The sequence below is a fragment of the Thalassophryne amazonica genome, chromosome 5, assembly GCF_902500255.1.
Source record: "Thalassophryne amazonica chromosome 5, fThaAma1.1, whole genome shotgun sequence".
Classification (NCBI taxonomy): domain Eukaryota; kingdom Metazoa; phylum Chordata; class Actinopteri; order Batrachoidiformes; family Batrachoididae; genus Thalassophryne; species Thalassophryne amazonica.
Genome location: NC_047107.1, coordinates 31,142,923 through 31,215,011, shown reverse-complemented (window position 1 = coordinate 31,215,011; position 72,089 = coordinate 31,142,923). Strand labels below are relative to the sequence as shown.

At 38.7% G+C, this 72,089-nt stretch overlaps 1 protein-coding gene and 2 long non-coding RNA genes across 4 annotated transcripts in view; 2 read left to right on the top strand and 1 right to left on the bottom strand.

Annotated features, from left to right (window-relative positions):
* LOC117510257 (trans-Golgi network integral membrane protein 2-like) overlaps positions 1–22,128 on the top strand; it is a 38,557-nt gene extending 16,429 nt beyond the window's left edge. Inside the window, exons 2-4 of the mRNA XM_034169894.1 lie at positions 8,487–9,112; positions 20,629–20,930; positions 21,529–22,128. Of these exons, the coding sequence (XP_034025785.1) occupies positions 8,487–9,112; positions 20,629–20,718 (716 nt within the window). The 3' untranslated portion in view covers positions 20,719–20,930; positions 21,529–22,128. The remainder of the gene's footprint in view (positions 1–8,486; positions 9,113–20,628; positions 20,931–21,528) is intronic.
* A 5,783-nt stretch (positions 22,129–27,911) lies between these two features.
* LOC117510256 lies at positions 27,912–38,653 on the top strand. 2 transcript variants are annotated; one of them, XR_004560657.1, is made up of 4 exons: positions 27,912–28,072; positions 28,186–28,267; positions 35,961–36,375; positions 37,469–38,653. It is a non-coding gene; the product is annotated as an uncharacterized LOC117510256 (long non-coding RNA). The 2 variants fall into 2 exon arrangements; XR_004560658.1 differs by lacking the exon at positions 28,186–28,267.
* Positions 38,654–40,020: 1,367 nt separating this feature from the next.
* Positions 40,021–46,246, bottom strand: LOC117510255. Its single transcript, XR_004560656.1, has 3 exons — positions 46,013–46,246; positions 44,595–44,598; positions 40,021–40,031 (listed from the first exon to the last, which is right to left on the bottom strand). It is a non-coding gene; the product is annotated as an uncharacterized LOC117510255 (long non-coding RNA).
* Positions 46,247–72,089: the final 25,843 nt, after the last annotated feature.

The following is a 72,089-nucleotide window of genomic DNA, read 5'->3' as shown; positions in this document are numbered from 1 at the left end:
TCATCTGATTTTGAGTATCTGCCGGTACCGAGTCCTGATTCGATACTTTAAAAAACTGAATGAACAATGAACAAATGCTAAATATATAATAATTTCATTTTAATCAACTTATTTTATTATTTATCACTTAAACAGTGCACTTCTCCTTGAGGTAGCTTGAACAATCAAGTAATAATCTACCAGACTTAAAAAAAAAAATGTACAAATTTCCATTTTAATTTATTTGTCTAAAAATAAATGTCCAAGGTTCCATATGTTAAACAAGAAATGATCTAATCTGAAATAACAGGTGGTTTTAATTTATAGATGAAAGGTTTCTAAAGAGCCATGTATTGATTTAGCTATTTTAATTACAAATGTTCTAAACTTTTTTTAAACAGTAATCAGAAATTTTGAGGTAACAAACAACAACAACAAAAACATTTCCAAGGATTTTTCTTCAGAAAACTGCTCTATAAATGAGCAGTGCTGTGACACGTTTCTGTTTTGTAGAGATCAGTGGTTTCTGCCACTAGTCTTCCGTGTTTTGGCCCGGCGCGTCATTCCTATTGGACAGCGCGAAGCTATGTCACAGCTCAAAGCGTCGAAAGTTCAAAAGTCAACTTGAAAAGTAAAAGTAAAAAAAAAAAAACCTTACATCTGCATCCTGACAGTCCTCAGTGTACCCCTCTGATGCTTTATCAGTGTTCAACAAGTTCAGAGCAGCGCAGTAAACTTGAATGAAGATGGAAGCTCTTTCAGACATGCTCCTAAATGTGATGAGGATTAGGAAAAATCGTACCACTTCACTGGCTGTAGTTGATTTTGTGGAACTTATCACAAAGGTAATTGAAAACGAACAATACACCGTCTGGGTTTTTTTTCCACTTACAGAAAGCATTTAATAGTGTAGGTCATACCGTATTATTGGATAAACTATGGAAGTATGGCATCAGAGGATTAGCACATGATTGGATAGCCAGTTACTTGTATAGTAGGTATCAGTATGTTCACTTTGGTGAGATAAATTTTGAATTTTTGAGGTGCACTTGTGGGGTGCCCCAGGGCTCAGTCCTTGGGCCCTTGCTGTTTCTTTTATGTATTAATGGCATATGTTTAGTTTCCAAGATTGTGAGTTATATTTTATTTGCTGATGACACGACTGTGTTTTGTAGTGGGGATCATTTGGGGCAAGTTCTTGACACAATGGAAAGAGAACTACAGAAGTTCAAGGAATGATTTGATTCCAACAAACTGTCGCTTCACTTTGGTAAAACAAAGTGTATCATATTTTATTTTTGAATTTATTGCTCCTCCATCTGCTAGTAAGCCACTTGTTCCTGTCTCTCGCCGCCGTTTGGTCACCTCCTTGGCAGCGGGGGACTTTGCTGCTGCCTTCATGGACTCTCAGTTTTATGCCATGAATGGACTGGTTTCTCCATTACTCCCAGATAACATCCTCTCTTCTTTCCACTCTACATGCACAGTCATTTTGGACTCTGTTGCACCGATGCGCTGCAAATCCAGGAAATCAAAATCCGACTCCTGGTTAAATGCCACGACCCGTGCCCTCAGGCAACGCTGGAGACGGGCGGAGAGAAAATGGAAAAAGGACAAACTACAGGTGTCTCTGGGTTTTCTGAGGGACAGTCTAACTGACTATCAGAAGGCTGTGAAGGAGGCAAAAGCACAATATCCGTCTCATATTATTTCGAGCAGTTGTCATCGTCCCAGTGTGTTATTTCAGACTATAAACTCAGTTGTAAATCCACACACCTCTGTTTTGTTGGACGCTACAACCACAACCTGTGAGGAGTTTCTTCAGTTTTTTATTGATAAGGTTTCATCAGTCAGACAGAACGCTGATCAGAGCTGTAATGTTGAGTTGTCTGCTCCTCGTGCACATTCTGCTGTGCTCGAACAGTTTGAGCCCATTTCTTTTGCGTCTCTCGCTGATGTTGTAAAATACATAAAATCTACAAGTTGTCCTTTTGATGTTGTTCCAGCTAAGGTGCTGAAGGAGGTTTTTAATACTGTTGGGGCGGGTCTCCTAACTTTTATCAATGCTTGTCTTAGATCAGGGTCTGTTCCAGCTGCTTTTAAACATGCTGTGGTTCGACCTCTTCTTAAAAAACCTCACCTGGACTCATCAGTTTTATCCAATTTTAGACCTGTCTCTCATCTGCCATTTCTATCTAAGGTTTTAGAAAAGGTTGTCTTTTTACAGTTACAATCATTTTTAGAAGACAATCTCATCCTTGAAAAATTCCAGTCTGGGTTTAGATCGCGACACAGCACTGAGTCAGCACTTTTAAAAGTTCATAATGATATTACTCTGTCGGTGGATGCAGGGAATCCTGCTGTGCTGGTTCTGTTGGACCTCACAGCAGCCTTTGATACTGTGGATCACACAGTACTTGTTTCCCGGTTGGAACATTTTATTGGCATTCATGGTACTGCACTTGAGTGGTTTAGATCATATTTGGCTTTTCTGTCATGATTGGGGACCTTTCCTCATCAACTGCTCCTCTGTGCTGTGGAGTGCCGCAGGGATCTGTCCTTGGGCCGATTCTATTTTCTTTGTACATTCTGCCATTGGGGTCAATTATAACCCAGCACAATTTGTCCTTTCATTGTTATGCAGATGATCTGCAAATCTATCTGCCTGTGAGGACTAATGGGAGTGATGCTTTGTCATCATTATTTAATTGTATTCGTGATGTAAAGCAGTGGCTGTCCCGAAACCTCCTTTACCTGAATGATGGTAAAACTGAGATCATGGTGTTTGAGCGCACTGGCATACCAAATGTGGTAACACCAAATTTTGGTGCTTTGGCTAACTATGTAAAACCAGCTGTCAAGAATTTGGGAGTGATATTTGACAGCTGTTTGAGGTTCGATCAACAGATAAATTCTGTTGTCAAAGCTAGTTTTTTCCAACTTCGCCTCTTGGCTAAAATAAAGCACTTTCTCAGTAGACGTGATCTTGAGACGGCCATTCATGCTTTCATCAGCTCCAGACTTGATTATTGTAATGCACTTTATGCGGGCATTAATCGGTCGTCTCTTGCGCGTCTCCAGTTGGTGCAGAATGCTGCTGCTCGTCTTTTGACAAACACTTCTAGACGTGAGCATATTGCGCCCATCCTATACTCACTCCACTGGCTTCCAGTTCGTTTTAGAATTGATTTTTAAAATTTTAATGTTTGTTTTTAAAGCTATTTATGGCCTTGCACCTCCCTACCTGTCTGAAATTTTAACTTTGCGCACCTACAGTAGGACGTTAAGGGCGTCTGGCCAGCTTTACTTAGATGTTCCAAGGTCAAGATATAAACGCTGGGGTGATCATGCTTTCGCGGTAGCTGGCCCCAGACTGTGGAATGAGCTACCTCTTGAGTTACGTACTATTCCTGACCTAGCACTTTTTAAATATAAGTTAAAGACTTATTTATTTAAACTGCCTTTTAACACTTAGTGGGGAGGTGACATGTTCTGTTGTTTTTATGTTCTTTTTTTATGTGTTGTTTTAAAATTTTATTTTATATGTGTTTTATTTTGTAAATTTGTGTTTTTAATGTTAAGCACTTTGGACACCAGTCGGTGCTGTAAAGCGCTTTATAAATAAATGTTGATTGATTGATTGATATTTGGTAATAAGCCCAGGAATTTATGTAGAAATTTACAAGTACACAATGTTGAAATTGAACTCGTAAATGAAACTAAATTTCTTGGGGTCTTTTTGACGATAATCTAAGTTGGAAAACACATATAAATTATGTTAAATCTAAAATGGCAAAGATCATTGCCATTTTGTATAAAGCACAAGACTTCCTCCCCCAACACTCATTAGAAGGGATGGGTATCGATAAGATTTTAGCGATTCCGCTTATTGATCCAATTCCCTTATCGATACCTGTGATTTTTTTTTTTTTTTTTCTCTTGTGTACTAAAAGTAGGGTTTACAGGTTTTCTATGTCAGCGGGTAAAAGGGATTTTTCTTATTGTGCACCCACTCTGTGGAACGGTCTTCCTGCGACCGTGAGGCAGTCGGATTTAGACTTAAAGCCTATTTTTATTCTCTTTCTTATGAATAGTTTTTATTTTTATCTGTTTTATTCTTTTAGTTCTGTTTTTAATTATGTATTTGAATTTTTTTCATTTTAATTTTTATGTTGAACTGTTCTATGTGAGGCGCCTTGAGACGGCTTTTGTTGTGATTTGGCGCTTTATAAGCCGATTGAATTTAAATTGAACAACACTTTATTGAGTCTTAAAGTAAATAAATATGAAATTGGTCACTGGATCCTTAAACTTTGGACATAATAAACTCTACATGGTGGATCCTTGATCTCTGGACATAAATAGAAATGAACAAAGCCTGTAGTTACTGTCAAAAGCATTTCCTTTCAGACATTTTTGGCATGAATGTCTTTCCATACATTCAATTCAAATTAATTTAATTTAATTAGCTTATAATGCGTGAAATTACAGCAAAGCCGTCTCAAGGTGCCTTACATGAAACGATTCATCATAAAATTTAAATAAATAATTAAAATTGAATAAAATATTCAAATAGATGATTAAAAAACAGAAGTAAAAGAATAAAACAGATAAAAAATAAAAACTATTCATAAGAAAGAGAATAAAAATAGGTTTTCAGTCTTGACTTAAAAATGTCCACGGACTCCGACTGCCTCACGGCCGCAGGAAGGCAGGGTGGGTGCATGATGCAAAAAAGCTCTTTGACCTGCTGACTACTTCTTCACCCTGGGAACACAGAGAAGTCCCGCATCCTGCAACCACAAAGCCTGGGCCGGCACGTAAAGTTCAACCAGATCAGCCAGATAATATGGCGCTAGTCCATGAACAACCTTATAAATCAATAACAAAACCTTAAAATTTGCTCTCACAGAGAGAGGGAGCCATTGCAAAGATGCCAAAATGGGTGTGATATGTTCAGACCTTCTGCTGCGTGTCAGAAATCTGGCAGCAGCGTTCTGAACCAGCTGAAGACCCCTGATGCTGGACTGCGGTAACCCTGAAAATAGAACATTACAATAATCTAGTCTAGAAGAAACAAAAACATGAATCAGGGTCTCAGCATCAGCCATAGACAGGATGGGGCGGATCCTCGCTATATTTCGCAGGTGGAAAAAAAAACCAATCCTAGTAACATCCCTGATGTGGAGGTCAAAAGACAACGTGGGATCAAAAATTATCCCAAGGTTCCTCATTTTGTCCGTATGATGTATGACACACGAACCCAGGCCAAGCACCAGCTGGTTAAACTGATGCCGATGTCTCACTGGACCAAGAACCATCATTTCAGTCTTATCAAAGTTTAAAAGTAGGAAGTTACTAGGCATCCAACTTCTCACTGATAGAAGACAGTCATCCGGGGATTTTATGGGAGTGAGATTTCCCACAATTATCGGCATGTACAACTAAGTATCATCAGCGTATCAATGAAAGGCAATCCCAAAACCCCGCAGTATACCCGCAAGGCGTGCCACATACAGGGAAAAGCAAGGGGCCTAAAACGGATCCCTGTGGAACCCCAAATCTCATATCGCCAAGGTCAGAGGTAGTGCCATTACACAAGACACAGAGAATGACTCAATACATCTAGGCTGAGCTCTTGCAGCCAACTGTGCTGCACATCAGGATGTAATTCATAAAAAATGCAGGACGTCTCATTTTGGGAGGAAAAACAATGTTTTAGTCGATTGTAGTTTCTTGTCTGTTTTATGTTTGTAAGAGGTGTCATTTTATTTAAAGGGGCAGTTCGTTTTGAAGTTATTAATTCCGACTGGACTCAGTCTCAGCCGTGCAGCGTTTGGAGCTGTACCAACGGAACAGAGGACGAGTCTCGTTTCTTGACTGCAACAAGACAAGAGTCTCAGTTAGTGACTTTAATCCACACAAAGTGACTCGCATTATTTTAATGACCTAGAGAGGGGTTAAGAAGCGGACTTGCCATTTCTGAAGAGCAGCGAATCAAAGAACCAATGAGCTAGTGGATCGAAGCATTGCCTCATTGGTTCGCTCTTCAAAGTGGTGTCGCTCTGCAGAAATGGTGTATTACAGAGCCGCTGCAGGGGCTGTAATCAACGTAGAGGAATGATAATTTTCCCAACAAACGCCCTTAAAAACAACGGCCACTCTGAAGGACCGATATGGGAATCGTTAAGCAAAAAGGCTATTGATATCAGTGGATCGAATCATTTCTTAATGATACTTGAAAAGAACCGGTTCTCAATACCCAACCCAACCCATTAGTTACCTTTATATTATTCATTACTTGTTCCATACATGACCTACTGTATTGAGGTTTGGGGAACCACCTACAGAACTAATACGAATCCTATATTTTTACTTCAAAAGAAAGCTACAAGTATTATTAGTAAGAAACCATATCGTGAGCCAACAAATCCATTGTTTGTCCGTTTGCATATTTTGAAATTTTGGGATTTGATTGATAATCATAATACAAATTATGTTCAAAGTACAAAATAAACTTCTACCACAACATGTCCAGGTCCTGTTTAAAATAAGGCACTCCAGTTATAATTTACGAGGAACATTGTTATTTCAGAAATCAAAGATTCAAACTACGGTAAAAAGTTATTGTGTTTCTGATAAAGGCGTTAACACTTGGAATAATTGCCCGGATAACATAAAATCACTTGGTACTCTGATCGGCTTTAAAAGGCTCTACAAAAACAATTTGATTACTTGCTATAGTATTTTAAATTAGGTTTATTGATTTTTGTCTTGTTTTGGTGTCCTGCTGCTTGCACATTTGTGTTTTGAAATTGTAGTTCAGGGATCAATTTATACTTGTGTTAGGTATATGTAGAATTTTATATACATATGTATAATTTTTATTTTGGCTAAAGGGGTAGGCGTTTACAAGGTTTTGCTTCTGCCTGCACCCTTTTGGGCACATGGGTGCATTGTTGGATTATTTTCTTTCTTTCTTTGTAAGTTTTGCTGTTTTGGATCTGTGTGTGTTGAATACATTCATTCATTGAGTTATCTATTTGCAGAGGGTTTTCTGTTTTATCGGAATGGATGTTAAGTGGGGTTGATAGTGATTCCTGTTGAGTGGGGATGTTTTAAGTTATTTGGCATTATTGGCTAAGGGCTAAGCTAACTAGCTGCTATGTGCTCTGCTTATTAAATACTTATTATGTTATTTATTATAGTTATTACTTATTATACTTGTTATGCGTATTATACTTGCATAGCACTGCATTTGTTGGTGTTTCTCTGATATTACTGTATTAATAAGCACTGTGTGTTATGGATTTGTAATGAAAATCACATTGTTTCATTTGTGTTTCTGTCTTGCAGAAACCATTAATTTGTCCCATTTATCCAAAAAGCGGAAGAAAATGGAATGGAATAGATTTATGTTAAAGATATATTTGTAAATTCTTGTGAAAATACTACTAGAGGAGTGATTTTTTTTTTTTTTTTTTTTTTTTTTGCCAAAATGGGTGCTGCACTCATTACAATTTATTGTCTGGAATACCCCCAGATTGCATCTCAGAGCTTCTATAATTCAAAAATTTGGCAGGCGGGCATGCTCCCAGATTTCATTTGTATTTTGGGTTTCAGCTTTTATTGTTTTTCACCACTTTCATCCCTGTAAGACTGCCTCCCACACTCTATTGAGAATACGAGGTATGTTAGAAAAGTATTGGACCTCTTTATTTTTTGCAAAAACCTGATGGATTTGAATCGTGTGCTTGCATGAGCAAACCTTGAACCTTCGTGCGAATGCGTGAACTTTTTCACGCCTGTCGATTGCATCATTTTCTGGTAAGCAGCCTTTGTGTGAGGACGTGTAGTGCGCTCAGCGGATTTTCATTTCAAGGAAAATGGTGGAACAACTGGAGCAGCGCCGCATCAAATTTTGCCAGAAACTGGGCAACAGCCAGGTGGAAACCATTGGGAAGATTCAGACGGCTTTCAGTGACGATGTTTTGGGCATCACACAGATTAAGGAGCGGTACAACCGGTTTAAAGATGTCCGCACAACGGTGGAGAGCGAGCCACGCTCCGGTCGGTCGGCCATCAACATGCTGAAATGACCAGATAATTCCAAAGTGAACGCTGTGGTGATGCGGGACCGTCGTGTGACTATCCGAGAAATTGCGGCAGAGGTGGACATCAGCACTTTTTCGGTACATTCCACTGTGACAGAAGATTTGGCCATGAAAAGAGTGGCGGCGAAATTCATGCTGCTGCTAACGGCGGAGCAAAAGCGCCTCCGTGTTGAAGTCTCACAGGACATGCTGTGACATGCCCACCTCTTCCACAATTTCTAGAAAACCTAGAAAACAGTAATATTATGACATAATACCACCATTGTGACATTTGTAGCTAATATTACCCACCCTGACGTCAGGAGGAGTTCTCACAAATTCACAAATGTAGTTTTTAATGATATTAATTGCACACCATTACTAACTCTGCTTTATATTTTTCTGTTTTCTCAGAGGTGCAGCCAGAAAACAGCACCAATAAGACCAACGCGCAGCCACAAAATGGCACCAATAAGACCAACGCGCAGCCACAAAATGGCACCAATAAGACCAACGTGCAGCCACAAAATGGCACCAATAAGACCAACGTGCAGCCACAAAATGGCACCAATAAGACCAACGTGCAGCCACAAAATGGCACCAATAAGACCAACGTGCAGCCAGAAAACGGCACCAATAAGACCAACGCGCAGCCAGAAAACGGCACCAATAAGACCAACGCGCAGCCAGAAAGTGTCGACGATAAGACCAACTCTACAAGCAACCAAGTTATCAATAAAACAGTGGAAATGACTAAGAATGAGATCAGCAATCAAAATCATGCTGAGGAACATATCCAGATGGCTGGGGAAGGTTCTGGTACCCGGACGACCATGAAAGACCAGTCAGAAAAGGGGCAGGATACAAGGGATACACCAGCAGGACAACCTCAGAATGAAAATTCAGGAGCAAAATCTGTATTTGGATCATATGGTGTAGAAGACAAGGCCAAGGCAGAAAGTAGTCATTTCTTTGCCTACTTTGTTGCAACGGCTGTGTTTGTTGCGGTTCTGTACATTGCTTATCACAACAAGCGCAAGGTATGTACTTTTGAAAACTTTTGTTTCATGCTTTGTTCAAAGTATTTTATTCATTGATGCAGATTTGACAGACAGGTCTTCTTGGAAAACGTATACATAGCCACGTTTGTAGTTTCAATAACTGATACATACGGTATTCATTTTTGAAAACATTGGATTTACTAATGTTTGTTTTAGGATTTCTGTTAGGATGTGTTCATGTGGTAATGGGAAGGAAAACTATCTTGTGTGCTCCATTCCTAATTTCTCAGTGAAAATGCATTTACATTAGGGCTGTTTGTGGTAAAATTCTAAATTTCAAATGCTTTGTTTCAACAAAGCTACATGTGGGTATTAAGCTCCACGAGGTAAAGCCAGTGTCAGATCAACAATGGATGATCCACATCACAATGTCATGATATCGTGTTCCTCCCCCCACCACCACTCCCCCACCCTACTACACGCATGCTTAATTGTTCTTGCTATAATGGAAACATCTTTTTGCTATAATGGAAACATTTTATTTGTTCACAATGGGGAGTTCTTCAGAGATAAAATTGGGTACTGATGAATATGTACTTTGAGTGTTGGCCAGAGAGTGAACAAATGAAGGACTACAGTGAGTTTTTATGTTTGTCAACCGGGTGAAATGTGCCATGACTGCATTGGGCAGTCTGATTGCGATGCAGCAGTGTGTGCAGGAAGAGATGCTCTGCTGTTTCGCTAAGAGCAGCCCAGTGGCTGTGGCAATGCACAACCATTTTTCATGCCACCTGCAGAAAAACAGTCTGAGATATCAAGAAGAATTCACATGCTTGGAGTTGCACTGGGGCTGCACTGGGCAGTCATGAGTGGTGCACTGATCGAAAAAAAACTCTGCAGGTTGTATTGGAAGCATTATCGCGATTGGTCAGTGGTAGAGCCCGACCGATATGGATTTTTTGAGGCCGATGCCGATATCGATATTTGAATGAAAAAAATGCTGATATCGATAAATCGGCTGATTTGCCGATAGCCGATAAATCGGCCGATATTATTGTTATTTTTTTAATTAATAAAATGTTCTTTTTTTGGACCCTTAACAAATAAGGTATGAGCTAAAAGCTAAAGCTTTGTCCTCATTGATTAACTTTATAACAGAGAAGAATTTTCAAGTTCAAAAAATGCAATTGGAGCAGTTAGGGGGCTATTCAAACGGGCCAGCTAGTAAAGTCGTGGTCACAACCCGCCGTACTTGCACGTGCGTGCAGTCTACTTGCAAAAACGTGGGCTAAATTTGGAGATCCGTACTTCGTAAGTACTGCCTCAGTACGAATTTAGGAGCACGCAGACACGCCGTAGAGGTTTTAGTGCATGCAGAACGTTCGCTGCGGTCAGGCTGCGGATTCACCAGCAGTATAGATGACGCACATTGTGAGTACTGCCTCAGTACGGATTCAAAGCGGCACATTTTCATTCACTTACTATTGAATTAACCAAATCCATACGTAGGCAGTACGGATTTGGAGGCCGACAGATTTGCATGCACAACGCAGCTTCTCACTTGAACTTGGACTTTATTTCCAAACGTCAGCAACACACACTCCACATCTTCAGTAACTAGCTGTAACTTTTCGAGGCAAGCAAACACTCGTACAACTGACCGCTGCAGGCTGGACATGCTCATGCATCGCCGACGCCGAAAAACCGGTACGCTCCGGTACCGCTCATAAAAAAAGAAAAGCGACACCCCCCCCCCAACACACACACACACACACACACACACACACACACACATACACACACACACTGCTTTATTGTCAACTCTCTTTATCGTTACACTCCTAGAGATGTACGTTGAACGTACTCCCTCCCTCCTCTAGCTACTGCCTCCGTACGTTTTCACAAAAACGTAGTGGCCGTGGCATCCGCAGAAAACATACGGCGAAAAAAAACGCACGGTGGGTTGTGACCGGGGCTTAAGATATCACTCCTGAAATCGATCTTTGCCATATCACATGAGGTAATTCTGCCCTACGATTGGGTTTTGGAAAACCATGTGACGGAGAACTCATTCCGATTGGACACTCACATTGCGCACATCATCACACATCTTCTACAACCCCTGGCAAAAATGATGGAATCACCGGCCTTGGAGGATGTTCATTCAGTTGTTTAATTTTGTAGAAAAAAAGCAGATCACAGACATGACACAAAACTAAAGTCATTTCAAATGGCAACTTTCTGGCTTTAAGAAACACTATAAGAAATCAAGAAATAAAATTGTGGCAGTCAGTAACGGTTACTTTTTTAGACCAAGCAGAGGGGAAAAAAATATGGAATCACTCAATTCTAAGGAATAAATTATGGAATCACCCTGTAAATTTTCATCCCCAAAATTAACACCTGCATCAAATCAGATCTGCTCGTTAGTCTGCATCTAAAAAGGAGTGATCATACCTTGGAGAGCTGTTGCACCAAGTGGACTGACATGAATCATGGCTACAACACGAGAGATGTCAATTGAAACAAAGGAGAGAATTATCAAACTCTTAAAAGAGGGTAAATCATCACGCAATGTTGCAAAAGATGTTGGTTGTTCACAGTCAGCTGTGTCTAAACTCTGGACCAAATACAAACAACATGGGAAAGTTGTTAAAGGCAAACATACTGGTAGACCAAGGAAGACATCAAAGCGTCAAGACGGAAAACTTAAAGCAATATGTCTCAAAAATCGAAAATGCACAACAAAACAAATGAGGAACGAATGGGAGAAAACTGGAGTCAACGTCTGTGACCGAACTGTAAGAAACCGCCTAAAGGAAATGGGATTTACATACAGAAAGCTAAACAAAGCCATCATTAACACCTAAACAGAAAAAAATAAGGTTACAATGGGCTAAGGAAAAGCAATCGTGGACTGTGGATGACTGGATGAAAGTCATATTCAGTGATGAATCTCGAATCTGCATTGGGCAAGGTGATGATGCTGGAACTTTTGTTTGGTGCCGTTCCAATGAGATTTATAAAGATGACTGCCTGAAGAGAACATGTAAATTTCCACAGTCATTGATGATATGGGGCTGCATGTCAGGTAAAAGCACTGGGGAGATGGCTGTCATTACATCATCAATAAATGCACAAGTTTACGTTGATATTTTGGACACTTTTCTTATCCCATCAATTGAAAGGATGTTTGGGGATGATGAAATCATTTTTCAAGATGATAATGCATCTTGCCATAGAGCAAAAACTGTGAAAACATTCCTTGCAAAAAGACACATAGGGTCAATGTCATGGCCTGCAAATAGTCCGGATCTTAATCCAATTGAAAATCTTTGGTGGAAGTTGAAGAAAATGGTCCATGACAAGGCTCCAACCTGCAAAGCTGATCTGGAAACAGCAATCAGAGAAAGTTGTAGCCAGATTGATGAAGAGTACTCATTACGTCCATGCCTCAGAGACTGCAAGCTGTTATAAAAGACAGAGGTGGTGCAACAAAATACTAGTGATGTGTTGGAGCGTTCTTTTGTTTTTCATGATTCCATAATTTTTTCCTCAGAATTGAGTGAGTCCATATTTTTTCCCTCTGCTTGGTCTAAAAAAGTAACTGTTACTGACTGCCACATTTTTTCCTGATTTCTTATAGTGTTTCTTAAAGCCAGAAAGTTGCCATTTGAAATGACTTTAGTTTTGTGTCATGTCTGTGATCTGCTATTTTTCTACAAAATTAAACAACTGAATGAACATCCTCCGAGGCCGGTGATACCATAATTTTTGCCAGGGGTTGTATGAGGAGTACCAAGATGGCCAACGGTGGCTCGAAAGTCCGCGGAGTTAACCTTTCAGCAAAAAAAAAAAAAAAAAAGAGTAAGTTTCTATCTCATATCATTAAAAAGTTATTTACAATTTAGTAAAGCTTGGTCCCAGCCGCCGTATACGACGGCGTCGGCCCCAGAGGGTTAATGGCGAATGGCAGTAATTCCCAGGACCCTTCCGGACGACCAGTGAATCTGAATGTTTCAACCTCTTAGCAGTAAACGAAAGTTTTTCATGCTAGAAATAAGGTTTACACAACGTGGGCTTAATAAAAAGCATGACCGACGCAATGAAGCAGATTTGACACATTACTACATAAGCTGAGTTAATCAAACTGAGTTGAACTGAAACGGGAGAAATGTGGGGTGAATGCAATCACAAAGTTATAGCAAACAACATCCTTATAAACTTGTATGCTTTTGTCAGCCGATCAGTGCAGTGTGACGGCGAACTACGGGGGCCGGTGATGAACACATTTAAGCAGGGGTGTAAGCAGCTCTCAGTTGAATGGAGTCAGAGCTCCATCTACTGGACAAACGATGCAAGGACAGTTTACATTGCCGACACAAACATTATTTCAGTAACTGTTCTGTTTCTGAGAAATTATCGGCGTTCTATCGGCAAAATTTCGGCTGATAGTGAGTACCTCGAAAAGGGCTTATATTGGCCGACCAATATATCGGTTGGGCTGTAGTCGGTGGAGCCCAAATCTCTACCCTGGGCCAAATTTAAATAATTTCTAACTTCAACTGTAAAAACCACGTAGTCCTGCACAACTCTTTCTCCACTTTTCTTCCAGACCGCATAAAAAATGAATCCCAGATATCGAGAAGTGTTACACAGTGATGTGCTGGGGGCTGTATGTGTGTGTGATGGGGCGGAAGGAGGTAAATGTATACTTTTCCTTGTATCTGCCAAATGGTCAGGAGGAGCAAATACAGCCAGTTGAGATGTCCTTGGAAAATACTTTGGTGTGCTGTTAATAGTAATTAATCCATGATGTCCTTATATTTAGTGCAGTTACAGGAAATGGAGGCACATTATTTGCAAGTGGCTGTAACTCATAAATACTAGTAATAATGCAGTTTATTTATAGGCTCCTTTCTCAGCACTCAAGGACACCACACAGGAATAAAAACATGTTAAACAACCACTTTTTAATGTATTTACAATTATAATATGTGCTTACATTAGTCTTATGAAATAAAATCATGCACACACTCATGCTTTTAATATAAACATGATTTACCGCCCCTGCTGGAATTAGCAACATTGGCTAATATCTGTAGTTTCTCCAAAAAATATTAGTCTGATCAATGTTCCATTTTGGCGCCGTTCATCCTTGACCCAAAATACATAAGCATCAGTGGCGGCTGGTGCTAAAAATTTTAAGGGGGGGTGGGGGGCACCTTTGGATGAAACAAACAAACAAACAAAAAAAAGCACAATAAAAGAGCAACCGAAAGACAAATCGAAATCACAACACAACCTTCTTCATTGCTGCCCGTCAGCTCAGTCACCCGTTTCTTTTCCGTTGACTTTAGCTTGCTTCCGTTAAGCATCGGGTAGGCCTTCAAGGTGCTGCTGAGGGCATCTTCAGGAAAGATGGTGTGGTATGGTGTGAACCCCTCTCCCTGCAACAAAGTGGTACTGATGAGATGGTTTGTGAAGGAGAACTGGTCCCTCGAGTGTCCTTATATGGTGTCGTGGACCTACAGAGGGAAGAAAAAAAAACAGGAAAGAGTAGCAGCTTTTAATACCAAAACAAACAAAGTTTAACCTGTTCCCAAATAAAGCTTTAATTTGTGATTTTCACCATTTTAAAAACATTGCTTGTGTCAACTGAACAATGTCCTCTTTTATACGTGATGTCTTGTGGATCAAGATTGTAAGCACAAATGTAATCTTATCTACAACTTAAAATATTGCTTTAAAACCTAAGGGTAAAACTATGCAACCCATTTTTATACAGATTTACAGTAAAAAAGTAGAAACAAAACAAAGAAGAAAAACAGTTTACATGCATGCACCACAAGAAGGCAGATGGCTCACACCAGTCAACCTATTCTCACATCAAAAATGGAGGCTGTCAACCTGAGAATACTGATTTCTTCCTTCAATACAATCTCACCTCTTCTGTGATCCTTTTATGGTTTTCTGGACTCAGGACATGATGTCTTTTTTTGTTAGATGGGAACTGCTGCTCGCCAAACTGTTTAGCTCAACCATCAACTGCAGAGAATTTCTGCATTTGACAAAATATTTACAAAAATAGCTAGGATTAATAATAAAGACAAAGTGAAGCATAATAGTAATAATAATAACATTTATAATAATAATTGTAACCTGAACAGTTGGCTGTCCTGTTAATTGGAACTGCTGGATTCAACCATTGGCATGGACTGAATCAGTGGTTTTCTTTTGTATTTTGGCATAGATGAGGTCCACATGTGGCATGATGCGATTTAAAATTTGCAAGAACTTGAAGTCCAGAGGATGTTTCGTAGCAGCAGCTGCTAGCCTACGCTGCTTAGCATAGAAGCCCCAATAACTTGTTTGCTGCTGTTTCTGTAAGTCGGGTCGACAGGTTCACTTTGTCTTCTTTTTCTCTTCCAGTGAACACCTTTAGAACTGTCTATTTTGTAATGAAATAAGTTTTCTGCTGATCCACTGGTGGACACCAGTAAGAGAGAGAAAGGGGCTTCTTCTTCTATTGAGCTTATTAGCAGTTTGCAAACCAAGATTGTGTATTGCCGTCACCATCTGGCATGTACGATCATTGCATGTGAGTAAATGACCTGCTGTGGCGATGACGTGTCTATGATTGACAGTGTTAGTTATCCAACAGTGGTGGGCACAGCTAACCAAAAACCTTTGATAACTTTTCAGTTAGCAGATTAACTGTTATCTTTTACAAAGCTAAACCAAGAAACCCTAAAAAATTTAGCAGACGTTACAGATAAAAGCTAAACCGATAACTTTCAGTATTGATTTCAGTACACTAGCAGCTACTGACACAACAGCAAGCCAGTGCTTCTGTGTTAGATTAGCTTTCTGTCAACAAAAGAGACCTGGTAGCCAAGGAAAAAGAGGAGGAGGAGGGATAATAAAGACAATTTCTCTTTAAACCATGCACACTTGTCAGCATATCACGCAAGTCATCAACAAGCATACAGTTTTAACTTATGGTTTAAAAGTTTAACCAAACTAATTCCAGACAAGTTATTTAAATTAACATCAGGTCTGGTGTTTTATAAAGTGAAAATATCAGCTATATGTTTTAGTTTTAAAGTAATGTATTAATTTTGAAGGTTTTAGTGTTTGACAGACACACATGCTGCAGTTCATTATGGGTAAAGTTTCACAACAGGAGAAATGCATTGAGATGCTGTGATCAGGCTACAGTTTAACCGCTGCACACGGACAACAGCATTAAATCCTTTGTATATTGTGCCTAAAACTCTCGTGAATATATTCTTTGGGTTTACAGACATTGTTATTGTTTGTTTTATGTAAACATGCCAGAAACTCAGGTTGTGTGTTAAAACAGTGTAAGCCATTTTAACCCGCATGTCAGCTATTTTTTAAGGGATTATTCAGCATTAATTCTTTTTTAATAAGTTCCTTATAGAGATTGACAGTTTTATGACATTTGGGAGAGTCTACAAGCTTAATACTGATTATATATTGTTCAAATTCATCCAGAAGTCCATGTAAATTGGGGGTTAAAACGGCTACTACACACATACACACACACAGACTCCCTCAAAGTAAAAAAAACAAAAAAAAAAAATGAAAAACTTTAATTGAAAGCTTCATTGAAAAGAACACAAAGCAAAAGATGAAAAATAATTAACATTCCACTCACCCCAGTGTAAAGATTTCCAAATTAGTCCACGACAAAAAGAGGCCCTCACACGCATGCAATCGCAGTTGCGATTGCCAGCCATGGAACGGTCCACTTGTCCTCACTCGGATCCACAGCCAGAGATCATTTTCAAGTTCCACTTGGCTGCAGAGTAATGTCCAGGTCCACTTGCTCTTTGGTTCTGATAGAATGCGCGGGCGCGCATAATGTCTAATCCCAGCTCAGCTCTGCCTTCAACTCAAATTCTGTCACGATTGTGGCATGTTAGATAGAGAGTCCATTATCCCCTGAAATAGTGTCTTCTGAGTTTTTTCCAACATGAGACACATCTGCATGTCCAGGCACATCCATGATTACAGCAGCAGGAAACCAGCATCCTGTAACACAAACAGCAGCGTCATGACAGTAAGTACCAAAATCGGACACTGAAAAAGTTAAGAGTTTCGGGGTTTCCTCTGTCTGTCAGCCATGAGATGTTTCTCCTTTGTTAATAACTACATTACACGCAGAGAATTGCAGAGTGAGACGTTTTCCGGAAATGCACCTGTTACCTCGCTCAGGGAGAGGAATAAAAAACATCAGACACCACTAATTATGAGCGCATGTGCGTAGAGACTTACAGTCATGAATACATTGGTGTTGTGTTGCTAACTGGGATGTTAAAAAGCATGCGACATGTCCTTTAATATAATTTAATGACAGATTTTGCTACGTTTATTTAGATTTTCCTCATATTTCAGAGGGAGTGGCATCTGCATTCTGCTGCAGGCAGGTGCTTTTCATTTTTACACACCCACAAACGGATGGTGATAGAAGACATCAATAGCAATAGTCTTTTCAGTCATGGTAACGACAACATGACAACTAAACTGAGTAAACTAATTGAACTACAAAAACACAAATCAAAAACACTAACAACACTGTTAGACTTACATGAGCCACAATAACATTTAAAACCCTAAACTCCTGTGGTGCATTGCAGCACAGTGTCCATTGTTTACTGGTTAACGAAAATTGCTAATGTCTTCAAAAACACTAGTCCTGTCAACTTTCTGTTTTCACAGGGTTCATCCTTGACCCAAAATACACAAGCACACCATACGCCAAATGTTAGATGTCCTCAGGCACATGCACACAGAAGTTTTTTTTTTTTTTTTTTGCATTCTGCTGGAAGCAGGTGCTTTTAATTGTTACAGACCAACAAACAGACAGTGGCAGAAGACGTCAAAAGCAATAGTCTTTTCAGTCATGGTAATGACAACATGACTTAACTGAACTGACTAAACCAATTGAACTACAAAACACAATAACAACACTGTTAAACTAACATGAACCACAATAACATTTAAAAACCAAAAACCCTAAACTCCCGTGGTGCATTGCAGAACAATGTCCATTGTTTACTGGTTAGCTAAAATTGCTAATTTCTCCAAAAATATTTGTTGTATCAACTTTCTGTTTTCGCAGCTTTCATCCTTGACCCAAAATACATAAGCATACCAAATGGCAAATGTCAGCTCTCCGCGGTTTTTGTGTGATCGAAGCCATACGCATGCATGTGCGCACAAAGGCCACTTGGCTATTATAATATAGATAAAAACATTGAAATACATAAGAAATAAAAAAAACAGATTAAAATTAGGCAGTGCAATTTGTCAAACAGAGAAAGCAGTGTTAAACAGATGCGTTTTGAGTTTGGATGGTTCATGTATTTTTGATAATCCCTGTAAATGGAATCTGAAGGTAACACTACAAGCATATTTTCATTTGCTTCATTTCAGCTTCATTGTTGTGATGTACAGAAGCAAGATCACAGATTGTCACTGTTCACTATTTACTCTGTGTTTTGCTATAATACTGTGAACGCATCTTTAGTTCACTCTTCAGCAGACACGACAGCAACTCGGGTGGTAAATTTACAGGAAGTTGTGGTTTAAACAGCCTACAGTGGAATTGGATCGGAGATGTTTTATGTCACACTCTCTCCAACATGCACGTCATTGAAGTGTTGACGGAATAAAAGACAAATTACCAGATTTCACCTTTTCATTTCTGGATACTGGTACATGTTCTGAATTAAGCAGACACACGATTACAGTCAAATTCTTATGTGTTTTCTTCCTCCTCTGCCGGCACTGTACGGTGAGTAATTTGGCAGGTCATTCTCATGACCTCTGACATACAACACGGGACCTTGTTGGTTTTATGTGTAAATATGTCCATGTTTATTTTGTCCATTAGGATTTCACACATGAGGATAAATGAACTATGTCACTAAATGTTACATCACATATAACTAGGAAATAAATACATACTAGATTTTTACACAGATGTTCAAAATAGAGTGACACAAATGCAACATAAGTCTACCTACATTCAGCTTTTCATTTGTAAAGGTTTTCATGTTAACATCTATCTAGAAATCCACAAATTAAATACTGATTTTGATTACATTAATTTGTAGAGAAGTCATCAGTGACTTATATAATCACTTAAATGTGGATCAAAGCATATCTGTTGTATATCATTACAAATTTGTTATGGACTGCATTCATGTGGTTTTGTATTATTTCAATACAAAACCATAATTACATTCGCCAAGGACGTAATAAAATCATTAGTGTTCATTCATTTGTCTGTCTGTTTGTTAGCAGGATTATGTCAAAACTACTTCACAGATTCTCAGCAAATTTGCACCATGGATAGATATTGGGGCATGGAGGATTCCACTGAATTTTGGAGGTGATCTGGATCCAGATCTGGATTCTGGTTCAAGATTTCCCTTATATAGACTTTGAAAGATTACGTCAAAACTACTTCATAAATTCTCACCAAATTTGCACCACAGATGGATATTAGGGTATGGAAGATTCCACTGAATTTTGGAGGTGATCTGGATCCAGATCTGGATTCTGGATCAAGATTTCCCTTATATAGACTTTGAAAGATTACATCAAAACTACTTCACAAATTCTCACCAAATTTGCACCACAGATGGATATTAGGACATGGAAGACGCCACTGAATTTTGGAGGAATTTTGGGTTGCTCTTGTTAATGGTGCAGGTTAATGGTTGCCATGGTACCAGTGGTTACCAGTGAAACCTTATCTAAAATCAATGGCAAACTGTTGGCTTTTGGGGTGGAAAAAGTTACTTTGTGGCAGCTCACTAAAAACACTACAGATTAGGACAAATGATGCGTCGCTTGTGAGGAGTATATTCAGGGATGCACATAACTGGTGCTTGTGTGTGCTAAACATCATTGATGCACAGCAGACTTGCACACTTTTCCTGTAATCTGTCATTGCTTTCCTCTTATGAAGCGCTTCCCTTGTGTTTTCTGCTGTGCATCATTGATTTTTAGCATGCACAAGCACCATGAATACCACTTATGTGCATGCCTGAGTATAATCAAGAGGTTGTATTAACTATACAATATTATGATTTTGGAGGTGCTATGGTTTAACAGTGGCATAGCCTTTCACTCCTCACCCGTTTCAGCCTTGGTTGCCCGTCACTCTGTCACCGGTTCACTGGGTTTCCTTCTTTGGGCACTTTTGCTGGGTACTGACCACTGCAGACTGGAAACATCACATGACCTTGCAGTTTTGGAGATGCTCTGCCCCAGTAATCTCATCCTCAAATCTTTATGCATCTGCATTTTTCCTGTTTCCAACACATGAACTTCGAGGACAAAATGTTAACTTGCTGCCTAATATATCTCATCGACTGACAGGTGCCACTGTAATGAAATATTCAATGTCAGTATTATTTACTTCATCTGTCTGTATGCACAATGTTATTACTGATTCATGTACAATTAAAATTCAAGAAGTTGACGTAAGATTCTATTAACATTTTTTTTAACAGATTATTGCTTGCTTGTTGGAAGGAAAAAAGTCAAGATCAGGACGTCGACCTAAAACCACAGAATACCAAAAGCTTGAACAGCGCATGTGATGTGGAAGCAGTGTGCTTCAGCAGCTCCATCCTCTCCAGGTGATTTGAAAAAGGCGTGTGGACACCAGACTTCTGCTTTTTGTTGCGGTGTTCTGCATCAGTTTGACGTTGATAAATTAATTTTGTACCGTTTAGATGCTTATTGCATGACTATGCAGGTGACCCTGTTGCCTTATTCAGGGAATGAGTGAAAACAATGAAGGCGTATGAGGGTGATTCTTAGACTACGGGCACTTATTATGTCCTTTGATCATATTGTATGAAAAACAAAAAAGGGGGAATTTCACACTTTTATAGTTATCTTTACAATGAAAGTGTTTTAAGAAATTTGTTCTAGTAGTCTATGATGACTTTTTCACCTTTTTTCAGCATCATTATGTGCAAATATTGCCATTTTGTGCTTGTCCCACACCCAGACTTTTGATCTTCAATGATAAAAATGAATGGTAAAAAAAACATTTTTTCTAATGTTTTAAAATATCTCTGAATAAAATATCAGTAAAATAATCAAAACATAATTGGGGTATTCAGTGTCATACAACTGTTGTGATTTTTTTAAACAAAACGTAGTTGTCCCACACTATTGCCGTAATTTCCACCACAACACTGTAATGTCCCTTTAAACAGTTTGTATGAAAGATTGTTTGGGTAGTTTCTATGGAGATAAACAGTGACATCAGAGCACATGTATATAGCGCCAAATCACAACAAACAGTTGCCCCAAGGCGCTTTATATTGTAAGGCAATGGTGTGGTGGAAATTACATTTACAAGGCCAATAGTGCCCGTAGTTAAAGAATCACCCATGAAGCGTGCTGTTTTTGCACTTGTTGCTAAGCCACTTAAGTGATTGTGTAATTTGACCTGATACAGATCCTCAGGATATTTTAGAAGCAGATGAAATTATTAGTTTTGTGGATTCCAGCCTTGTTTGTAGATTTGTGATTGCACTGCGTACTCTAAAGAAGCCATTTGAATCTGTGTACAACTTGTTTTAAATGTCTGTGAGGTGAAGTCTGCGTTGAGATATATAGATATCTTTTTTTTTCCCAATCAATATTCGGTTGCTGTTTGTAATTCTGCTTGTGTTCACAGCTGGATATTGTCTTAATTAAACAATTAAATTTTCCTTACCTGCTGTACGACCTGTAACTAAGGTGGGAGGCTTTTTAATGCATTGATGGGATTAAACCTGATCACAATCTAAATATTTGAATTCTGACTGACCCACTGTCAGTATCTTGGGTACACGTGCATTATCTCTTATTCATGGTAACCAATATCCTGTCCTAACAGCTCTGGGTAGTTATTTATAGCTTTATTGTACCAGTTGTTGTTTTGTAATCTGTTTTCTTTAACATAAAAACCTCTTTGGTAAGATGAAGTTATAAGAATACTGATGTCATCTTGACTCTTTAAGTGTGACGTTTTGGATCATGGACATAGATGTGTTGGTGGGTGAACCACTCAGTGATTCTGGCCCCCAGAAGGTGGTTGATCTGTGACAAATTGCTTTGTGATTTTATGATGTGGTCATACTGTTGGTAAAATAAGTATTTAATGCTTCACCAGTTTTCTCAGTAAATATATTTCTAAAGGTACTACCAACATGACATTTTCACCAGATGTTGCTAACAACCCAAGTAATTAACACATGTAAAGAAACCAAAACAAATAAGTACGGAAATAAAGTTGTGTAATAAAATGGAATGACGCATGGAAAAAGTATTGAACACACTTACTGAAATTTATTTAATACTTGGTCCAAAAGCCTTTGTTGCTAATGACAGCTTCAAGATGCTTCCTGTATGGAGAAACTAGTCATGCATTGGTCAGGTGTGATTTTGGCCCATTCTTCCACACAGACATTCTTCAAATCTTGATGCTTCTGTGGGACTCTTTCTATAGATTTTCTGTTGGATTCAAGTCAGGTTATGGGCTGGGCTACTCTAGCAGCTTTATTTTCATTCCCTGAAATCAATTGAGAGTTTCCTTGGCTGTGTGTTTAGGATCACTGTCTTTCTGAAATCTCCAACCTCGTTTCGTCTTTATCATGATGGCAGCATGTTTTTATCAAGGATGTCTTGGTATGTTTTTCCATTCCTCCTCCTTTCAATTATATGAAGTTTGCCAGTGCCGTCTGCCAAAAAACAGGCCCACATGATGATGTTCCCACCTCCAAACTTCACTGTCGGTATGGTGTTTTTTGGCTGATGTACAGTACCATTTGTCATCCAAAGAGCTCAGTTTTGGTCTCGTCTGATCAGGCTATATTCTCCCAGTATTTTGGAGACTTGTCTAAATGTTGTGCAGCAAACTTTAAATGAGCTTCAATATGCTTTTTCTTCAGCAGTGGTGTCTTCTGTGGTGAGTGTGCATACAGGCCATGGTGCTTGAGTGCATTACTTATTGTTTTCTTTAAAACAGTTATTTAGTTCCTCTCCACAAGTGGTCCTTGCCCCTTGGACAACTGATAATTCTTCTCACTTCTCTGTCGCATCTTGCAAGGAGCACCATGCAACCATGGCCAGTTTATGGTGAAATGTTCTTTCCACTTCCAGATTATGGACCCAACAGTGCTCACTGGAACATTCAGAAATTTAGAAATCCTTCTGTAACCAGTGCCATCAATATGCTTTGCAACACTAAGGTTACGAAGATCTTGAGAGTGCCCTTTGCTTTAACTCATCATGAGATGTTTCATGTGTGACACCTTGGTAATGAGACACCTTTTTGTAGGCAATCATACTGAACCAGCTTATATTAATTTGCACTGACACAGGGCAGGATTGCTTTCTACTGTAATTAGAGTTCAGCTGGTGCCTTGGCTTTCCATGTCTCTTTGCACCTCCCTTTCTTCATGTGTTCAATACCTTTTTCCTGTGCCATTTCATAATATTATACATAATGTAATTTCTGTACTTATTTGTTTTGGTTTCTTTATATATGTATGTGTTACTTGGGTTGTTGCTGGTATCTGGTGAAAATGGCATGTTAATAGTACCTTTAGAAATATATGTACTGAGAAAAATGGTGACTTGCTCAATACTTATTTTACCCGCAGTATATACCTGACATTAGTTTACACTGTTTGCAGTGGCTCTAATATTATGCAACGCTCTGTGTGTAGCAGGAAAAGTCAAAGTTCATCTTGATGTCTGAGATATATTTTGTCATGAAACATAAATATGCCTTTTTATTATTTTCTAACCTGTTGGACGGATCCTTTTCAGAAGTATTAAAGTAAGTGTCACAATTATTGAGACACCACCAAATGTTCTCTGATAGAAAATCTCTGAAACACTCTCCTAAAGATGTTTATATTGAAATACTTTCAAACATGTCCTGCTGTTTCTCACAGATATTACACACGTGTGGTTGGTGAAGCTGAATTACAAAGGAAGTCTTCTTTTTTTGAACAATCTTAATCACATTAAAACAATAATAGTCAAGCCTTTGATAATTGTGTTGTCAGTGGGTGACCTCTGTATTATCATGAATGTAATTTAATTTAATTTTGGGGTGAATTATGATATCTTCCGCTCTCAGGCAGTTAAGCACAGTGTCATCAGTAGCAAAATGCAATTTCAATTAAATGCACAGAATGGAACGCAAACAATATGCAGCACATCAGGGACTTTATGATGCGTTCATTTGCACCGTGTACACTCTGACATCTTTTTAATAATGACATTCATTTTCGATACTCGCTTACTCCGATCAAGGGTCATGAAAACTTGGAGCCTATCCCAACAGGCATAGGGTGAGAGGCGGAGTACACCCTGGACAGGACGTCAGTCTGTCGCAGGGCCACGTATAGACAGATGAACACATTTGTACTTGCGCGCACACACCTGCAGTCAATTTGGTCACCAATTCACCGAACCTGCATGTCTTTGGAAGTGGAAGGAAGCCAGAGCACACAGAAAGAACCCACGCAAACACGGGAGAACATGCAAACCACACAGATCAGGTGGCAAGTGATCCCATGATCTCCTTGCTCTAAGCCAACAGTGCTAACCACTCATGCCACCTGATAATTCCGTTCAAGGACATAATAAAATCATCGGCATCTATTTATTTGTCTTGTCTGCTAGCCGGATTACGTCAGAACTACTGCACAGATTTAGACAAAATTTTCACCACAGACAGATATTAGGCCATGGAGACTCCATTAAATCTTGGAGTGGATCAGGATCAGGATCTCGATTCTGGATAATTTCTTAAATTTTCATCATTTTGAGGATCATCTCAAATCTGCTTGATGGATCTTGACATGTGGCTATTGTCCAAAGGAAGACCCCGTTAGTGTTTGATGTTGGGAGTGATCCGGATCAATATGCAGGTTCTGCAGCAGAAACACACGACGTCACGATGTAAAGCCAAGATCAAGTTCAAGTAGTTTTTATTGTCATTTCAACCATATACACAGTGAAACGAAACAAGGAAGACAATAAATTGTTTCAGCTTTTGAATTAAATATCAGATTGCAACATCTTGATCAGGCAGACTATTCTAGATCAGCATGCAATTATTGCATTGTGCTGTGGAATCCGGATCCAGGTAAAGTCCAGGTCACAATGTGAATCATGTATCTTTTATTTTGAGTCCTTGTCAACTCTTGGCAGATGTCAGTAATATCAGATTTCTGCGGTTTTATATGAAAAAAAAATCCAAATGAATAAACAAACAAAATCAAACAGATGTCCAATGTCCTTGTGGAAAAAAATATGTTAATTACCTGGGAATTTATGTATATTTCAATAGATATGAATCTCAGACAGAAGCTGAATTTTTGTCTCAAAAATTAAGAAAAATCAGTCTTTAATATGTGGCTCAAGAGAGTTTTGTTCATGAAGTCTGCAGGTGTATCAAGATATGGTTGTCACTTGTTAATGACACTGTAAAGAAATTAGTAATTTATTTATCAGTCTTGTGACATTACCAACAGACATCAATTTTAAAAAAGAGGTACTAAGTTTGGAGAAAGCAGAAGGTTTTTTTTTTTTTGTGATAACGAAGCTGACATTTATGCATTTATTTTATCATTGCCTCTTTACAGTTACTTTTTGGATTGATACTGAAAGGTTTCTTTGTGACAAAGCTAAAGATTCTGTAGCAATCAATCTAAAACATAAATAAATTTGAAACTGACAATAAACCTTTAAGTTTTATAATAAAGCTTATGATTTTGGTGGGTAAATTTCATATACAGAAAGCAAGATGTTCAGTCTTTCCCAAACTTTAATGAATTCATGACTGGATTTAATCTTGATATTTCAAAATATATGACCAATAAAAAAAAAGTGAACACATTACAGGGGCAGATCCAGGTGTGGTCAGGGGGAGGGGGGCACGGTCACCCCCCTTTCAGGGACCAAAAAACCCGCTGAATGCTGTTTCTGAATGCTCTATTCAGCAACAAGTGACTCAGCTAGATAAATGTGATTCAGCAAGGTGTATGTTTTCTGTTACTTATCATGACATCATAGCATCACATTCAAGATTGTACAATACGAGTTCAGATTAATAAAAAAATGGGTCATAAAGTTTCTTTTCCTCTGTGATTGCACTTTGTGGTGAAATATGCAGGAAATGGCACCTATGTTCAAAAGTTTCGGGGGAGGAGGAGGCATACCCCCCCAATCCCCCTAGGGAAGCATGATTGAGACTGTTTCAAACCCCGCCCCCCCCCCCCCCCCCAAAAAAAAATTCTGGATCTGGCCCTGCATTATGTGGCATTTTCTTTCTGCCCTGATTAAAAGTGTCACAGTGTTTTTGTTCAGGTATCAAAGTTACATTTTTTGTTATTTAACTTTATAGATTTTTTTTTAACCATTATTATGCACTTAATTTATTTTTGATCAATGCTGGTGCACCTGCTTGATTTGCTTTGATGGTAATTGCTGTGTTTGATTTGCTGAGTGTCTTGACTTTGTAAAACAAAGTTAATTAAGAAAAAAGCCTACATATCGGACCTGCTGTGACGACTCCGAGGAAAAGAGAGAAGCCGAAAAAAAAAAAAACCCGCTTCCTTTTAAACTGAATTGGGACGCAGCCCGTAACAACGACAACAAAACACTTTGCAATCTCAGTGCATTACCGCCATCTACTGGGCTGATGTGTTAATACAGTCAGAAATACTAAAAGAACCTTTGATTTTTCACAAAAATGACATTTACTGGGTATTGAAATGTTAGAATCTTCCTTTGTTTCTGCTGTATTTTGCAAAATCACAGCTCATTTTATTGTTAACAAATTAATTTGGGAGGATTCCATCTCAAATTTATAATTTTAATTGAACAAACTATGCAAACAATAAAGACCATCAGGTCAGAATACAAACTAACATAAATTTAAAACATCCCCTACACGCATACCCTACCCTAAACGTTCCCTACACAGAATGAATGAATGAATAAGCCCCATGAAAGAAAAGGAAGAAAATATCTAAAAAAAAAAAAAAATATAATTACAGAAAATATGACAGACTTTATGACAATTCATAAAACAACGTTTTGGATTATAAAATTGAGAGAACACAAATTATAAACCTCTTCTGGTGGTTTTAAGCATTCAAAATAAATAATAAAACTTCAAAATAAAATACCTCATTTTCTCAGACATTGTCCATCAGCACACTAAATTTCATCAACATCCTCTCAACGTTTTGAGTTTAATGCAGCTATGTGCCAAACATTCTTTGATATCTCAGATCCAGAATATATTTTGGATCATCTCCAAAACGGAATTACGTATTTCTCAGAACATTATCTATTTGCTCATCAAATTTCATTGAAATCCTTCCATTATTTTTATTCACCAGTGAAATCATATCCTGGCAAAAGCATTAAAAAAAACAAACAAAACAAATAACCAAACTCCAGAGCACTTGTGGTTGTGACACAATTGTGTGATTGCAGAGACTGAACAGGTTTTATTCTGAGAACATGGTCATCACAGCAGCACAGTGTTGTGCTGATGTTCTGCTGTGCATGTATTATTTTTAGCTGGTGGTGTTATGCCTACAGGCGGTCCTCCTCAGTTGCCCAGGAAACAGATGGTGGATGGAGGGTGTGTATACAGAAGAGCATCACCCTTCAGCAGCAGCAGCTGGTGACCGTGTCTGTGTGAGCTCTTTCAGAGCTTCATTCACTGTCTTTGTTTTTTTTGTTGTTGTTTTTTCTACTGTTGGAGATCAGAAGCTGCTGGTCTGCAGACCTGCAGCAGGCTGACTGCGGTGTGCTGCTGTGGGGGTACATGGGTCTGTTTTACTGCAGATACAGCCCTGCTCACATCCAGAATACCGCCTCAGCATGGAGAAAGAAAACAACAAACCACCTGGAACATTGCTGGTAGGAAAAAGGACCCTGTGGTTCTTGTCTTTTTCATATAATATTTTATTCCGTTAAAGAGTCAAATTAAATTGACTATTATTTTTTTGCTTCTATGTATTTGGTGAATTCAGCGTCCTGCAGAGGCCCAAACTACCTCCACATCATGATTTAATGATGGCTGCAGTTAATTTTCATCCTTAAACACAGCAGGCAGTGAGTGCTACAGTACTGTATGTGCAGTTTATATGGTCAGATTACTAGACTTAAAGAGGCACATCCTGCATAATCCTTGGCAGCACCCCCAAATTTTTGCAGCCCTGTGGCATTACTCTTATTTTAAAACAATGAATGTATAACATGCACAATCCTGTACAGGTGCTGGTCATATAATTAGAAATCATGAAAAAGTTGATTTATTTCAGTAATTCCATTCAAAAAGTGAAACTTGTATATTATATTCATTCATTACACACAGTCTGATATATTTCAAATGTTTATTTATTTAATTTTGATGGTTATAACTGACAAGGAATAAAAATCCCAAATTCAGTATCTCAGAAAATTAGAATATTGTGAAAAGGTTCAATATTGAAGACACCTGGTGTCACACTCTAATCAGCTAATTAACTCAAAACACCTGCAAAGACCTTTAACTGGTCTCTCAGTCTAGTTCTGTCAGCTACACAATCCTGGGGAAGACTGCTGACTTGACGTTTTGTCTGGGCTAAAGACAGAAAGGACTGGACTGCTGCTGAGTGGTCCAAAGTTATGTTCTCTGATGAAAGTAAGTTTTGCATTTCCTTTGTAAATCAAGGTCCCAGAGTCTGGAGGAAGAGAGGAGAGGCACAGAATCCACGTTGCTTAAGGTCCAGTGTAAAGTTTCCACAGTCAGTGATGGTTTGGGGTCCCATGTCATCTGCTGGTGTTGGTCCACTGTGTTTTCTGAGGTCCAAGGTCAATGCAGCCATCTACCAGGAAGTTGTAGAGCACTTAATGCTTCCTGCTGCTGACCAACTTTATGGAGATGCAGATTTCATTTTCCAACAGGACTTGGCACCTGCACACAGTGCCCAAGCTACCAGTACCTGGTTTAAGGACCATGATATTCCTGTTCTCAATTGGCCAGCAAACTCGCCTGACATTAACCCCATAGAAAATGTAAGGGGTATTGTGAAGAGGAAGATGTGACACACCAGACCAACAATGCAGAAGAGCTGAAGGCCACTATCAGAGCAACCTGGGCTCTCATACTACCTGAGCAGTGTTACAGACTGATCGACTCCATGCCACGCAGCTTTGCTGCAGTAATTCAGGCAAAAGGAGCCCCAACTACGTATTGAGTGCTGCACATGCTCATACTTTTCATGTTCATACTTTTCAGTTGGCCAACATTTCTAAAAATCGTGTTTGTTTGTTTTTTTGTTTTTTTTTTGTATTGGTTTTAAGTAATACTTGAATTTTCTTTGGGATTTTCACTAGTTGTCAGTAATAATCATCAAAATTAAAAGAAATTAACATTTGAAATATATCAGTCTGTGTGGAATGGATGAATATAATATGCAGGTTTCACTTTTTGAATGGAATTGTTTTCATTTGTTTTGTTGTACGGTCAGTCACAGTCAGTCAGAGCTGCGTGTCGTCAGAGCGAGCTGCAAAAAGTTTGTACCTGAGTTTTCAGAGGTGGGGTTTGTAGTTGCCATCTGCCACGCCGGTGTTTGCCAACCCGGACAGTGGGAATACCACCTCAACCGGCAACTTAGCCCAGCGACTGGACAGCAACAACGTCCGAGGCCCAACGTGGTGAATTCACTGAGGCCGCGCGCTGCGTCACGAGTGCCGCTTCCCCGAGGCCTCGTGCAGCCACCGCGGATCCATCAGCGCGGAAACACCGAGGCCGCGCGGCACCAGCGCAGTGCAGATCCATCCCGGTGACAAACAACGCAGGCTGTTAACATCGGCGATCGACAAGCTGCTCATAAGCCGACCATGGGGCCTAAGAAGGTTCTGACAGCGGAGGAAGGTGACGATATTAAAAAATCTCTGGACTTTTTATCAGAGGAGATTTCTGTTGTGAAGCAGCAACAGAAATCAATCATGGATCTGGTGGAGGAGGTGAAGGCATTACGGCTCCAGAATGCCGAGAAAGACCGGCATCTGGTGCAGCTGGAAAATAGAGTGGCTGAATTGGAGCAGTACACCAGAATTAACGACGTCATCATCACAGGTCTTCATATCAAACCACGGTCCTACGCACGGGCGGTAACAGATGAGAGCGGAGGGGAGCCCAGTGAACAGGAGGTCAGCTCTGTGGAAAAACAGGTTGCTGATTTCCTCCTATCTAAAGGTATAGAAATGGATTTAAATAACATTGAAGCGTGCCACCCTCTGCCCCGGAGAAATGACGGTGATAAACGAACCGTCATCATGAGATTCATCAACAGAAAACACAAAACAGCACTGTTAAAACAAGGAAGAAAACTGAAAGGGACAAACGTATTCATCAATGAACATCTCACCAAACGGAATGCCGACATCGCCAGGAAAGCACGCTTCTTGAAGAAACAGGGAAAAATCCAGCACACATGGACTTCAAACTGTAAAATATTCATCAAACTGAACGGATCACCAGAACAAGCAAAAGTCATGGCAATAAGGAACATCGAGGAGCTGGACAAATATGAACAATAGTGTTTCTTAAAGTGAGGATCTGGACAAATATGACCAATAAGGTATGAGGACACAAACACATCACAACACCATGACACAGACCAGAGGAACCTATTCATCTACTACCTATTCATCTACATCTGGAGACAAGAAGGATATAACTCAAAGGATTGCTGATCATGGAAAAGTAGAACTGAGAACATTTAAATACACAGACCACAATGTACTGGACTTGGAGCACGATATAGACCCGGACAATAATTTCTTCTCAAATATCAATGACAGTTGTTGCTATTATACAGATGAACAGTTTAATCGGATCATTAAAACGGATAACAAATTATCAATAATCCATTTCAACAGCAGAAGTCTATATGCAAACTTTAACAACATTAAAGAATATTTAAGTCAGTTTAAAAAATATTTAACATAATTGCTATATCAGAAACATGGATCAATGAAGATAAAGGAATGGATTTTGAACTGGATGGATATGAATTTAATTGTGTAAACAGAAAAAATAAGAGTGGAGGAGGAGTGGCTGTGTATGTGGATAAGAACATGGATTATAAAATAGTAGACAATATGACAACTGTGATTGATAACTTATTAGAATGTATAACTATTGAAATATGTGAAGAAAAAAGCAAAAATGTATTAGTCAGCTGTATATATAGAGCACCAGGATCTAGTATTGAAACATTCACTGACTGTATGGGAAAAATGTTCTCAAAAACTAATCAAAAAACTGTGTTCATTTGTGGTGACTTAAATATTGATCTGCTCAATCCAAATAAGCATAAAATAACTGATGAATTTATCAGTATAATGTACAGTATGAGTTTATATCCAAAAATCACCAGGCCAAGCAGAATTACATCCCATAGTGCTACCTTAATTGATAATATATTCAGCAATGATATTGAGAATAACACTGTGAGTGGATTATTAATCAATGACATTAGTGATCATCTACCAGTTTTCATCGTTTATAATAGAAACCATCGGCGGAATCAGCCAGAGGAGAAAATAAAATACAGGCGAGTGCGGACAGAGGAAAACATGAACACACTAAAGAAGGATTTACAGGAGCAAAACTGGGAAAAGGTATACAGTGAAAGTGATGTTGATAGTGCATATGAAACTTTTTACAAATATTTACATCATTATATGATAAAAACTGTCCAATTAAACAAGACCACAGAAAACAAAAAATCCAAGCTCGACCATGGATGACGAAAGGGTTACGAAATGCATGTAATAAGAAAAATACACTGTATAGAGAATTCATAAAACTAAAGACTAAAGAGGCAGAAAATAGATATAAGAAATACAAAAATAGATTAACTAATATTATACGGGTATGTAGGAAGGAATATTATAGTAACATTATATAATAACAAAAACAATATTAAAGGAATATGGGATATATTAAATAGCATTATCAAAAATGGTAATAAAAAACAGAGTTACCCTCAGTATTTCATTGATAATAATGTCAAGAAGGAAAATAAGGATGAGGTAGTCAACGGTTTTAATAATTTTTTTGTAAATATTGGACCAAGCTTGGCAGAAAAAATTCCCGATTCCCAACCTGAGGATTGGGATAATAATCTCATAGAAAGAAATCCCTGTTCAATGTTCCTCACAGCAGTGGATGGAAATGAAATTATAGACATTGTGAATAATTGTAAATATAAAACATCTACCGATTTAAATGAAATTGATATGGTGGTGGTAAAACAGGTCATTGAATGGATTGTAGAACCATTAACATACATCTGTAACTTATCATTTCAAACCGGTAAATTTCCCAATCAAATGAAAATAGCTAAGGTTGTGCCGCTGTATAAGACTGGGGATAGACACCACTTCACAAATTATAGACCTGTTTCTTTGCTTCCACAATTTTCCAAATTATTAGAAAAGTTATTCAATAATAGATTAGACAAATTCATAAATAAACATAAATTACTTACTGATAGTCAATATGGATTCAGAGCACATAGTTCAACATCACTTGCATTAATAGAATCAGTTGAGGAGATTACAAACGCCATAGACCACAAATTACATTCAGTTGGAATATTTATAGACCTTAAAAAGGCTTTTGATACAATTAATCATGACATATTAATCAATAAACTTGAACAGTATGGGATTAGGGGGTTGGTGTTGCACTGGGTGAGAAGCTACTTAAGTAACAGAAAACAGTTTGTGAAGTTGGGGGAATATACGTCATCATGCTTGGACAATGCTTGTGGCGTCCCACAGGGGTCAGTATTGGGTCCAAAACTGTTTCTAATTTATATAAATGATATTGTCAATGTTTCCAAAATATTAAAATTAGTATTATTTGCAGATGACACAAGCATTTTTTGTTCAGGGGGGGATTTGCAGGAGTTACTGAGGAGGATCAGTATAGAAATGGGAAAATTGAAAATATGGTTTGACAGAAATAAATTATCATTAAACTTAAGTAAAACAAAATACATGTTATTTGGCTATTGTAATACAGACATACAGGTTCAGTTACAAGTCGAGGGGGTCGATATTGAAAGGGTACATGAAAATAAGTTTCTGGGGGTGATAATAGATGATAAGATAAACTGGAAGACTCATATAAAACATATACAAAGTAAACTGTCAAGAAGCATTTCAGTTCTAAACAAAGCGAAACATATTCTGGACCACAACTCACTCCGCATTCTTTACTGCTCACTGGTTTTACCATATTTACAGTACTGTGCAGAGGTATGGGGTAATACTTATAAAGGTACAACACAATCACTATCAGTAATGCAGAAAAGAGCTATAAGAATTATTCATAATACTGGCTATAGAGATCATACAAATCCACTATTTTTACAATCCAAATTCTTAAAATTCACAGACTTGGTTCATTTTCAAACAGTACAAATTGTGTATAAAGCAATAAACAATTTACTTCCAGCAAATATTAAAAATATGTTTTTTAACAGATCAGGGGATTACAGTCTGAGGGGGAAATTTAATTTAAAGCATCAGTGGGCACGAACAACATTAAAAGGTTTCTGTATTTCTGTCTGTGGGGTGAGGATGTGGAACAGATTGGGAGTGGGGCTCAAGCAATGTCCAAGCATGAACCAGTTCAAACAGCGGTACAAAAATATGGTTTTTTCTGGGTATAGGGAGGAGGAAGGGTAATGAGGGTTAGGGTGTTTTTGTTTTTTGCTTCGGCTTGTAAATATATAGTATTTTGTATGTAAGTAGGTATGTGTAGGTGTATATTTATGTTTGTGTATATATGTATATGTGTATGTATGTTGATGTGTATATGTATGTGTATATATATGTGTATATATATATATATATATTGATATCGGTTTAGGTGTGTAGGAATTTATGTGTATATGTGGCAAAGGGTATTACTGGTTGTGGGGAAGAAGGGGTAGGGATAAATAAGCTGATGCTTCACCCTACCCCTTTTCGGACATGTTGGGTACACAGTAGGAACTTTTTTGTTGTTGTCTTTACTGATCTATCTTGTAATTGTTGTTGTATCAAATGTTCGAAATAAACAGTTTTCATTCATTCATTCATTCAATTACTGAAATAAATCAACTTTTTCATGATATTCTAATTATATGACCAGCACCTGTATATAGATATACAAATAAATAAATGTATATATAATATCGTATAAATGGATATTGATATTATTGGACTAGATCATTAATATTATTATTGTTGTTGTTGTATACAGTATGAATACCTTACATTTCTTACAATTCCTTACATTTTCTTTGACTTTTATTTTATTGCCGACAGTATGAACCAAAGATATTTATTGCTCCCACTGTGGGAACAGTGAAGAATTATCTTATGTGTGGTCAACTGTTTATTTAATATACATTCATTCCTGCATTTGAGCGCTATTGGGGAAAAATGGGATTGTGGCAATTTAGTCTAAGTATAATGAATAAATTTGTCACTTTTACGGCCAGGTTTTTTTAGACAAATGAGGAGATGGATAAATGAAAATTTCCAAGTTACTGAATATGTCTTGGACTTCATTTACATCAATCATTAAGAAATACAAACAGTATGATTGTTGTTGTCCATTTGGTTGCTCCCATTTTGTTTGGGGTCGCCACAGTGGATACAACCAGATCCACATTGGCATTTGGCACAAGTTTTACGCCAGATGCTCTTCCTGACGCAACTCCAGTGTAACCTGGAAAAACACACACAGCCGCTGGTGTTCCAAAGAGGTCTCACATCCAAGTATTAACCAGGTCCCACACTGCTTAGCTTCTGTGATCTGACGGGATCAAGCTGACACAGAGCAGATCGGCTGCACAAACAGTATGGTACTGTATGGTAAATTTGTCTGGAGTAGGCAGCTCTCAAAAAGTGAGTAAGGAGATGAGTGAGGGAAGCCACCAACAGATCCATGTCCGCTCTGAAGGTGTTCTTCCTTGGCTGGGTGACCAGCATGCGGGCTGGACTTTAATTATTGGTTTGTCGTTCAGACTACATAACTGTCCTTGGAGAAGACTCTTCATGTGTATCGTCCCAGTCCACCCGGCTGTAAATGGGTACTAGCTTTGGCTGAGGAAGTAACATGGAAAGGACTGGTGTTGTTATGGTAATTGGTATTAGACGAACCCAAATATGCAGACATGGAATCTCTGGAGTTGTGACAAAAACTTGGTTTATTTACAGTGTTCACTGTGGTCAGTCCAACAAACAGTCTATATAGCACAGCGTACAAAGTATAATCCTGACAAGGGGAGAAGACGGCACAGGAACTACTGGGAGGCACAAGGAGCAAAAATAACCAGGAACAACGGAATCACAAAAACACTCATAAAAGCGTGGAGCTGGCCAACAGACCACAGAGACAGAAACCATGATGAACAAAGACCAACAAGTCATACAATGAACCACCAAAGAACAACAGAACCAGTATGCTTAAATAAAGAACAACTAATGAGACAGGTGCGTGTCCTGTCCACAGGAAGTCACGGACTCTTATTCACTTCACGCTGCAGAATCCACAGATAAGCACCACCCTCATGGGTCTCAAGGCCTCTATAGGACTTACTACTTCTTCATTTCCATGTACTGTATTTAGTATGCGTATTCTGTATTTATCTATTTATATGCAAAAAAATGGCAACATAGTCTAAAATCTAAAGCATAATGATAAGATTCTAATATGCACATACTTATTCAAAACTTACTTTGTGGTCAGTGGGACACGGACTTTGCCCTGGAGCCATCTGCAGACTTGATGACACTTCATCGGTTTGAATCCTGTGAGGATCTAAACGGCAAATGCCAACGCAGGTTATGTGATGGCTGGATGATATTGTTTTTTATTTTATTTATTGTTAAAATTTTATAAGATCACATGGCATAAATGTGGTACAGCTGAATCATTACATAAAAAAAGAGAAAAATCAGTAACTTAGGCTTAATAGAAATCAATGAGGAAAAGTTGGGAGGACAAATGGTTTCTGTCCCACTTTCTGCTGCTTTGTGTTATGTGTTCCTCCCCAGTTACACTGAAGAAGCTGATGGAGGTGCACGATGAACCTCATCGTAGTCCTGCACCACCAGAGACTCTGCCCGCTGCTGTGATACCAAACAGAACGGCAGAAAAATCTGTGAGCCCTGATTTACACCACAATGACATTTAAACAACTATAAATGAATATAAAGAAAAATGCAGATTTTTACAGACTGTGTCTTACTTTTGCACATCTACGTGCCCAGCAGGCACATAGATGGAACCCATTAGGAGATAAGATAAAGTGTGCTGTAATTTGCACTGTACAGTATGCCATCCTTTCCAGAATTGTGGTAAAGCATAGATATAAAACCATCATTGACATTGGAGATGATGACCATTTCATTCATTTTTCAACATTGTGTTATTTTTGCATAAAAAATTAGAACAGCACGGACAGAGTGCAGTTCTTCTACCAAGGCTCACAGTCCCGTATAATTTAAATTAAGCCCCAGTCCTTAGGCAACTCTTGTGGACTGTCACTGTCTTATAAAATTAAACCTATAAACAAGCAGTAACGGATCCTGAACTCTCACCTTTGATGCTGATAATACCTGAACTTTGATGCACATCACTCATCATTAATCCTGACCTTTTCTCTTGATTACTGAAAATAAACCCTGATTAGTGATTGTTATGATCCTATAATCAGGATCAAAGCTCAGGGGCTCTATCTTCTATAGTGCATGGACTACAGCGCACAATGCAAATCCATTTGGGACATGTCATACTTATTTTTTGCTATTTACTCAGTATGCAATTGGAGAACAAAATAGGGTGAAGGGCAAACTTATTCATGGGTGTGTTTTGGGTATAACAGGAAATAAACCAATCAGACTATCACCTGTCCCTCGTTTTAAGAGCAGCTATTTAGAAAGTGGATTCAAGTAAGTGTTTTTTTGAGATTTAAAGGATTTGAGCCAATGAGTTATAGTGTGTCAGTTGCCAGTGTTCACCAAAGTTCCCTGAGCTGAAGCAATAAAGCTATAAAGTTAAGTTTTACATATTCAAAACTGCTTATTATATTCAAAAACCTCATCAAACATGATGTTTTTTGTGTAAATATTTATTTTATCATGTTATTTTTGTTGTCTGGCGGGGTCGGGGTAATGTCTGCTGTAGCACCCTCACTTCCCACTGCTGTGGGTCAGTTACTTTTCTCCGTGTAACAGCTGTTGTATCATTTGCAGCATTTGAAGCGTTGTTTCCACTGCTGCCAAAGAGGATGAAGACTAAAAATTCTCCAAACTGAGTGAGAGACGAAGGAGATGACGCTGACGTCTGCTGCCTTTTTCTTCCTTTTGTGTTTTGTTTGTGACAGTCTGTATGAACAGTTCTTATCTCAGATCTTTTTTCTTAAGTAGAATCACTCGATAAATAACAAAGTGTGAACCTTTTGGTCTATATATAACTTCATCTGCTGCCACACTAATTTTTTTTATCTTCATCACGTATGTGTTGTGCTGTGTTGTGCACAGTTTGCTCACTTCATCAGACCTTTTAAATGAACTGAAAATGGTTTGTTTTGTGTCTTTTCAGTGATATTCTGTCCTTCCAAAGTTTTGGACAGTATGTCATTTATTATCTTGCTTGTTTTTCCAAAACATCTTAAATTTTACAAACCAGTACTGCACAGTTTGTGTCATGTAATGTTTGTGTTCGCGTGAGTGTGTGCATGTGTGGAGTATATGTGCTGCATTTATGTGGGTTTGTTAAGGTGTGTGCACGTGCATTTGTGTCTGTCTGATACAAACCCTTTATGATGTGTACAGGTGTGATTGGATCCTGTTGGCCTTAAGCTATTTTCACTTTAGAGAGATTTTCTGCCACAGCTGCAGTGGTTTTTATTTTTTAACCAGACGTGGGGCAAAATATTGACTTATGATTGTTAGCATTTGTCGCAACCTCAGTGAACTACCCATTTAAATCATGTGTTGTCTTTTAAATCCTCACAAGATTGCATTATATAGGTACAATGTAAAGCAGTTATACTGTACAGATTTTCACTGAGGTGACATTAAAAACACAACTGCACTTTATAGTATACTAGACACATGAAAGCTAACATCTTTTATTTATTATCAGTTTGGTCTTACTAAGAAACCAATTTGTTATTTCAGAATGCTGAAAATTCCATCTTACACTGGCAGTGCACTAATCTGCATTAAATGTCAGTTAATGTGCAGTTAAAGTCCAGTAACTTAGAACTTTTGAGGCTGTGTACATCTGCGGTGCACGCAGCATTCCTTTGTGCAAGACTTTTGCAAAATTCCACATACACAATAACATGGGAGACACACTTCCAATAATCCGATAACAAATAATTATCGAAGATAATGTTTTCATTATCGGATTATCGTTTTACATAACTTTAAAAACCATTATCAGACTAATTATCTTCCGATGAATTGTCATCTGATAACTTTTAGACTGATAACATAGCAAACAAAACTGAACAGCAAGCATTTTTAAATTTTAAAATCAGTTGAGACCTACCTGTTGAAAGTTAGGAGAGACCACTCTACCCTCTGTAGACTAAGCAGAACTGGTAACAAAAAAAAAAAAAAAAAAAATCATTTCCTTTAACACCATACTGATATGCTGGCAATATCACCCAATTCATCCAGAGGCATACATTTTTAACTTTTGGTTCAAATTTTAACCAAACTAATTTTGGACAAGTTATTTAAAATTACTGTCATGCCTGAAGTTTTATAAAGTGAAAACATCAGATATACGTTTTAGTTTTAAAGTAATGTGCTAATTTTTAAGGTTTTGTGAGCACATGCTGTGCCCAGCAGTGCATTATGGGTAATCTCAGTACATTCACAACAGGACAAATGCATTTCAGACACTCTGTTCAGGCTCCATGGACAGCAGCATTAAACTCTAGTGCCTAAAACTCTCATGAATATATTCTCTGGGTTTATAGATGTTATTGTATTTGGGTGATTCTTTAACTACGGGCACTATTGGCCTTGTAAATGTAATTTCCACCACACCATTGCCTTACAATATAAAGCGCCTTGGGGCAACTGTTTGTTGTGATTTGGCGCTATATACATGTGCTCTGATGTCACTGTTTATCTCCATAGAAACTACCCAAACAATCTTTCATACAAACTGTTTAAAGGGACATTACAGTGTTGTGGTGGAAATTACGGCAATAGTGTGGGACAACTACATTTTGTTTAAAAAAATCACAACAGTTGTATGACATTGAATACCCCAATTATGTTTTGATTATTTTACTGATATTTTATTCAGAGATATTTTAAAACATTAGAAAAAACGTTTCTTTACCATTCATTCATTTTTATCATTGAAGATCAAAAGTCTGGGTGTGGGACAAGCACAAAACGGCAATATTTGCATATAATGATGCTGAAAAAAGGTGAAAAAGTCATCATAGACTACTAGAACAAATTTCTTAACACACTTTCATTGTAAAGATAACTATAAAAGTGTGAAATTTCCCCTTTTTTCTGTTTTTCATACAATATGATCAAAGGACATAAGTGCCCGTAGTCTAAGAATCACCCATTTGCGTTTGTTAAATTCCACGCATCTTAAATGCAGCAGAAACCGATTATCTGGAATTTTGTTTTGGCAACTTTCAAGGCCTTTACCGCCATCTACTGGCCAGTAGTGTTCATGGCAGTATTCGCCCTAAGTACTAAGCGCCTGGGCACCAGTAGATGGCAGTGTTCTATTTATTTTGACGCTGGTTATATCAGATGGTTGTCAAATCAACTAATTTTGGCTTTGCAAATGGCTTTTTTTTTTTTTTTTTTTTTAAATTAAGTTTAAAACCAAAACAACAACAACAGCAAAAAACATTACAAGACAGCTCTGCGGTGTTTGCACAGGCACAGTGCCAGAGGTTGGATGCTTGTAGGTCTTCAGCAGCCAGACCAGAATAATATCAAACAGGTTTGATTTTCATTCGACCATACGATCGGCGATCAGGAGGTGGTTGTGAGATGTCGAACGCAGCTTGTTACTCCATGTACACTACACGATGCAGGACGCGCGATTAACCTGAAACTCGGTCCAAACATTTCTCACACAAATGAAAAATCATCTGAAAAAGTGCCAAAACTCACGCAGTGTAAAGCCAACATTTATGTGTCAAGACAATATTGATAAGACAATACATCATAAAACGTGCGCACAGCACTAATAAGAGCACACATTCTCTCCACATGCAAATCATTTTGCAATGACACTTCCAGGGCTCCGTAAAAATGCCTGTTTATACAAATAAAAAATGAAATATTTTACAAAAGCACATTTATCTGTAAACACCAACACACAACACATTAATGTGTTGGTTTACATAATGAACTGAACCAAATCAGTGTTTAGCAGAGGCACATTTACCCAGAATCCTTTGCGATCTGTCTGTTTTTGTTACAAAACCTCAGAATTAGTGCATTATTCAACATTAAAAGATATATGTTATATTTTAACTTTGTATAAATGACAGAATTGACATTAATGGAGTTATTCTATCAGTATTCACACAAAACCATAAGTCAGGATGCGTTTATTTTTCAAGACCTCCGCCTGACCGGAGCATCATGATTGGTAGAGAGCTAGGCTTTGTGGCTGCTCTCAGAGTGTTGTAGCTGTGTAGCTTCCAAAAGGGGGCAGCATGTTCAAACATAGAAGTGCTGACTCATTATTTGGGTCTTATGTTGCTTTTTATGCTTCTAAAAATGACCGTGGTGTTAAAACTCAAATTCAACTTGTTAACAGTTGCAAATGTATCAGAGACAATACTGGAATTTATCTGTAACTTCCGATACATTTTTGGGTGGTTCATCGGTTTATCTTTATTAAAGATAAATTTTCAGTTATCTGATTATCTGTTATCGAAGTTAATTTTTTGGTTATCTGTGCCCACCACTGGAGACATACAAAATGTTTTCCTGTGATAACTGTAGCACAGATTAAGAATCACTGTTTATATGTATACTCAACAAAAATATAAACGCAACACTTTTGGTTTTGCTCCCATTTTGTATGAGATGAACTCAAAGATCTAAAACTTTTTCCACATACACAATATCACCATTTCCCTCAAACATTGTTCACAAACCAGTCTAAATCTGTGATAGTGAGCACTTCTCCTTTGCTGAGATAATCCATCCCACCTCACAGGTGCGCCATACCAAGATGCTGATTAGACACCATGATTAGTGCACAGGTGTGCCTTAGACTGCCCACAATAAAAGGCCACTCTGAAAGGTGCAGTTTTATCACACAGCACAATGCCACAGATGTTGCAAGATTTGAGGGAGCGTGCAATTGGCATGCTGACAGCAGGAATGTCAACCAGAGCTGTTGCTCGTGTATTGAATGTTCATTTCTCTACCATAAGCCGTCTCCAAAGGCGTTTCAGAGAATTTGGCAGTACATCCAACCAGCCTCACAACCGCAGACCACGTGTAACCACACCAGCCCAGGACCTCCACATCCAGCATGTTCACCTCCAAGATCGTCTGAGACCAGCCACTCGGACAGCTGCTGAAACAATCAGTTTGCATAACCAAAGAATTTCTGCACAAACTGTCAGAAACCGTCTCAGGGAAGCTCATCTGCATGCTCGTCGTCCTCATCGGGGTCTCGACCTGACTCCAGTTCGTCGTCGTAACCGACTTGAGTGGGCAAATGCTCACATTCGCTGGCGTTTGGCATGTTGGAGAGGTGTTCTCTTCACGAATGATGTGAAGGAGATGTGTTGCACTGCGTGAGGCAAATGGTGGTCACACCAGATACTGACTGGTATCTCCCCCCCCCCCCCCCAATAAAACAAAACTGCACCTTTCAGAGTGGCCTTTTATTGTGGGCAGTCTAAGGCACACCTGTGCACTAATCATGGTGTCTAATCAGCATCTTGGTATGGCACACCTGTGAGGTGGGATGGATTATTTCAGCAAAGGAGAAGTGCTCACTATCACAGATTTCGACTGGTTTGTGAACAATATTTGAGGGAAATGGTGATATTGTGTATGTGGAAAAAGTTTTAGATCTTTGAGTTCATCTCATACAAAATGGGAGCAAAACCAAAAGCGTTGCGTTTATATTTTTGTTGAGTATATGTTGCTTTAAATAGAAAGAAGCTGCTGCTGGCCCCTCCCCGCTCACTTTTTACAGAAGGGACATCTGTGCATGTCACTCAGCATAACACTCAGCATTGGGATTAGGGTTAAAAATTGTGACCGAAACTTGATTGCATCACTAAACTGTCACATTTCATGACAGTATTATGAAAAAAAAAGTGACACTGGGCTGGATTTTGAAGAAGTTGAATGTTAAATCTTAACTGGCTTCACGTGTTGCAGATAAATTAAAAATATGGACCAATGCAAATAACAAGCCCCTCTCAGATCAGTGGGGTTGATGATGGGAGACAAAGATCACAGGGGCAGCATGAATTTTTGTCTGCTCTGAGCTGGCAAAATTAGACATGTACATGCCTTTAAAACATGTAACATGCCAACATACTATGTCTGTACATTTGTATGAGCCTTGTAAATTAAAGTTTAAAACATATATGCCTAGAAATATTTTGGTAATATTTGACACCCCCAAATATCCTGTATAGCGTACAAATTAAATCATAAATCATAATGGCACATGTATTGGATAATGAAAGTAATTAGATCATTTTTACTTTGGATGAACCAAATACATTGTGTTTGTGGAGGGGTGGGGGGGGGGGGGGGGGAGGGCAGTTGGCGGCTCCAATGATAAAAGCTTTGGAGCCACTTTTTTAATGCATTGCAATTTTCTACAAGGTGGTGTGATGGCTCAAGTGGTTCGAGTGCCACATTGGTGAATGGAAACAAATGCTAATAATTATGTGCAAATAGGATTTTTACCCACATCTGAAACATACTAACAATATTTCACTAATATCTAACAATACTAACGTCTGCGGAGGATTACTAACCTGCTTGTACTCTAACCATGACTAACCCTCTGCTTTGTGCTTGGCTCCTCTCTCATAATCCTGCAGTCCTTCTGTAAATGACGGATTAACCCGAACAAAAATAAATCAAATGAAAAAACAACAAACAAACAAACAAAAACAAACAACTAAAAAACCAAGGAGGATTCCTGTTAATTCTAGAATAGAATTTAAAATTCTTCTTCTTACTTATAAGGTTTTGAATAATCAGGTCCCATCTTATCTTAGGGACCTCGTAGTACCATATCACCCCAATAGAGCGCTTTGCTCTCAGACTGCAGGCTTACTTGTAGTTCCTAGGGTTTGTAAGAGTAGAATGGGAGGCAGAGCCTTCAGCTTTCAGGCTCCTCTCCTGTGGAACCAGCTCCCAATTCAGATCAGGGAGACAGACACCCTCTCTACTTTTAAGATTAGGCTTAAAACTTTCCTTTTTGCTAAAGCTTATAGTTAGGGCTGGATCAGGTGACCCTGAACCATCCCTTAGTTATGCTGCTATAGACGTAGACTGCTGGGGGGTTCCCATGATGCACTGTTTCTTTCTCTTTTTGCTCTGTATGCACCACTCTGCATTTAATCATTAGTGATCGATCTCTGCTCCCCTCCACAGCATGTCTTTTTCCTGGTTCTCTCCCTCAGCCCCAACCAGTCCCAGCAGAAGACTGCCCCTCCCTGAGCCTGGTTCGGCTGGAGGTTTCTTCCTGTTAAAAGGGAGTTTTTCCTTCCCACTGTAGCCAAGTGCTTGCTCACAGGGGGTCGTTTTGACCGTTGGGGTTTTACATAATTATTGTATGGCCTTGCCTTACAATATAAAGCGCCTTGGGGCAACTGTTTGTTGTGATTTGGCGCTATATAAAAAAAAATTGATTGATTGATTGATTTCAGAAGCTGAGTTTGGAACTGTTATTAACCACAGTGTGTTAAAAGGAGCAGAATTATCTGCCAGTTTCAAACAGGGTCGACCACGTTAAAAAATACAAAACTTAAATGTGAGAAACTGTAATTGTAAGATGGTGCCGTTCATGTTGGAGATGCTAAAGGTGCCACCTGCTGCACACTGACATGTTCTGCATCAAACAAAATGATCCTCGTTCAGACCAAAATGTGCCACAGTTAGATTTATTTAATTAGTACGACCCTTCGGCTGCTCCCTTGTTTTTCACGTGCGGTCGCCACAGCAGATACAACATGCAAGTGGATCTGCATGTTGATTTGGCACAAATTTTACACCGGATGCCCTTCCTGATGCAACTCCACATTAACTGGAGAAATGTGACAGGGGAGGGGTTTGAACCAGGAACCTTCCGCACTGAAACCAAGTGCACTAACCACTTGGCCACCAGCCTGCCAATTCGAGTGATTTAATTACACTGGCAGAAATATCCATTAGTTAGAAATACATAATACAAAAAGAAAATAAACAAGAAAATAAATGCAGATGCAGTGACCCCATTATATGAGTCAGAGAATGTGGGAAAACGATCGCATTGGAAGGTACTGAAGCAAGCTGAAGAAATGAAACATCTTCGATCAAAATACAAGATCAAAGCCAGTAATATAACTTAAATATGTGTTTATTGTTTTTCAGACATTATCATCATCATCATCATGTTCACTCTAGTAAGGCATTAGGGGCGTGGACACTTTGAGTGACAGCTGTGTGTTGTCGCTGTGGTCGGCCAGAGGTTCAGGCTGCAGCTGCCGTGAAGTCCCATCTTTATTACAAATATCTAATTATACGGCTTATTGTGTGATTAACTGTATAACAGATAATGTACGACATGTTTGTGGCGGTAACGGCGCGGAGTGACATTATCATGTCGTTTCATGACATTAGGTCCAGTTAAGCCAAGATTACTGAGAAAAATAAGCAGGTCATCATTTTTAATGCCCACATTAAAACAAAACCGTTATGAGGCCCACCAGTCAGCCCCCAAAAATATCAAGGAATAAACACCCAAACTGAAGTTAACCTGCTAGCTGAGCTTGTCTGTGCTCAGAAGCTCCTGAAGTGAACAGGTACTAACCCCAGGAGTGTCTACAGAGCTCCTGCAGACTAACCAACTAACCTAATAATTATCTAATACACTAACTGAAATCACTAACTTTGAGCCAGCGGGGCATCCTGACCAGGACTGACACCGCTGGCTGAACATACTAACACAAGTTTGAAGAGTTAAGCAATTGCATTTGCCTGACTGTGCACGTGTGTGGGGGTGTGCACACGAGCACGTGTATGTGTGTGTGTGTGTGTACAACACTGAGATTTCTTAGCAGCAGGTCAAACCTCACGCCATGTGTATCACAATATGCAAAGTCAAATAATTACAGAAAGTGTGTTTGTGACTCAGCCTGAAGATTTTTCCAGAAATAAAATATGAACTGTTTTTTTAATTGTCTTGAGCTGTCAATTATTTCCCCCAAAGGAGGAAAAAGAAGAAGAAGAAAAGAAACACTTAAGGAATCTCCTACTTCCGTGCTTATGCAGTCGACTAATGACAAAACTTCCAAGAACATCCTGACCGAGCACGCTTGTACTTGGCATGAAAATGCGAGGTGTTTTATTTCACTGGCAGTGCACAGTGTTGACTCCAGACCTGCCATTATCCTAAATAACATATGTACTCTGCTGATTGCTGTAATTATCCTGCAGACTGATTACTGTCGCAGCATGGAGGAGACTTGTAGAGTCTAACAGTATCTGTTTACAGCACCTGTAACCCTAAACGCCTTCAACAAGCTTCAATACTAAAACAACAGCCAACATGAACAAACGCATTGTTTTTTAAGGTAAAGTGACCAAATACGATTATAACTGATGTCATGAAGGATCTTTCTTTCTTTCTTTCTTTCCCAATATTTTTCTAGCTCCATTGCCACGTCCTTTATTATTCAATACATACTGAGTCCTGATCCAATCCAGGGCACTCTGCAAGCACACACAGTAAGTTTAAAATATAGCAGTAAAATATACTCTGCCGGTATAACATTTGGTCCCAGTCTAAATAGAGTAAAATACACTATTATAGAGTGAAATCAGCTCTACTGCCTTGTCAAATCAAGTGCTTCTACTGCAATAAGAGCTGATTTAGCACTGTGAAAGAGTTGATTTAGCTGTGTTTGGACTGGGACCAAATGATATCCAAGCAGAGTAAATTTTACTCTGCAAAATTTACTGTGCACTAAAGTCCAGTGTACTGTACACACTTAACTAAACAGCGCTACAATGCATCAAGGAAAAAAAAACAAAAAAAAACCCTAACCTTAAATCCTGCAAAATACATTTTTGATATGACTCTGATTAACTTCACTTAGTGCTGCACTGTGGTAGTAAAACTTGAATAATACTGGTTGAACCACATGGATGGACGGATGGCATAAAGTCATAAATACTAGGTACGTAACAGTACTTGTAGACATGAAGATTGTAAAGGCTACAGCAATATGACATTTGGTCCCAATAGTCTTCACAGAAATGACTGACCTTGGCCTGACCGTGCAAAGGCAATTTTGGAATTCAACTCAGCGTGTTCACCATTTGGTTAAAAATGGGTTGAAATTCAAATATCTTGACATCAACATTACCCTCCCATTTTTTGTTAAACATCAGTTGCAGGGGTAGCATTCAGTGACATACCAAGATTGGTAGAAATCAACAAAAGAACCTGGAAGGAGTAGGTCAGCAAACAGACAGGCAGATATAAACTTGATCCCAGTGATTGATGTTTGGCAAATTTGACATTGCCTAGTTATTTCCAGACCTCACCTACATATGTGTGCCACATTTGGTCCAAATTGGAACCAAACGTTCAGTAACCTTAACCCAATGACTGAACTTTGTGAAATTTAATATTGCCTTCGCAGTTCCAGAAATCACCTGTGCATGTATGTAGAGCTTGGTGGAGAGAGAGAGAGATCAACATCAGTTGATGGAAATGAAAACTGTAAACCTAGACATCTCGAAAAATAAATTTGCAAAAATTAAAAGACAAACAAAAAAACTTTTTTCACGTTGTCATTATGGGGTGTTGTGAGTAGAATTTTGGAGGGAAAAAATGAATTTCATCCATTTTGCAATAAGGGAGTAACATAAAAAAATGGAAAAAGTCAAGCACTATGGATACTTTCTGGATGCACAGTATGCTAAACTATATATAAAAACAAAGTTTGGAGCCTAAAAGTAATTTGTATGAAAAAATTATAATTAAGAAGAAATTTGTATTGACAGCATCATGTTTTACACATAAAAGAATGATCACAATCAGTTCCGCACATATAACAGGTTTTTGTTTTTAATAATCACCCTGTGTTTTAAAGTGTGCATGGATGTTGTTTTCCAGCAGGGGACAGTAATCCACCAGGTTAGAAGACTTTCTGCAGGCTCAGGCTCTGAAACTCTTTAACTTAATGACCTGCGGGTGTTTTTCAGCAGTTTCTTCCAAAAGGACACCCCCAAACGGAAAGGTGTGTTTCACTTCAACATGTGAAAAAGGAGTCTTTATTTCAAACAAAGTGGCAGAAAGTTTTACATTATCAGGCTGGCATTAAGTTTAGACATTTTTAACATTTATCGACAATGATGATTACATTTTTTTTTTCAGCAAACACAAATTACACATTCAAAGTGGCAGATAGATGGCTACATTCAGGAGGTGGGGATGGACCACTTAGTCTGCCTGGGTAATTGCCATCCAGGACCCAAGGCATAGGGTGGTGGATGCAGTGACTTGTGGCATTAGTTCATACTCCTAGATCTTTCCTTCATTTGTTTACCTCAGTACACAGAAGGGTCAGCGCTCACCTGTATTTATTTTGGGACACTGCATGCCACACACACTGTTACTGCATCTAATATCATTTGATGCAATCAATCAGACACATCAATCTTTAGTTCTTAAAGGTTTGTCCAAAAATGATTTAGAAGTACTTATGCAATGAAATACAGTCGCAGTGTTACATTGATCTTCCAAAGGACATAATTCAGGTCCACAAGTATCTGAACAGCTTTGCCTCTGTATGCTACCACAACTAAAATGAAGCCTTGCATTTCTTCTGGCAAAAGACTTGTGATTGGGCTCCTTAATCAGCTAATTAAATCCAGCTGCTCACTTTAATCTGAAGCAGCTGCTTCTAATTAACATCACTGGAACCAATTCAGTGCAGGTTTCACCATTAAAAGGTCATTGTCTAACTCACTTCCTTCTGTTTGCAGTTGCTGTCCGAAGCTCCCTCCACCACTACCCCACCGAAACCAGTTGGTCCTTGTCTGTCAAGGAAGATGGGCTCTGCCCCCGCCTCTTTCATCGGCAGGATTTGAGACACTCTGCTCATCCCACTGCTGCCACAGGGACAAAAGCCAAAACGAACATTGTACATTATAATAACTTTTGTAATAAATTCTTTTATTACACAAGCAGCTGAGTCTTCTGGTATAAGTGAAATGAAACCATCAAAATATGCTTGTAGTGTCAATTGTTAGCTTTAATTCAAGGGGTTTATCAAAAATATCGTATTAAAACTTAGGAATTACATTTAGAAATTATTATAATATTATTTTTTTATTACAAATCATCAGTTTTACAGCCACCTTTCTTCAGATAAGTCAGGGGATGAATGCATGAACATTTCCAAGTCAATGAATATGTCTTGAACTTCATTTACATTCAATCATTAAGAAATACAAACAGTGTGATAATGTTTGTTAAATCTTTCTGGTGTAGGCACTTCTACTATGAAGACTCCGGAGACTAGAAACAGTAAAAAAAAAAAAAAAATTACTCCATAGTTATGTGGAGTATAACAGTATATATAACAGTCTTTGGGGGTCGTCCCCCTTGCGACGCTGAAAAGGTATGTAGATTCGGAATCATGCCATCAGAAGAAGGCAGAGGGTGGAGGCTACATCTGTCATCAGAAAGGGGTGGAGGAGGTCACATTTTTGCTGGCAACTGCAAACAGGAAAAGGGTGCGTGAGAAATGACATTTCTAAATAACATGTACATTTTGTATTTAATGACTAAGATGAGGACCAGCTGCTTCCTATGAGAAATACAGCTGTTACTGATGAGGTGAATCTAAATGAAAGCTTTGAAAAACGAGTGTTCCTGGTAGAACTGAGCTCAAAAGGTGGAATGAATATGCAAGTCACCAAGATGCCCATGACAACCCTAGGCTTCTGTGGCTGTGATTGGAGAAACTATCCATCATGCAACTTTTGTGTGTTGTGTTACGAATTATAATGTTTCATAGCGAAGTGGCAAAGATGATAAAAAAAGAAAAAAGAGGATGTAAAATTTCAACTAAAGTTTGCCAGAAGAATCAGGGGAAACTCCATCTTAGATTTGATTTATTTTCAGGTATGAAAATCCTTTTGTGTTCCACTCCATTGTGAAACTGTATAACTCATGATGAAACAGGCTGAAGCTGCATTATGCGCAGTCTCTCTGATGCCAGCCACACAAGCCTATAACTTTTTCACACTAACTGAAGGTACCTTGGCAGTGGTGGGCACAGCTAACCGAAAAGTTAGCTTCAATAACCTTTAAACTTCTAACTGAAAAGTTAACATTTATATTGCTAAACTCATAAACCATAAAAAAAATAAATAGTGGAAGTTGCCGCTAACTTTTAGTATTGACTCGATACGCTGTCAGCTACTGATAAGCCAGTTTTGAGTTTAAGCACCGCAGGGGCTGCTGGGTAAATTCAAAGGTGATCACAAACACAAACGAACACATGAAAAGTAAAAAATAAAATCCCAAACACTGTAACCGTCTTATAAAAAGCAGTAAATTGCAGTATTAGAAGTCACAGTTGATCTCTATAATATGTATATGTCGCAGACATGAACGAGCAAAGCTCTTCAGCAAGTCACCATGTCATTAGGTCTTTCAGACTTTTTTTGAGCAAATGCTTCAGGGGAGCATTAGCATGCCTAAAGCCTTTCAGTTTCTTTTCGTTTTTTGCCTTTCAGCCTCCGCCTCCCCAGACCCCCTAATTGCAGCCCTCTTAACCCCCTTCCACTTTAAGCATTTTTAATGTAGATGTAAATTAATATTCAAACTTTTCAGCTCGTTGACAGCAGGGCTGTACAATATGGCTAAATTATCATATCTCAATACTGTCATATCATTATGATATACGATATGACTATGATTTGACACAAAGTGCAGCAACAGTGAAAATTAAACATTCTTAAACAAAAGAGTAATAATACCACACTCATTTTGCACTCATCATAAGGTTAGGATACTGTGCCCTCCAAAAGTATCAGAACACTTGATATTTCACACATTTTAATTTGGTAATGCCATTTCAAATACAAGAAAAAGAAAAAATATAAAGAATAAAAATTTCTTAAATTATCTTCCTCAAACTTAAACTGAATGCAACCTGGCCCTCATTTGTGGCATAAAATACGGTCTTTTTCTCACCAATATAACTCTGGTGTCATTAGGAGTCCCTGATTTGGATGACGTATCCAGGTTCAAACCTGGGTCAAAGGTTTTTCTTCTTCTAATAAGGTAGATCAGAACTTGTTTTACACATCACCAACTACTGGACAGGAGGGACTTAGCAGTCAGTATCTGTCACCAGTTTCAAAATGCAGTTTGTTTTTTTTTTTTTGTTTTTTTTTTTTTTGCATGTGCCGTGACATGTCAATCATCTGTGTCCAATCAGATTTCAGGGGAGTCCAGTGCAACCCTGGCCTCTGTTCTAGCTCCACCCATGCCAGGAAGTGTTCAACATTTGACATTTCCTCTTTTACTGTGGACTCAAAATATGGCACTTCCTGTTTCACTGTGAACCTGCCACTGAGTTCCCATGAGATTCCACGAGATCTCGTCTGTCAATCCAGGAAGTGTCGAACCAGGAAGTGTTCAACATTCGACAATTCCCATTTCACTGTGGACTCAAAATGTGGCACTTCCTCTTTAGGACTCCTTGTACCATATGATTTGTACCATTGCATATGCTATGACCACCACACGCACACTGTGCACGCACACAAGCAGCAACAGCACTTAGTAGCTTATTGACGCTGCTCATTCTTCTAACACAAAAGATAAAAACAATTCCAGTACATCATAAGCCGCCTGGAGACATGTGCGATATTGACTGGGACGTACCTAGCGAAAGTATAACCGCTGTTGGATGAAGAGCTTGCCAAATTTTTGTCACAAATTTTCTCTGGACTGAGAAAAGCAGAAGTACACAAAGAAGTCAGTGCACTGCATCAGTTACAGACTACATCGTCAGGATTGTTTTTGAACTGACTGTTTTTGCAAGTTGGCTAAAAACAATTTTGGATTGGATTGGACTGCTATTTTCGTGTTGGACTGTTTGGAACCTCTTGATTTGTACCATTGCACTCATAAACATTCATTATTTGTAGACTATATCATTTGTATTTCTTAATAATTGAGTTAAATGAAGTCCAAGACATGTTCAGAGACTTGAAAATGTTTGTGTATTAAAAAAAACAGTCTCAGGAAAAGCGGCTGTAAATGTGATGTTTTTTTTTTTTATTAACAACCAATATCATGTGTCCAATTAATTATGGCAACAGAAAAGAGAGGAAATGTGTATAAAAATGTGTGAAATTTTTGCTAAACCCCTCTGAATTAAAGTGAACAGTCTGCTCTACAAACACATCTTTATTGTTTAATTTCAGCTACAATGTGGTGGTGCACAGAGGCAACATCATATGGGGGGGAAATGTGTCACTGTCCAAATACTTATGGACCAGACTTTACCTTGTTAAAAAGGTGTTTAATTTTATACAACCCCAATTCTAATGAAGTTGGGACATTGTGTAAAATGTAAATAAAACAGAATACGATTTGCAAATCCTCTTCAACTTATATTCAGTTGAATACACCACAAAGACAAGATATTTAATGTTCAAACTGATAAACTTTATTGTTTTTGTGCAAATATTTGCTCATTTTGAAATGGATCCCTGCAGTACGTTTCAAAAAAGCTGGGACAGTGGTACGTTTACCACTGTGTTACATCACCTTTCCTTCTAACAACACTCAATAAGCATTTGGGAACTGAGGACACTAATTGTTGAAGCTTTCTAGGTGGAATTCTTTCCCATTCTTGCTTGGTGTCTGACTTCAGTTGTTCAACAGTCCGGGGTCTCCGTTGTGGTATTTTGTGCTTCATAATGCGCCACGTATTTTCAATGGGCGACAAGTCTGGGCTGCAGGCAGGCCAGTCTAGTACCTGCACTCTTTTACTACGAAGCCACGCTGTTGTCACATGTGCAGAATGTGGCTTGGCATTGTCTTGCTGAAATAAGCAGGGACGTGCCTGAAAAAGACGTTGGTCTTTTTTGCTCAGGTGTTGCTCCAAAACCTGGTTGTACCTTTCAGCATTGATGGTGCCATCACAGAAGTGTAAGTTGCCCATGCCATGGGCACTAATGCACCACCACACCATCACAGATGCTGGCTTTTGAACTTTGCGCTGGTAACAATCTGGATCAGGGGTAGGCAACCTGTTCCAGAAAGAGCCATGAGGGTGCAGGTTTTCTTTGCAGCCACTGACTCCACCAGGTGATTTTACTGATTAATATCACTTTGAGCAGATGGAATCAGTTAATCAGTGAAATCACCTGGTGGAGTCAGTGGCTGCAAAGAAAACCTGCACCCTTATGGTTCTTTCTGGAACAGGTTGCCTACCCCTGATCTGGATGGTCGTTTTCCTCTTTTGTCCAGAGGACACTATGATTTCCAAAAACAATTTGAAATGTGGACTCATCAGACCACAGCACACTTTTCCACTTTGCGTATGTCCATTTTAAATGAGATCGGGCCCAGAGAAGGCGGTGGTGTTTCTGGATGTTGTTGATGTATGGCTTTTGCTTTGCATGGTAGAGTTTAAACTTGCACTTGTAGATGTAGCGATGAACTGTGTCAGCTGATAATGGTTTTCTGAAGTGTTCCTGAGCCCATGCTGTAAGATCCTTTACACAATGATGTCGGTTTTTAATGCAGTGCCGCCTGAGGGATCGAAGGTCACGGGCATTCAATGTTGGTTTTTGGCCTTGCAGCTTACGCATAGAAAGTTCTCCAGATTCTCTGCATCTTCTGATTATATTATGGACTGTAGATGATGGAATCCCTAAATTCCTTGCAATTGAACATTGAGAAACATTGTTCTTAAACTGTTGGACTATTTTTTCATGCAGTTGTTCACAAAGTGGTGATCCTCGCCCCATCTTTGCTTGTGAACGGCTGAGACTTTTGGTGATGCTCCTTTTATACCCAATCATGATACTCACCTGTTTCCAATTAACCTGTTCACCTGTGGAATGTTCCAAACAGGTGTTCTTTTAGCATTCATCAAATTTCCCAGTCTTTTTGAAATGTGTTGCAGGCATCCATTTCAAAATGAGCAAATATTTGCACAAAAACAAAGTTTATCAGTTTGAACATTAAATATCTTGTCTTTGTGGTGTATTCAATTGAATATAGGTTGAAGATGATTTGCAAATCATTGTATTCTGTTTTTATTTACATTTCACACAATGTCCCATCTTCATTGGAACTGGGGTTAGGTTTGTGTGTTTGTGGAACAGGAAGGTGTACTGGGTAGAATGAATATTCTGGTTGACCTTCATTCCTCTGTTTGCCTCAGACAGAGCGGGGTTTGGCCCCCTTTCAGCCCAATGTGATCCAGATGACGGAAGTTTCCAAAGGTAGGGGTGCCGGGTCCTGGGGTCTTCATGGGTCAGCTGTAATTCACCACAGATCTCATAGAGCAGAGCCGAACGCAGAAAGAAAAAACCTCACAGCCCGGCACAACGCCACTCAAACTCTTAAATATCACACAACCTCCAGTTCAAAAGCAGGTATGTTATTCTAAAAACACTAATCGGCTTGATGATATTCTCAGCAGAGGAACCATTTTTTTGCCAAGTCTTTGAAAATGAGCTCCTGATTGACTTCAAGTGATGTGGATGCCACAAGCACATTTGTGGTGTAACAAGACGTAAAACAGAAATAGCAGTATTTACACAACCATCTCATCGTTTTAAAATTTCTGCAGATTTGACCATTTGTCTAATTCCCTTTGAATAAAATGTCTGTGTGCGTTGTGCGCTGGGTTGACTTGTGTGTAACCAGAGCCTCGGTCACAGGGAGGACCTGTACTGGAACGGCCTACAAAGGAATGTGTGTGGAAGCTGTAAAAGCATAGAATAAATGTACGTTTGGGAAGTATTTCTCTCTGCAGCTCGGCCAGACACAGTTTAAAATAGTAAATCCAGTCAGAAACAGCTCAAGGGCTGAATAGCGATTAGTTTCCCACAGGGATGCATGATTTTTATGTGTCTGTAGAGCTGAATGAAACCTTATGTTCATTTTCTATACTCAACAAAAATATCAATGCAACACTTTCATTGTCACGCCCATTTTTCACGGGTCGATGGAAAGGATCTGAGATTTCTTGTGAGCCTTATTTCTCTCAAAATACATTCACAAATGCAGGCTTCGCCCTCACCCTCACCATGTCACCACATATGGCAGGTAAATGCAGTGCATCCGAAAAATATTCAGTGCTTCATTTTTTCCACATTTTTACCCGAGGCCATCAAATATGGCCATCAGGTATTGCAAAGACTTTGCATCTGTCCGTCCGTCTGTCTGTGCTCAGCATAGGACCAGTCCTATTACTGCCAAAGTCTTCAAATTCACAGGGAACATTCTTTGGACACAGACATTGGACATGTTCAAAAATGGCTAACCTTGACCTCTTGTAACATGCATTTTAAGAGGTTAAAATGTTACATTCTGTTGCATTCTGTTCCATTTTTTAGCTATTAACTAACAAAGGTGTTAATAGGTTCCTCTGAAGTGATTTACAAGACATTTTGCAGACGTTGGTGTGATGACGTCATAGGCTAGCTCTAAACCATTTAGTCTGTGTGTAAATATAACATCTTTGTCATATATTATGTAAAAGCTAGCAAGAAATAAGCACTTCTAAAAGTGAAAATGCTGTTTTTGTAAACTGATAATGGAAGATTTTACAAGACATTTTGCGGCTGTCAGTGTGCACGTTAACTTCTGCTAACTCAAAACTAATCCGCTCTTGTCAAAAGCTCATAAACATAAGTATTGTTTATGATTGATTGAATGATTGCTAGAGGGGCTTTACTGAACATGTGCAAACTGTAAGTAAGACAATAGCGTCTTAATAACTAGAAGCCCTCAGAGAGTGCAAACCTCTGCCAAGGCCATGGGGTCACTGACGCCATAACAGCTACACACCGTGGACTCATTGAACCTAAAAAAGTCTAACAATGATGTTTGCTCAGTAGTCAAAAAAGTTTCATCTGCTGTGACTGGATAGCATGTATCCTTAGCGCTTGGCATCACAGTTTATTGCAACTTGCACCTTTCCCAGAAGCTACTGTCATCTGAGCACTGATATTGATATTGCATGTGCTTATAGACTGACTCTAAAGAGATTCCCTCCTTGGCACAGTGATCTATTTCTTTTTGTCTCTTTCTCTAAAATTGTATATAATAATCATTATGAATGAATGAATGAAAACTGTTTATTTCGAACATTTGGTACAACAACAATTACAAGATAGATCAGTAAAGACAACAACAAAAAAGTTCCTACTGTGTACCCAACATGTCCGAAAAGGGGTAGGGTGAAGCATCAGCTTATTTATCCCTACCCCTTCTTCCCCACAACCAGTGATACCCTTTGCCACATATACACATAGATTCCTACACACCTAAACCGATATCAATATATATATATATACATATATATACACATACACATACATATACACATCAACATACATACACATATACATATACACATATATATACACAAACATAAATATACACCTACACATACCTACTTACATACAAAATACTATATATTTACAAGCCGAAGCAAAAAACGAAAACACCCTAACCCTCATTACCCTTCCTCCTCCCTATACCCAGAAAAAAACATATTTTTGTACCGCTGTTTGAACTGGTTCATGCTTGGACATTGCTTGAGCCCCACTCCCAATCTGTTCCACATCCTCACCCCACAGACAGAAATACAGAAACCTTTTAATGTTGTTCGTGCCCACTGATGCTTTAAATTAAATTTCCCCCTCAGACTGTAATCCCCTGATCTGTTAAAAAACATATTTTTAATATTTGCTGGAAGTAAATTGTTTATTGCTTTATACACAATTTGTACTGTTTGAAAATGAACCAAGTCTGTGAATTTTAAGAATTTGGATTGTAAAAATAGTGGATTTGTATGATCTCTATAGCCAGTATTATGAATAATTCTTATAGCTCTTTTCTGCATTACTGATAGTGATTGTGTTGTACCTTTATAAGTATTACCCCATACCTCTGCACAGTACTGTAAATATGGTAAAACCAGTGAGCAGTAAAGAATGCGGAGTGAGTTGTGGTCCAGAATATGTTTCGCTTTGTTAGAACTGAAATGCTTCTTGACAGTTTACTTTGTATATGTTTTATATGAGTCTTCCAGTTTATCTTATCATCTATTATCACCCCAGAAACTTATTTCATGTACCCTTTCAATATCTACCCCCTCGACTTGTAACTGAACCTGTATGTCTGTATTACAATAGTCAAATAACATGTATTTTGTTTTACTTAAGTTTAATGATAATTTATTTCTGTCAAACCATATTTTCAATTTTCCCATTTCTATACTGATCCTCCTCAGTAACTCCTGCAAATCCCCCCCTGAACAAAAAATGCTTGTGTCATCTGCAAATAATACTAATTTTAATATTTTGGAAACATTGACAATATCATTTATATAAATTAGAAACAGTTTTGGACCCAATACTGACCCCTGTGGGACGCCACAAGCATTGTCCAAGCATGATGATGTATATTCCCCCAACTTCACAAACTGTTTTCTGTTACTTAAGTAGCTTCTCACCCAGTGCAACACCAACCCCCTAATCCCATACTGTTCACGTTTATTGATTAATATGTCATGATTAATTGTATCAAAAGCCTTTTTAAGGTCTATAAATATTCCAACTGAATGTAATTTGTGGTCTATGGCGTTTGTAATCTCCTCAACTGATTCTATTAATGCAAGTGATGTTGAACTATGTGCTCTGAATCCATATTGACTATCAGTAAGTAATTTATGTTTATTATGAATTTGTCTAATCTATTATTGAATAACTTTTCTAATAATTTGGAAAATTGTGGAAGCAAAGAAACAGGTCTATAATTTGTGAAGTGGTGTCTATCCCCAGTCTTATACAGCGGCACAACCTTAGCTATTTTCATTTGATTGGGAAATTTACCGGTTTGAAATGATAAGTTACAGATGTATGTTAATGGTTCTACAATCCATTCAATGACCTGTTTTACCACCACCATATCAATTTCATTTAAATCGGTAGATGTTTTATATTTACAATTATTCACAATGTCTATAATTTCATTTCCATCCACTGCTGTGAGGAACATTGAACAGGGATTTCTTTCTATGAGATTATTATCCCAATCCTCAGGTTGGGAATCGGGAATTTTTTTCTGCCAAGCTTGGTCCAATATTTACAAAAAAAATTATTAAAACCGTTGACTACCTCATCCTTATTTTCCTTCTTGACATTATTATCAATGAAATACTGAGGGTAACTCTGTTTTTTATTACCATTTTTGATAATGCTATTTAATATATCCCATATTCCTTTAATATTGTTTTTGTTATTATATAATATGTTACTATAATATTCCTTCCTACATACCCGTATAATATTAGTTAATCTATTTTTGTATTTCTTATATCTATTTTCTGCCTCTTCTGCCATTAGATTATTAATATATAAACAAAAATAAATTTAAGAAATATTATAATTTGAAAACAAATGCACCGGAACGTGATGGCAGCTGCAACTGCTTAATGCTAACTTTTAACATTGAAAATGCCATAGACATGTTAATGCGTTAGCATCGGGATCCGGATCGTGATCCGGATCACCACTAAAATTTAATCACTTGTTCCTCTTGTCATTTCCAACCACTCCACAAATTTTCAACAAAAATAAATTTAAGAAATATTACAATTTGAAAACAAATGCACCCGAATGTGATGAGAGCTGCAACTGCTTAATGCTAACTTTTAACATTGAAAATGCCATAGACATGCTAACACATTAGCATCGGGATCTGGATCGTGATCCGGCTCACCACTAAAATTTAATCACTTGTTCCTATTGTCATTTCCAACCACTCCACAAAATTTCATCAAAATCCGTTCAAAACTTTTTGAGTTATCCTGCTGACAGACAGACAGACAAACAAACAAACAAACGCAACCAAAAACATAACCTCCTTGCTGGAGGTAATTCATGTAAATAACAATATAAATATACTTTGCACTGGGATACCAATTAAACAACTGCAAATTATAAAGAAGACAATGCTCATATTTTAGCATTACATTATATTGTCATGTTACACCCTTATTACAAAATTAGTGTGTTGCCCGTGGGGATCCACAGGCCCCAGATTGGATAGTATTTATAAAATAGGTAGCTGACATTTTTTCAAGGGTGGCAATAAATTAAGCAAAGCTTATACAATCAGTTGAAATGGGGAGTGAATTCAGAATGTTTTAGATCCTCAGACCTCAACAATTTTTAGAAGAGGAACTCAACGCTTTTATTTCCTGTAAATTATATAATTTTTGAATGTTAATTTACTGTCTTAATGTTTCATAAATTGTTTAAGTTCTTGTTATCATATACACATTATTGTTATTAGGGCCCAAGTAGGACAAAGTCCTGCGGGGACCCTATTGTTATTGTGCTGTTTATTATTATTATTGTTTATTATTATTATTCACACTTTTCAAATCCCAAATTCGGCTTTATCTGTGCTCAAAACCTCACCAAACTTTGCAAAGTCGTCCGGCCGGATCCGAAATTTGATATTTTGGGGTTTGCGCACATGCTCGCAGCAAAATGGCGTACTAGCGCCCCCTACAAATTCCCCCTGCATTGGGGTTTTTTATCGTAGCCTCACGAAATTCGGTACACATATTTACCATGCTGTTGATGCACAAAAAAGTCTCTTAACATCAGTGCTTAATTTGTAAAGAGGGAGGTCCCGGAGCACAGAGGATGGGTGACTCCAGTGCAGAAAAAAAAAGAAGGGCGGGGGAAGCTTGCGAACAACGCTGTGTGCCACACCGAAAATAAACTGGGCATGTATTGTAGGCCTAATAACACTAGTCACACCAAATCCGGATAGAGTACAAATTCCTGTTTAATGATGTACAGTGGTCCCTCATTTATCGCGGGAGTTACATTCTAAAAATAACCCGCGATAAACAAAATCCATCACATTTTCTCACTTTTCACTCTCTTTTTTCTTCTGTGCGAGAAGATTATAAACAGACACACGCAGAACACAATGCGCGGCTCTCCCTTCACTCACTGCCTCCGGGGGTACGGATGCGGGACCCGCAAAGAATCTTTGCATGCATGGAGAAACATGCCATATGGCCAAAATGTCAACTCTGACATCCAATCCTCATCTCAGTCTCCCTAAAGCCCTACGCTGAGTTGAGCAGCTCTACGCCCACTTTTAACAGCTCTACGTTGAGTTTTTGCTCCCTATGCAGCAGTATGTTGAGGGCTATGTGCGTAGGATGGAGGAAATTAAACATGTTTAATTTTCTTCAGTGTAGAGCACTGGACACATAAAATATACAGTTTTAAGCAGGTCTGCGTAGCACAGCGCTACTGCATGCAAGTCTGTGCAACATGGCGCTCCTGTACACATCCAAAAACTGAGTGCGTGCATCCACAATGAATCAGCTGAAGGGCAATGATCACACAGCCCACAGCGCCTCTGTGTGCTCAGAACAGCTGATCTAACTGATGGACGTGTGTGTGCTCAGAACAGGGAATCGAACCTCAACTCAGAAATCCAGAAACACAACAGAAACAGCAGGTCTCTCTCTCTCTCTCTCTCTCTCTCTCTCTCTCTCTCTCTCTCTCTGTGTCTGATCAAACCTGAATACGCGCGGTGACTCTTTAAAATAAAAGCCTCGTCGCTGCATGTTGGTGCACTCATCAGATGCCCTGATCGATCAGGTCTGATCAAATCAGCGGACTTGATCGGAGCAAATGGAGCTTTAAAAGTTTAACGAGTCACAGCGCTTCATTCACAGCAGCTTTTACCACAGCCAGACTTAGCAGCATCTGTACACAATGAAAATGATCCACCAAGACAAAAAATTAAAATAATAATGTTGTAATAATAATGTTAAATTACTCTGTTTCTGACCCACACCACACTGTGCAGTAGAGAACAGAGCGCACTTCCACAGAGGCAGAAAATAGCAGCTTTGGCTACATACATGGCAGTAATGCAACTGTAAAACCCTCATGATACAGTCCACTTCCAAGCGCAATGATGTGTTCTGCAACTGGTTTTAAATAGTGGTAAGAGCTAAACGTGACTGTATGCACACATTAAAAAATGAACACACGCAGCTGCAAGAGATCTACGAACACTGAAAAAGGCTGAGTACGTGCGCATTTCAGGCGTACTTAACTGAAACACAACACCACAATACGCAGCTCTACGAATATGCCAGGGTGAAAAGGGCTTAAGTAACTGCTCATTTCACACAAAGTCATTGTCGTACCCAAGGATCCTCTGAAGAGACCTCGCATCAAAGACATCCAGAGGGCTGGGGAAGGCCAGGGATCTGTAGCATTAGAGCTGAGCTCTTCCAGGTGAGTAAAGATGTTCTCCTAGTATTGCAAACAGTCTTTGTTTCAATATGGGCGATGGATATCCCCACAGACTTGTTCCAGTCTGGAAAAGAAAGGGTGATCACATGGATTATGACAACTATAGGGGTATTGCGCTGCTCTCTGTGTCAGGGAAGGTGCTTGCAAAGGTTATTCTGGATAGGGATCATTTCCAGTTGCTGTTCAATGACCAGAATGCTGTCTAAGAAGTCAACCATCGACCACATTCTAGCCCTGCAGGTAATCATAGAATGCAAGCATGAATATTGACAGTGCTTCTTTGTAGCCTATGTTGATTTTCACAAAGTGTTTGATTTAGTTGATTAAACTGCTCTCTGGGACATCCTGAAAATTTGTGGGATTCTGAAGAAGTTACTAGACATCATAGCCAGCCTACACACAGATACTGTGAGTACTGTGCAGAGTGGAGGCAGAGATTCTTGAGCTTTTCCCAGTGAAAGCTGGCATTCATCAGGGGTGTGTTCTGGCTCCTACACTGTTCAGTGCTTGCATGGACTGTGTGTTTGGTTGGGTCGTACAAACCAGTGACGAATATTTCTGATGGTTTTTGCCAACCTTGAATTTGCAGACGATGCTCTGATCTTTGCAAAATCAATGGATACTCTGATTGCAGCACTTGAAAAGCTGAGTGGTGAACTGACAGGGTATGCACGTCACGTTGCCACATCCGGAACTCGGCGGTATGCCGCCATGCTGGATGGTAAACAAAGCAACAACTAACTGTGTTTCCTCGTCATAAACTGCATTGTCGGATGTCACAAGGTGGACGACTGGAGATTCCAAGTTGGGAAAATGAAACAGTCCAAATGGTGACAACTTAAATCAAACACCTGTCGACACAAACTGAAAAATATCATGAATTAAACGGTTGTAGACTGTTTTAAGGTTGTCGGGGCTCCGTGTTTTATTAATGATCATTAAAGCCAAACCAGCGACGTTGTCGGGTCTCACAATGTGGATGACGGGAGAGTCCACATGTCACATGAATCAAACAGTTTTAGAATCAAACATAAAAACATAATGAATCAAATGGGTTTAGACTGTTTAAACCTGTCAAAGCTCCATGAGGCTGTTTTATTTGATCATTTATTATTTTATCGTGTTTTTATCATTAAGCTGAACCAGCAGTTTGTGAATTAACGTCGGTAAATGCACAGTGTCCCACATTTGTAATAAAACATTGACAATCATTAAGCAACTTACTTTGTATGAAAAGTATTTAACGTACTTTACCTGCATGTCTCGCTAAGCAGGAGGAGGATCAGGAACAAAAACTAACCCGTGTGCTGTAAATGCACTGATAGTGTGATTTTCTTTCTGCTATTTAAAACAAACAAACAAACAAACAAACAAACAATAACAACAACAACAACAAAAAAAACGGTGCACAAAGCAACTCACCTTTGCTGTGATGACATGATGATCTGAGACTCGTCTTATGATGATCTCGTTCATGGACCCAACAACAAAGTATTTGCATGCCTGATGAGATAGTTGTAGATGTCCAGTTGCTGAATGTCAGGGATGGATTTGAACACCAGCAGTTCTGGAAACATTGGAAATAAATATGGGTCTTGAAGTCCACTCCACAAATCTTCGCCATATAAGTAAGTTAAGTACATTTTATTTTTTTTCACAGATAAAAATCACAAAGTGCTTCACAATGAAAATATAACATATCACAGCTATATAAAACAATAGAATACAGCATAAAACAACAAATTAATTAAAAGGTTGTCTGAATAAAAATGTCTGCTTTTTAAAAGAGTCAATGGAGTCTATACAGCTTATGGACAAGGGAAGAGAAGTCAGAGTCAGAGAATGACCTAAGAGCTTGGGATGAAGAATAAGGTTTCAGCAGGTCAGAGATATACTGAGGAGCTTGACCATGTAATGCCTTAAAAGTTAAAACTAAAATTTTAAAATGAAACCTAAAATTTACTGGCAACCAATGAAGAGAAACCAAAAGTGGAGTGATATGGGATTTTCTATTATTTCCAGTTAAAAGCCTTGCTGCACCATTCTGTACAGACTGAAGGCGATCCAAAGCTGATTTACTGAAACAAGTAAAAAGACCATTACAATAATCCAAACGAGAAGAGATAAAAGCATGAATAATCATCTCAAATTCAACCTTTGACACCAGTAATCTGAGTTTTGAAATATTCCTCAAATGATAAAAACAATTTTGACCAGGTGTTTGGAATGATGCTCAAGGGATATTGAACTGACACCTAAATTTCTAAGGCTCGACTCAACAGAAGAGCCTAAGAAACTGATATGCCTCCTAATTTCTCAACACATACGGTCTGAAAACAAATATACCGATTCTTCCCTGGATCTTGCCTTTAGGATGCGGAATTTCGGAATGATCGGCTACTGTAAACAATTCTTTTCTTTCTTCCAATTTCCACCCAACATATACCTGTCTCAGGGTGTGGTTTGATGATGTAAGTGCATACCCTCTATATGCAGTCAAAGTGTTTTCTTGTAGAAGCATTCACTGATCAGCAGTGACATCCATGTCTCTGGAATCTTGGCCTTTGACATCAAGAGACACTTGCGAAGATCTTACATGGACTCATGAAGTCAGTGGACAGAGGTGTTTGGCGAGGCAGATATTTTTGCAGGAGAATGACTGGACAGACAACAAGAATTAAACTAAGATTACATTTGCTGGTTAGAATTAGCAGCATGCAACTTGCACTGTAAAAGAAAATGCCGTTAAATTTACATAAAACTGTAAAATCACTACAGAAAAGTATTGTAAACCCAAAAACATATTTTTTGTTAGATGTACAACAATATGTGATGCTAATCAAATGTATATGTTAAAACTACAACTGTTTATAACAAAAACTGAGAAATACTGTAATACTCATTACAAAACAATTGTGGTAAATTGACATGCAAACACTGTAAAACCTATAGTTTTAGTCAGTTGTTTTTAAAAATACAAGAATTATATGTAAGTCACTTTACAAGTTTATGCTGTAGCCTAACTTTAACACGATTGATGAAACGATGCAAATTCGGGTAGGCCTATAGGCTACAGGTAGGCTATTTGCAGCTTGTAGAGTAGTCCAGGGAGTAGGCCTATAAGGAATTATTATCGCTAGTCTAAGTACTTCTGTTCAGTCATAATCCTTGCATGCTTTGTTTCTTTTAATTTTAATGTGATAAGATACTCAGACTAGGCTCTCTTTTTTTTGTAGATTTAACAGTTTTTTAGTATGAGTCAGCCGTGGTTCATTCACTGTAAATCCATTTATACGAGGTCTATTAGAAAAGTATCCAACCTTATTATTTTTTTAAAAAACCATATGGATTTGAATCACGTGTGATTACATCAGCCAAGCTTGAACCCTCGTGGGCATGTGAGAGTTTTTCACGCATGTTGGTGACGTCATTCGCCTGTGAGCACGCCTTGTGGGAGGAGTGGTCCAGCCCCCTCGTCGGAATTCCTTTGTCTGAGAAGTTGCTGAGAGACTGGCGCTGTGCTTGATCAAAATTTTTTCCAAAACTGTGAGGCACATCCGAGTGGACACCATTCGACAAATTAAGCTGGTTTTCGGTGAAAATTTTAACGACTGATGAGAGATTTTGGATTGTTTCTATCGCTGTAAGGACTTCCCACAGAGCGGGACGTCGCGCAGCGCTCCGAGGCGAAGTCGTCATCCTGTTTCAAGCTGAAAACATCCAAATTTAAGCCTCTGTTGACCCAGGACATCGTGAGAGAACAGAGAACTTTCAGAAGAGGTCGGAATCAGCAGTTTATCCGGACATTCCACTGTTAAGGGAGATTTTTTTTAATGAAAGACGTGCGGACGGATTGGCGCGTCACGCGGCGCGCCCACCACAGGAAAAACACCTCCGTTGGAAACCTTAAGGACAAGTTGGAATGTGAACCAAAAGCCGCCGGGATTTTACAAATGGTTATCAACATGAGGTGTTTTCCTGTGGCGGGCGCGCTGCGCTGGCTGCAAGCCGACGCGCCAATCTGTCTGCACGTCTTTCATTAAAAAAATCTCCTTTAACAGTGGAATGTCTGGATAAACTGCTGATGCCGACCTCTTCTGAAAGTTCTCTGTTCTCTCACGATGTCCTGGGTCAACAGAGGCTTACATTTGGAGGTTTTCAGCTTGAAACAGGATGACGACATCGCCTCGGAGCGCTGCGCGACGTCCCGCTCTGTGGGAAGTCCTTACAGCGATACAAACAATCCAAAATCTCTCATCAGCTGTTAAAATTTTCACTGAAAACCAGCTTAATTTGTCGAATGGTATCCACTCGGATGTGCCTCACAGTTATGGAAAAAATTTTGATCAAGCACAGCGCCAGTCTCTCAGCAACTTCTCAGACAAAGGAATTCCGACGAGGGGGCTGGACCACTCCTCCCACAAGGCGTGCTCACAGGCAAATGACGTCACTGACAGGCGTGGAAAAACTCACGCATGCCCACGAGGGTTCAAGCTTGGCTGACGTAAAAACATATGAATCAAATCCATATAGTTTTAAAAAAAAATAAAACGTCGGTTTCTTTTCTAATAGACCTCGTATATTATGTCTGTAAAGTTACCTACTGTGCTGCTGTATTTTTTACAGGAATTCCCTGGTGACCACAGCTGCCAGCGTTTTCCTGTAAAAACAACAGTTTTTTTTACAGTGTGGTGATGATAATAATGGATTGATTCAGATGTTTTAGGCCAATAATTGCTCTTATTTTTGATGGTAAACTTTGTACATTTCTTCTCTGCTCAGTCCCACTGTTCACTCCTCCTTAGTGTCTCTTCCTTTCCTGCACTAAGTCCTGTTAATAGTGTGAAAAACGGTGATATTAAGTCAGAGGTGTTTCCTAAATTGTCTTTTTTTTTCTGTGCCTCCAGCCAACATTCAGTGAGTAGATAAGCGGGTAGTACAGGGCGGCCAATCTGTCTTCCTGGCTGCTGAATGATGGACAGTAATTAAAAGTTAGCTAATAACCTCTTCACTCCTGACATTTCAACAGTGAGGTCCTGGACACCATTATCTACATATAGATTAAACAGCGTAATTGGCAGTGAGATAGGGTGAGGAGGATCACGAAAAGAAAAAGGAGCAGAAAAAAGTGTGAACCATCACCAAACCATTAAGCAGAATATTTGAGTGACACTGTGATTTCGCTCCTCCTGCTAATGTGACGGGAATTGAGCTGAACTAAAATGCTAAATGAATGAAGCCTATCTCGCCGTGGTTATTACCCTGGCAAACACCAGCCATGGAAAATAGCATTAATTTCATAATAATTGCGAGATGGAACGTGACTCGTTAGACACACAATGTGAAGGGTGAAAAATGGGGGGAGGGGCACGAGGACAGATGGGCCGCCACTGCATACTGTTAGCATCACACGCGACAGTCTGTACAAACTGAAATGGAAATCATCTATGTGTCATTGGAAAAATGGAAATATAAAATACATCACAATGGAACCTCTGTTTTTTTCCCCCAAGATCTACTGTAATTGATAAAAGTTAAGCTTCGATGATCTCAGCTGAAGCCCTACCAAAAGAAGAAAAAGTTGCAGTTCCTTGACCAGCCACTTGATGCTGGCTACAAAAGCAAGCACGTCCCCATTCAACTCTGTGGTAAAATGTCCAACTTTAGAGCAGAAATAAACATGTTTACAACCTGGTACCAAAAAACGCTTTTGGTTCCTAGAGATAGGTTCCTCCTCCATGACAACTGTATGGTGGTGAATTTTTTCTGACTTCTTATTTTAATACGTTTTAAGCCATAAAGTTATGTATAACTGTGGGAGTGGTCACTTTGAGTGACAGCAGCTGAGCACAGTGTCTCTGCATCTCACTGTATCGGTCCCTCAGTGTGATCCATTTGGTGTCTTTAACGCACGATTACTGAGAAAATAAGCGGCTCATAACTTTTAATGCTCACATTAAATTAAATTGTTTGGAGAACCCCACGCAGTCCTCAAAAATATGATTTCATAGACATCTGTCTGAGGTTAACCTGTTAGCTTAGGTGGTTTGGACTTGAAGAGATGGGCGTGTTCAAGCTTCTTTTGTCACACACTGAGCCATCTATGCTCCACCCCTTTATGCATTCATGAATTCATCGTGATGCTACCAACATACAATCAAGTAAAGACTTTCAAAAGGAAAAAAAAAAACATTTTTGGTGCAAGCTTCTCAGCTGAAACAACTCTTGTTCCAAAAGTGAGTTAAAGCCATCAACATTTACTTTATGTAGAGGCGGGAGGAGGGTGAGTTCATGCATCATCGTGCATTCTGCAGTTTATCACAAGCAGAACAACATCTACAAATCTCACTCTTATTCATTCAAATTAGTAGCGAACACTGATGCTATCTCAAAAAGTACTTTGGTACACCAAAGTTGTTAGGTCTGAATCGTGTTCTGTCTGAATAATAAAAATTACTTCTAATTTTTACAACAGCAAAACTTTTTTCTTAAATTAAGGATACGTTAAATCAGACCAATGATGCCTTTACACAGATCCTCAAACAGTGATCAGCTAATTTTGTGTAAACTGATGTTTAATGTCTATTTTCCTTTTAAAATTCATTGTCTTTGGTATTTGTTCTTACTGAATGTCACATGCAGCAAGAACAAACAATTTAAGATGTTCTAAAGAAAACAAAGAATTTTCTCCACTGGTTATTTAATCAGCATAAATAATAAATTAATTATATAGGTAATCTTTTAGATCCAAACATTTGGATGGAACTATGCCAATATTGGAGTTGGAATGGAATGCCTTGAGTCAGACAGTTGATTAAAAACAACCAACTAAACAACAACAAAAGACAATAACTTAAAGGACATTTGTTCTTGGAAAATTGTGATGATGAGTTTTTAAAAATTATGTTTTCTCATTTTCTGACATTTTCTACATTGATTGTTTAAAATATAATTAAAAGATTAATTTATTATGAAAATATTTGATTACTTTCAGCTGTGCACAGTCTGGTTTATTTTGATCTGCACTTTTGTCCATTGATTTGGTCTGTTCTTTTTATTTTCGACAATGTTTTTGCTCCGATTTCCACTTAATCCACCTTTTCAATAAAATCTTGAAAATTCTTCATGGTTGCTGTTGTTGGTGGTGTCACCTCCAAACTGTACTCTTCTTCTGTCTACCGTAGAAAAACAGTATCGTTACAGTGATAAAACTACATTATTGTTTAAAAAGTGCGAATGATTTACAGATATTGTATATATTATCTGATTATATGTTATCTTTGCTCACTGGCTTTTTGAATTTCAAATCAATGGCACACTATAATTTATTCAGTATTTTTTTTTTATTTCAGTGACAATAAAGGAATCACTTACAGAAATGCAGTAGATATTAGTGGCATTTGAAGTTCTCTTTGAGGTGTGGTGCAATTACAGGACCTAGCCACTAGATGTCAGTGTTGGTTCACTTGTTGAAGCTGGATGGAGGGTTAATTCTGATTTTTCCAGGACCAAACCCTGACTTCATCCATCATGTCCAGAGGTGCTAAACCCCCGAAAACCAAACAAGAAAAGGCGTTTCTTTTTTTTTTTATTCCTCTGCTTCATCTGTCGTTCTGTGTTCTGTCTTTTTGTTCTTCTGCCTTTGATCAAAGGATCACTTTACCATTTGGGTGCTGGTGTTACTAACACGTGTAAATGGGATCCTGAGTGGCAGACAGGTAGAGAGAGGGTCGCTCCCCTCCTCTTCCTCACCCCTCCGAAGAATCACTCTTGCCATTCATCTAAATTATGTCATTGGCAATGAGCGATCACTTCAATCTAGCCTAAACGAAGCACGGGGTTTGTTTCCATTGACACTTCCTCAGCACTCACTTCTCCTCCTGATTACTGCCGGGGCCTGTGGGAGAGGCACGGCTGAGCTCGCCCCATTGTCCTATGATGTCTGAGTGCTGTTATTAGTGGGTGGAAGAGGAACGCACTTTGGACCTGCTTCCAGCATCTACGGAACGCTGTGGCATTAAGGCTGACAGCTGCAAATCTGCCTCTGACTGAGTTACACTAAAGCCAGTAAAACAGCACTTTGAGGTTTCGAACAGAATTTCCAGAATGCAAGTTGATTTCCAGTGTTAATCATGACATCTGAGCTCATTCACAAGGCAACATTTTGTCACAGTCCCCGGTGTCACGTCTATTTATCTGAATGTGATTTACCCAAACTTTAAAAGCGTCATATTGTGCAAAATAGTTTTCTATACTTTTACAGTTGGTATCCGGTTGTTAAGTGTGATACAACGCATCATGTGATTTTCAACTTCTGGCTCCAAACAAAAAAGGCGCGTTGTCATTAACATTGAGAACTGCACTGAGACGCTCTGATCAGGCTGCACTTACACCGTTGCACACGGACAACAACACTAACATCGCAACATAAAACTCTTTGTATATTGTGCCTAAAACTCTCCTGGATATATTAACTGGGTTTTTAGATGTTGTTATTGCATTTGTTTTATGTAAAAATGCCAGAAGCTCAGGTCGTTTCTCCGTTATTTTTAATGGGAGTTGCTGTGAGCTGCGATCGCTTCCTTTTCATGTCGTTTGGGGGTAAAGTGAAGTTTGCACTTTAATGTCCAGTTTATTTTAATACATACATTTTTTATTAACAAACACATGTATATTTTACCTGTGCATAATAAAATATATAAAGTAAAAGAAAAGGTTTATTAAGTGTTCTTACCTTAGAAACAGACAAATGCAGTTAATGGAGGTGAAGGCGGAGAAGCGAGGGACGGAGGTTTGCGCACAATGTAAACACAAACTAAACTTAAACTGTAGATCCTTATAAGGATCATACAGACATAACTTTAATTGTAAACTTGCAGGTCTTTGGACCCGGAAACAGATTTATCACGTGATGCGTTACATCAGGGCTTAACAACCGGATAAGCATAACTGAGGCCTGCATCAGCTTGTTTTTGACTTCCAGGACATATGTTACAGACACAAATTCTGGACTCTTGCTTGCTCTATGAGACACGCCCACATGAAAATTCAGTAAGGTATATCCTATATATTATATTCCAATTCTAAGGTGGAACTATGCTAGTATACTAAGGTATATCTAAATATCTAAAAAGGAAGAGTAGCGTAAAGAGTAGAATAGAGTCACTGAGGTGCCTGGTCTTGAAAACAGGGATGGTAGGTTCAAAAGCTTTTTTATTAAATGGGAACTCTCCCTACCCACCCAGACGCACCTCCGGCTTGAATTCGTCTGCAGGTTTTGACGTTCGCTGGGGCGAAATACGCTAAGGACTTCCCTCAAATTATGTATGTTCCCACGAATTAAAAATTCCATAAAAATTTTAATGGGTTCTAAATATGATGTAGTTTATATATATTACACTTCAGACTATATTTTATCTATTGAATATTGCTGATATTCCAGCTTTAAGTTTCCTTTTAGATGGAACCAATGATAACTGGGTGGGTGGGTTAAAAGGTGTGGACATGATGATCTCTGATTGTTGGTGCCCACTGAAATAATAGAAGGAAAGATCAGTCAACTTTTTTCTCTTTGTGTGCTGCCTTTAAGCTTTTTTTTTTTTTTTGATTCAGTGGTGTGGCCAAGTGGTTAGTACACTTGGTTTCAGTGCGAAAGGTTCATGGTTCAAACCCCACCCCTGCTACATTTCTCCATGTAATGTGGAGTTGCGTCATGAAGGGCATCTGGTGTGATGTTTGTGCCAATTCAACATGCAGCTCCACCTCAGATTTGCTGTGGTGACCCCGAGTGTAAACAAGGGAGCAGCCGAAGGCACTTACTTTACATTCTTGCTTCTTACATGCTTCTAAATCAGAAAAAAATAAATGCATTTTTAGAAAATTCTTCAAATCTTTATTGAAAATACACCTTTATTCATGTGGATGAACTGTTTTGGTGCTAGGAATAGGTTTAGCAGTGGGTTTAAGGATTGGGTTGGTAAGGTTAGACCTTGCCCATGTGAAGTGCCTTGAGGCAGTTCTGTTATGAATTGGCGCTATATAAATAAACTGAATTATTGTTATTCTTTATTTTCTTGTTGTATGTAAAATATGTCCCCAACTTCAAAAGTGCACCATTACAACAAGAGGCGGGGACAATTGACTTACCTCTCTGGCTATGCGCCTGGAGAAAAATAGGTTGATAAGTAAAACTCAGTTATTTCCTAGGGAAATTGCAACATGATTGGAGGAGGAAAGTCATATCACACTCACCATTCAATAGAAACAGACTTGGTGTGTATATGAAGCAATGAGTGTGTGTGGATACATTTTCAACTTTATCCATGGCATCTGTGAAGCTGTTACTGCTCCATGCTTATGAAAGAGAGCGAGACGTGTATTGCTGATCTGTGTGACAGGGCGAACACCATGTTTATAGGAAAGCAGAAACTACGCATGCATACTTCTTTGATGATTTGGGTTAAATTAATCTAATCAAAAAATTGCATTGTTCAGGCATTTCTTCTCATGGAGGTTTGTTTGTGCTTGCCAACCACACTGTTAGTGCTACTTCGCTGTTAGTCCCAGAATGTACATACAGCATTAAAAGGAATGTGTGTTAATGCTGTACTATATATATATATAGTTCCACAAGGTTCAGTTCTTGGCCCCGTTCTCTTCATCCTCTACATGCTCCCACTTGGCCACATCATCCGCCGCCATGGAGTCAACTTCCACTATTACGCTGATGACACTCAACTTTACATAAACACCAAAACCATCACTCCTGCAATCCTTTCCACCCTCACCAACTGCATCACTGACATTAAAACCTGGATGAGCCAAAACTTCCTCAAACTCAACAGCAATAAAATGGAAATCATCATCTTCGGCCCAAAATCCATTTTCCACACCTCCCAGAATTTCTCACTCTCCATCGATGGTTACTCTATTTCCCCCTCCCCTTTGGTCAGAAACCTTGGAATCTACATGGACTCTGCACTCTCATTCAAGTCACACATAAACCACATCACCAAAACATCTTTTTTCCACCTCC